At 44.2% G+C, this 72,089-nt stretch overlaps 1 protein-coding gene across 1 annotated transcript; it reads right to left on the bottom strand.

The window, feature by feature from the left end:
* Nucleotides 1–25,078: 25,078 nt before the first annotated feature.
* Tnfsf4 (TNF superfamily member 4) lies at nucleotides 25,079–55,174 on the bottom strand. The gene is made up of 4 exons (XM_047520885.1): nucleotides 55,053–55,174; nucleotides 43,136–43,297; nucleotides 29,490–29,532; nucleotides 25,079–28,056 (listed from the first exon to the last, which is right to left on the bottom strand). The coding sequence occupies exons 1-4, from the start codon at nucleotides 55,098–55,100 to the stop codon at nucleotides 27,701–27,703; spliced, it is 609 nt and encodes a 202-aa protein (XP_047376841.1). The 5' UTR covers nucleotides 55,101–55,174; the 3' UTR covers nucleotides 25,079–27,700.
* Nucleotides 55,175–72,089: the final 16,915 nt, after the last annotated feature.

Below are 72,089 nucleotides of genomic sequence, written 5' to 3'. Positions count from 1 at the left end.
TTCCCTGAGATAATTTAGAGGAGCAAAAGCCTTGTCAGTCTTCACTGCTGTTCACAACCTCTGTAGACACCAGAAACCAAACAGAACGTGCAGCTTTTGAAGCCAGCCGAAAGACTTCCGGAAGTCACTGGAGGTTCACCCTCAGGCAGGACCTCCCAATCAGAAACAGATACAAAGGAAACCACCTCCTCAGGAAGCCAAATTCCTGGCATAGTCTTTTCTCTCGATTTCAAAATTTCCCATATTTTCCTGTCAGTATCATACATCCATTTTCCATTGAACTAATGTGATTTACTTTCTCTTAATAATATCGTAGCACATTCTTTAAGAAGCTACTCTTCTGACAAGATCATTTCCAGCAGTGATTTGTCACCAGTTCTCCCTGGCACATGCTCCTACCTGCTGCATATAGGTGTGCTGGTTTTAGTTTGTTGAATTTTCTCAAAACATCTTATTTTAAAACATACACCTGTCCTTTATTTCCATATCGACATTTTAGTCAAGTGTCTTGTCTCCTCGTAGGAGAGGTGTTGATCCCGGGTGCTAACCTATAAGGGCTTAATAAGAACCACTGTAGTTGAAGGACAGGCGTTCGAATTCTGATTAGAATCTTGATTCAAAATATAGGCTCACTGCTCTGGTGGCAGGAACAGGACAAGGCCAGTGTATTGAGAGGACGACACTACTGGAGTTGGTTAGGGGAAGGGACGGGAATGGAGATGTGTGGGAAAGACCAGAGTAGGGTCAACTGGGGTGCTTGTCTGATATGACTGCCAAAGAGGCAGCCAGACATCAGCAGCAAAATCTAGAGGTGAATGCTGGATTCCCATAAAGGTTACGCGACCGTCTAGATTAGAGAAGTATCTGCTCAGGATGAGGAAACTGAATGAAGTCCAAGAGGCCAGATCATGGCCCCCAAAGAGCCATAAAAGTACTTCATGAAAGTTTCTGCTTTGAAACATCTACTGTGTTTAAACAGATTTTATTCGGTCAGTTCAATTAACTTTTTAAATCCATTTTCTACTCCTTGTCCAACAAATCCTGGGGAGAAGAAGAGAAGACAGGGAGACAGAGAAGTAGACAATTTCATCCCCTTCTCCATCAGAGTTTCCAGGGAAAACAGGCTGATCCAGGGGTGGGAGAAGTGCCCTTATGTCACTAAGTCACATTTTGAAATCTGTAATAGTAATTAACAGACTGCTCAATACTTAAAGTGACCATCACTCCGTAAGAGAAAAGTCTTGGAATCCACCATGTTCATCTGGGAGTAGGGAAGGATATCACCTCTGAACGAACAGTGAAGGAGGAGAACGTGACAAGGGCCTACCTGGCTTTTAATGTGAGTTATGCACAATCTCTATACGGCTTAGACTTCACGTGATCCCTCTTGAGAACTAGCGAGGGATGAAGAGCAGTGTAAAGCCAAGACCTACGAAGGTTACCCAGAGCCACAGAAGGTCAGCTAGGCCACAGAGAAGTCACCCTGGCTAGTTGAAGCAGACAGGAATCGTTACTGAATATTAGGTGGCTCAGAGGGCAAGAGAAATAAGCTTATGGCCGAGTTTGCCAAAACTACTCCTAGAATCTCACCACATGACTGCGGTTCTTCCACTGACCCCAGACCTGAACTCAGACTGTTTCCTCACATACTTCAAAGTTGTGTCTGGGTCTGATTAGTGACATCTACATTACATACCAGCAACATCTACCCAGGAAAGGCGAGTTTTAGTCTGTTACTAAACAAATACCTGAGATCATCAACTTGGAAAAGGTCTACTTTGGCGCACAGTCCTGGAGATTTCCACTGACAGTCAGCGGCCCCACTGTACATCATGGGGGGCGTGCAAGGAGCAGCAAAGCAGCTCACCCCAAGCCCAACAGCAGGTAGGAGTCCTAACAGAGGAACAGTCAAAATGCAGAGTCCATGTGGCTATCAAGCCACAGAGGGCAGAGTCCTGGATTCGAGCTGTGTAAGCTCTTAGCGTGGCGCTGGCTGGGCTTCTTCCCCTGTCCTCTGCACTGTGGGCTGTTTCTTGCTTCGTTCCCAAAGTCTGAGAAGGAGATCTGGAGTCAGTGGCTCTTCTTAACCACTGGAGTCGTACCCCTGTTCCGAGTCCAGACAGCCCGTAAGTCGCAGGCTGGCCACCATGTTTCCCTTTTTCTGCTACTCAGTCAGAACTCTTAAAGGTCACCTGCGGTTCACCACATCCAGGAAGATTTCTCAGGAAAAATTTTCAGTGCACAATGACTCCTCCTTCTCCTAATGCTGTCGCAGCCCCTACGAGCCATTCTTCGGCATCGTCCTACCGTTCACTGTGGCTACTTAACCGTTATGTGATTTGTGAAGGGCGCTGAAGTACTGGAACTAAAGTGCACCTGCGACGATTTCCCACAGACTCTCACGTGTGCACCTCCGTGCTCCACACCTGTGGAGTGTCCAGGTAAGGTGTGCTCGTGGCACACTTAGGAGTTAGCCTCTAAAACACTACCCAAAGCCACGTGACCCAAGTTTGCCACCTTCTCAGCGTGCACCCACCCCTACCTAGTGCTTTCTCAGGAGCTGCCCCCAGAACGCACAAGCTCAGTGCGTACCTGCCACCCCACATGGCAGCAGTGTCTGTCCCAGAAGCACCACCGAAAGCCAAGCTCTTTCACAACTCTCGCTTGAAAGATTCCGTAACACCGAAGTGGAAGTGCTGGGGACACATTAGGAGTAAGGTGTGCAGACACGGGGCAGTTGTAGCTCCGTAGCTCTGCAAGCACCTCGGGGGCTTCGGCAAACCTCACCTGAGCCTAGATTAGCATCAAATGCTGTCCTTCTCTGAGATTCGTCCTTTCCTCCACAAATAAGTTTCTTCTAACTACTGTTTTCTAACCAGAGAAAAGAGTTCTGCTCCTGGGCTGTGGGGCCTCTTTGTCATGGTGAGTTTCCCTTGAGTGTTTGCTCATCTCTGTATTCGGGGACTGATTTGGGCCTGTCTCTGGTTTCCCTCACCTGCCTCTGATCTTTGAGGGAGACGAGCAAGGCAGGCGCAGGACATCCGAGTGCCTCTGCTTCCACTGCCCCTCACACCACCCCTGCTGCCCCCTGCTCAGCACCCTGGTGAAGGCTCCAGGGTCCCCTTGGGATTCTCTAGGCTTCCAGGTCCCCCAACCACTCCTGTCTGCATTGTTATTTTCTCCTACTTGTGATTAGGTTTATAATTTTGGAGGGTTGATTATGCTGAAAACTGACTTTAGTATGCTTTTTATCCTTCCAATATATCTCAAAATTTCATATCCACTTTTGAAGTAACTTTCTCAGTGTTTGTTACAAATCAATTGTCTCTTGATCTTAAGTTTCCATAACAATTTATAATTTGCAAAACTCTTTTGATTATCCTATTTAACTCCCACACAACTTTGTCAGGATTTTTACAAATAAGGATAAAGAAATTCAGATAACTATAGTGACTTGTGCAAAGTCGCAGAGCTCTACATGACAGATGTGAGATCTGTGAGCTTCATTCCATACAGAGAAGGACGGGATGCTCAGCATTCCAGCCTAGGGTCCAAGCCCCCTCCAGACTCGCCCCTGAAACGATCCTCCCCCTAGAGGATCCACCTTCCAACTCAGTCCACAATCCTGTTGTTTGGAGCTGGTAGCTTACACCCATTTCCATGATTAGATTTTTCACTGATTTTTAAATATTACCAACACATCCATATTTAAGACTGAACTAACCAAGAAGTCTTTGTCTTATTAATGCCAGTTGAATTGAACATCTTCCTGAAGCACTGTGTCAACAAGATCTCTGAAGCAACAGCAGGCAAAACAAAAGAGATTGATCAACTGTGAGTCAGACAGGAAAGGCGATGGTGACAGTCTCTGCCACGCTGAGCCCTACCCTTCCCCCCCCAGCCCTGCCTCCCCTGCTCATCACCAGCTTTCCTGCTGGCTCAAGTTCCATCGGAGGGTTAGGTCTAAAGTATGCTAGTTAGTTCTTTTTTAAATTTTTTTATTTTTTACAGACTGCATTTTGATTCACTGTACACAAATGGGGTGCATCGTCTCGTTTCTGTGGTTGTGCACGAGTAGGTTTACACCATGCAATCACACATGCACATCAATCGGGTCATGACGTCTGATTTTGAAAAAAGTAAAGCATCTTCACATCTGGCATTTCTAGAGTCTCTACTTATTTGTTTCACACCAGCTTTTTAAAAAATTGGCAGACTTTGACGAAATTTGCTACAGCTCTAAAAGAAGCCAAGATACACCATGAATTTTACTTGTACTTTAATTTATTATGACATTGACTAGGGAGGTAGAAGTAACGACTATTGGGAAATTTTTTTTAATATGACTATCTTCTGAATTTTTAAACAAGCACAACACAAGTAAAGGTTAGTACATAAATCTCAGAAATGCAGCTTCTCTGATCCATAGTCTCAAAATTCCTTTTTAGAATTTGATCTGAATACCTTAAAAGAAGAAAATTTAGGAAGTATTTCATTATTTAGTGACAAAACATAAAGTAAGGAAAATAACTGATTCTTCAAACTCTTCAATTCTTCAAACTTATTTACTTTATTTGGTCAACCTGTGAGGGTGGGCATTTCATTCCTTGGCCAAATCACAAGAATTATTGCAAGAAAACCGTGTGAGGTGATGGATATGTTAATTATTATGATTGTGATAATCATTTCACAAGTATAGCTATATCAAAACATGTTGTACAACTTAAATGTACACAATTTTTGTCAGTTATAGAGTTTTTAAAAAGCTGGAAGGAGATGCCGATTAAAGAAATATTTCCTGAATTTTCTTCTTTTAAGGTATTATGAAATTCTAAAAAGGAATTTTGAGACTATGGACCAGAGAAGCTGTACTTCTGAGGTTTGTGTACCAACATTTACAAGATTGGTACAATTTCACAAGGTACACATATTAAAAAATTTTCCCAAATCATCTACTTCTACCTCCTTCAGCCTTGTCACAGTTTATCCTTATATAAATCAAGCCAATGGTCACCTAGAAAAATAAAATTGAATACATTTGTGTGCACACGTGGATATACACACACTATATGTATGTGTACATTCATGGAACGTGCACAGCACCCCTCCCCCATCCATGGGGAATACATTCCCCCAGTGGGTGCCTAAGACCTTAGACACCATCAGACCCTAAACACACAAGGTTTTTTCCTATGCACGCATACCTATGATACAGTTTAGTTTATAAATTCAGCACAGTGAGCAGTAACAACCAGAGCTAATAATAAAATAGAACAATTACGACAACACACTTCAATAAAAGTCATGTAAATGTGAACTCCGTCTCTCAGACTGTCTCATTGGACAGACAGACATGGATGATCTGACTCCATGCCTTGCCTATATGATGAGACAAAGGGAGGAGAATGGCAGCCATCATGACCCCTGTCAGGTGACCACCTGAGGGTTCCTTCAGCACAAGCACTTAGGTGGCCACGGTCAACCTGAGAAGCCAGGCAGCTTAAGCGAGTAGTGGAGGAGTGACGGATGGGCGCAGGCAGCATGGACAGAGGATGGTTCTTGGCCCAAGTGGGACCGAGGGGTCGGTGTGAGAGTTCATCATGTGACTGAGAATGGCGTATGATTTAAAACTTAAAAGTTGTTTACTTCTCTAATTCTCTATTTAATACTTTCAGACCACAGTTGACCATGGGTAATTGAAATGATGGAAACTGAAACAGTGGATGAAGGGAGACTCTTATATAATTGTGTGTGCGTGTTTGTGTTGTGTATTAGGTCAAAACATCTATTTTTTAAATGGTAACTGAGCTCTTACAATGAGAGGCTTGAAACTGGAGAGGCATTAGAATTTTGAAATTATTTTGAATTTTCATAAATTATATTTTAAGGTTTGAATATTATATTTTACAAAATATAACATCCTTATAAGTTGTACAACTTTTTCATATGTACCTAATTTTAAAATGCTGCCAATTTTTTTTACAAAAAGAAGTACTGAAAATCTCACGTAGGTTCTCTACTTTAACATTTTTTTGTTAGTTTACTTAAAGTCACAGAATTATCCAAGTAAATCAGAAGTACTACAATTCACTCTGAACCACAAGTATTTCCACCCAGGTTTCAGCCTGTGCTAGAACCAGACCCAGACAAGATCACTTTAGGCAAATTATTTCTTCAGAAGGTAAAAAGGATCACGAAGGTGTGAGCAACCACACAAGCTGGGGGCGAGTCAGGCACACGCAGAGCTGCTGGCATCGGCGCGGCGTCTGGCCCACGGCTGCACCTCTTCTAACCATTACTCAACCTCGGACAGCCAGTCGAACTCCTTGACATTGGTTGGATTTAAATTAGAGATGATGTGTTCCTGGAGAAGTGCTCATCTGTGAACGGATCTTCCTCTCAGCCGGGTGTGTGGGACGGATGAGGAGGAGGAAGGGTGAGAACTGCCCTTTGGCAAAGGTAAGTCATAGACAAAAGTGGAAACCTGCCACCCTCCCTCGCTTCTGCGGAACAGGAGGCCTGTGTGACATCAGGAGACTTGGAAGCTCTTTCACTGGAGCCATGCCCTGACCTCCTCTTATTGGAAAATAATCCAGTTATGGATAAATCCGTCACTTGCCCTCTGATGTGAATGTATCCATCCATTCACTTATTCCATTTTCTGGTCACCATATACATACAGATTAACTCTAAGGTGCCAGGATTCCTGCCGAACATTAGGGATAAAACTTTAGACATGACACGGTCCTTGCCCTCTTTGGACCTATGACCTAATGAAGGAAGCAGACCCGTGATTTAGTAATTACAGTCAACACCAGACAATATGGAAAGTGCAACATGTTTTAGGGGAGGGAATACATAGAAAAGAACTGTCCAGGCCTGGAGTGAAAAGGAAGCCTTCCCGGAATAAGTGGCATGTAGAAAGAGAGGACGTGTTTCAAGCAGAGAGAACACAGCAAGAAGTTTGGGGAACTGAAAATAATTCTGCTTAAGATGTGGGTCTTTGAGGGTCAAGGCAAAGTATGTAGAAGTTGTGGGCAAAGAGACAGGCAGAACCCAGGCCATAAAACCACAGGTGTAGTGTGGAAATCAGCACAACTGTGAGAAATCACCACAACGATGATTTAGGGAAGATAAAGTTTTTATCTGTGTCAAACAGTTTTAGGAGGAGGTAGTCAAAACCACCCCCATGATTATGATTTACAACTTAAAGAATTAGGATGAAAAATCATAGATCTAAGGCAAGGAACCCAAAGGTCTTGCCTTAAGTACATGGCTCATCCTAGTACACCAGACTAGTTAGGTCTCAAAAAACACCTTAACTTCTGACTTCCAAATAAAGCAAATGCAACAAATTTTACCAGACAAGTCAGTGGCAAAATTTTCATTTCTTTTCTGGATCACCACTACATGGAGATCTAGAGAACTTAGTATTTGTAAAAGCTCCTGCAAGTCATGTTAAATCTATCGGTAGAGATGTGGAGTCCCGGATCCCTGGAGTAGTTGCTAGATAAGACTATACTCCAGGCACCTAACACAGTGCCTGGTGTTGTAAAAGGCCCTCGAAACTTAGTCACTGTCATCAGAACCATCATGCTATAATTTTAGAGTAGATAAAGGCCCTGGGGAAATAATCGATTTGAAGCTTCTACTGCTGTTTCAATGCAAAACCTTATTTCAATTGTTTCTTCAACTAGAGTCCTGAGGAGCACTGCTTTTAGTGCTGCTGTATTGCTTGACTTAATGTATGATGGCATCAGATAACAGATCACAGCCTTGAGGTGATGCTTATTCATGACCTGTCATATTTTTACTAACGATGTGAGTATTGGTAGGTATCAATATTGTACAAATGGGAACCAGACCAAAAGCACATCTAAAGATGCAGCAGGTATAGAAAAAGAAAGGAGGGGTCTGTGGTCTGATTCCCTGATGCCCTGAAATTATAAACTGAATGACTCCATAGGTTACTGTCCAGGGGTGCTGTGTTTGTTCACTCCATTCAGGAAATAATTGAAGAACAGGACACAGGGAGAGCAAACTAGCAGCAGGTTTATTGCAAAATCGACAGAGATGGAGACCTCTCCAAAGAGAAGGGGCCCAGAGCTGGGAATCTGGTGGGGGAGTTTGGGCCTGCTCTTTTTAGGGTCTCTGGAAGTTCCTCCTTATCTCCTCCCCGTCCACACGCTCCTCACTGTTGCTGAGTGGTGCTCCTCTGTCCACGCGTCTGTTTTAGTTTTTCTACTGGATCCCCTGCTTAGGAGCACTAGTACGGAAGCGTCTGCCTGATTGGGTCCCCACTGTGTCCGCGAGCGCTTGCATCAAGCAGAAAGTCGCCCTCATCAGAGGACTCTCCCTGCTCTGTTGCTCTGGCCCTGCCCCTCTCCTCCCGGGCTGCCTCTGCCCTTCTACGTCTCCCTCTTTCGTAAGGCCAATCTCATGTTCTCACAAAGTATGAGTTAAGCAATAAAAAAAGAAAACCCACAGGATTTCAGTGACTTAAAATATTGAGAAAATTTCCTGCTTATGTAGACCAAACAGGTATTTCTGATTGGTGACAAGATGGGGAAAGGTCTGTTCCATGCCATCCATTAAGGAAACAGGCTGGTGAAGATGTCCAAGTTGCCCTGCATGTCAGATCCAGCCGGCAGACGAGAGGAGCTTATAGGAGTACGAAGGAGATGAGCCACGAATCACCAGTGGCTCATGGGTTAGAAGTCAGTGGCTCGACCACCCTCGACTGTAAGAAACGCCAGGGCTTCCAGAAAAAAGGAAAGTTAGTAGCTCCTAGCCTTTACTCTTGCAAACATTATTCCTCCCATTATGAAGCAGTTAATTCTGCCTTTTTTTTTTTTTTATTTAAACTTGTTCGTCTCTAGACATTTCTCTTTTTCTTTTTTTCAGCATTATTGAGGTATAATTGACAAAATTAAACATCTTCAAGATCTACAGCATGGGATTTTGACATACACTGTGAAATGATTACAAAAATCAAGTTAATCAACTTATCCATCACCTCATGGTTTACTTTCTGTGCTTGTGGTGAGAATGCTTTGCATCTACTCTCATAGTGAATTTCAAATATGTAGCATATTATTGCTGACTCCACTCATTATGTTGCACATTTGGTCTCCAGATCTGATTCATCTTATCACTGAAAGTTCATGTCTTTAACCAAAATCTTTTCATTTCCCCTACTATTCCCCATCCCTACCTCTGGTAACCCTTCTATTCTCTATTCCTATAGGTTGGATGTTTTAAAAGTCCATATGTAAGTGAGATCATAGAGTATTTACTTTCTATGTCTGGCTTATTTTGTTTAACATAATTTCTTCCAGGTGCAACCATATTGTCACACGTGAGATGATTTTCTCCTGTTTTTAAGGCTAAATAATATTCTATTATTCATATATACCAAATTTCTTTCTCCAGTCTGCCAAGAGACTCTGAGTTTGCTTCCATATTTTGGCAATTTTGAAAAGTGTTGCAAAAAAACACAGAGAATAAGGCTAAATTAGCTCCTTGAGAGGATGATTTTATTCACATGGATATACAGTTGACCCTTTTTATTCCTAGATTTCATATGTGTGTATTCAATGCAAATAGACTTTTTTCCTCACCATTATTCTTTATACAATAACAATACAAATGACAATGATTTACATAGCATTTGCTTTGTATTAGGTATTATTTTAAGTAATCTAGAGATAAAGGGATACAGGGCTACAAAGAGCCAACTATATTCATGTAAATAATACATAAACCCATATAAATAAAATAACTATCTCAAAGAGATATCTGTCTTCCATGTTTATTGCAGCATTTTTCACAATAACCAAAATGTGGAAGCAAGCTCAGTGTCTGTTGGCAGATGAATGGAGAACGTTCAAGAGACTGACTTCAGCTTCAAGGAGATAAAGGGAGAATTCAACTAATTTACCCTCAAAATAATTAATCGGACAGGATTAGGTCCAATTTAACTATTGCCACTTTGTTCATTGTTTCCTGGCTATTTTGTAGACCTTTGTTTCTTCCTCTCTTGTCTTCCTCAGTGATTTGATGATTTCCTGTACTGATATGCTTGGATTCCTTTCTTTCCATCTTTGTGTACCTCCTCTAGTTTTTTACTTTGTGGTTACTGTAAATCTTGCTTATAACATAGTTGTGATAGTTAATTTTAAGCTGATAACAGTTTAATTGCATAAAAACTACATTTTTACTCTACCACACACACATTTTTTATGTTGTAATTCATACCTTTTTTATTATGTATCCATTAACAAGTTATTATAGCTATAGTTATCTTTAATAGGCTTTTAAGTTTATACGAGATAAGTAATTTATACACAACTCCAGTAATACTAGATTCTGAATTTAACTATATATTACTTTTGCCAATTGTACTTTATACTTTCAGATGTTTTCATGTTGCTAATTTGTGTAGTTCTTTTGCAGCTCAAAGAACTCCCTATAGCATTTACAATAAGGCATATGTAACATTGATGAACTACCATAGCTTTTGTGTATATGGAAGCCATTCTCTCTCCTTCATTTCTGAAGAGTAGATTTCTATGTAAAGCATTCATGAGTGATGGGGTTTTTTTGTTTTGTTTTGTTTTGTTTTTTTGTTGTTGTTGTTGCTGTTGTTGTTATTGTTTTCACTTCAAAAATATTCCATTGTTTTCCTTGACTGCAAAATTTCTCCTGAAAACTACTTATAGCCTTTAGGGGGGATTCCCTGTATATGAGGCAACTCTTTCTGTTTTCAAGATCTTTTCTTTGTCTTTGGGTTTTGATAGTTCAATTATAATATGTCTTAGTTTAGTCTTCTTTGAACTGAACCTGATTGAAGATCTTTCAACTTCATGTACCTGGACATTTACATCTTTCCCCAGATTTTGGAAGTGTTCAGCCATTATTTCTTTAAATAAGTTTACTTTCTATCTACATTCACTTTCTATAATTTCTATAATGTGAAAGTTAGCTCTCTTGATGATGTCTCATAAATCCCATAGGCATTTTTCCTTCTTTTCTCCTTCAACTGTGTATTTTCAAGTGCTCTGTCTTCCATTATGCAGATTGTTGCTTCTACTTAATTAGTCTACTCTTGGTGCTTCCTATTATATTTCTCATTTTATTCATTGTAGTTTTCACCTCCAGAATTTCTGTTCAATTCTTTTATTCATTATTTCTATCTCTCTATCGAACTTCTAATTTTGTTCATTGCTTTCCTGCTTTTGCTAACTATGTTCTTTTGTAGTTCCCTGAGCTTCCTTGAAACGCCTATTTTGAATTCTTTGTCAGGTAATTTATAGATCTCCATTTCTTTGGATTGGTTACTAGAAATGTATGAAGTCACAGGTTCTGACATTTTCTTGATTCTTCGTGTTCCTTGTTGCTTTTCACCTATGTCTGTACATTTGATGGAGCAGTCTAGTCACCTCTTCCAGAACTCACAAACTAATATGTGTGGGGAAAAACCTTCACCTATGGATGGACGTGAGGTCCCTGGCTGGGTGGGATGTGGCTCTTTTGAGGGCACAATGATATAGTCCCTGTGCAGTTCTGTTGGCTGGATGGCATCACCAAAGGGTCCTCAACAGCCAACACAGTGGGTGTCTGTAATGGCATCAAACACTTCTGGGGTTCTCCCAATTTCTTTTACTCCAACAAGGGAAGTCATGACTAAGGCTCTTTGGACTGGGCCCCACTTGTGGGACTGCTAACCACGGTTGTGGAACTCTGGTTGATGTATGGCCGTCATGGAGCAGTCATGGAGCCAGAGTCTGGAGCACAGTCATTCTTGGACAGGCTGTGGGTCTGAGGCGTTAGTGGTACCAGCACCCAGCTTGCAGGTTTCTCCTCTGCCACATTCATAGCAATGCGTAAGGTCTAGGCAATTCTCAGAGTGGCCACAGAGTCTGTGTGCAAGCACATGCAGGGCTACCACTGATCTAGGGACCAGGGGACCGCTGACAGTTGTAGTTGCGATGATAAGAGTGTCCATAGAGCCAAGGTTGAAACATGGTCATGGACAATGACGGTAGCTTCAGGGTCTGGAGTGTGGGCTAGCTTGCGGTGGCTCTGGTGTCTCAGATGCAGTCACACTTGGTGTGGCTGCAGTGCCAGGCCTGGAGCTCATGAAGGACCGTGAAGAGGGAGGTGGGGGCAGCACCTCAGTGGCTGGGCAGCACAACAGGAGCTACTGCGGAATGGACGGCACACCACCTCCCTCTCCGGGGTTCACAGAGGTGTGGCCGTTGATCACCTCAGGGACAAAATCTCCAGTGTCCTCTGCCAGCAGGCCCCTGGGCAACAGTAGTGGCATTGCTGTGTGGTTGATACTGGTATCCCTCACCCTCGTTCTTTGCTCCTGGCCATTTCCACATCAGCATGCTGTTCTCCTCAACCGTCCTCATCGTGTAGTCATCCTCCATTTCTCCTCTACTGCATTGTTGCAGATTCTTCACTGGACCCTTACGCCCTCCCAAGACTTTTTCTTTGTGGATAGGTGTCTAATTGTTGTATTTTGGGGAGGGGTGGAGGATGAAAGTTATATCTCCTACCCTTCCATCTGGATAACACCACTCCCCTAGAATTTTTAATAATAAAACAAAAGCTACAGGTCTACCTCTTCATACAGGTAAAAACACTCTGTACTATTTGGTAATAGTGCAATATATACCATCTATTTTATTCATTTTTCTTCAAAACCCATAAATTTTTAACTTTCTGTGTTTGTTTTTCATAGATGTCTTTGGCATCGGTGAAAAAATCCTACAAGAGAAGAGACCGTGGTTTCTACAATTAGTAAATAAAAATCATTAAACACCTTGCAAGTGTTATGAACCGGAACTGTACTTGATGTTTCATTTAATCATCACAATAATCCTATGAGGTAAGTTTTATTATTACCATTTACATGATGGCAAGAGCATGGGAGCAATTAAAAACTATAATTAAGTAATTGTAGAAAACCTACAATTAAATAGTTAACCAAAGAAAAAAGTTTATAAGAGGTAATAAAGTACCATTTTGAACACAAGCTTCCATCGATTCCAAGTCTTGGGTACTTTACACCAACAATATTCTTCTGACTGCCTTTCTACCTAACTCGGATTCCCCAGAACATCTAGCAGTATCAGGCACCTAGTAAAAGAAACGGAACAAATGTTTGTTCAAATAAATTTAGTTGAACACCACAGACTGCATTAGTCCCCTTTCCTCACTATAGCACATACCTTAGATAGAAAGGTATAAAGAGAAGAGGCTCATCTTGGCTCGGAGTTTTGAAGGCTTCCTTGGGTTCATGATTGGCTGTACTGCCCGGGGCCTGTGGCAAGGCAGCACGGGACAGCAGAAGCACACCACACTACAGGGCAAAGGCACCCACCCCACGATTGGGAAGAACAGAGGAGAGGAAGAGGGGGCTGAGGTCCCCAGTGACTGAAGACCTCCCGCTGACGTCACCTCCAGATTCCACCACCTCCCAACCAGGGGAATGAGCGTTTAATCCCTGGACCTTTGGGGACATTTCAGATCCAGACTGTGCCATATGCCCTTAAGTTTAATAAGTCCCTAGTCCGAATCCTCCTTACTTAAGGTCCACTATAGTATCCCTTCCTTTATTCCTTTTCTTCCCCAGGTCTGCTTAATTTCTGCTTCTCCTCCATTTGCTTCCCCCCTTCCCTTCCTAAAGATCCCGAGGGCCTTCTCAGGCCTCCAGAAAAAGAATACTTTATTTAGTAAGTTTTAGTGCACATTGGGCTGCCACTTCGCCACTTGAGAACTTCTGGCAAAAGTTTTAAAAGAGCACAACTTATTGTAATTTGAGAGAGGGTTCTGTCTTAATTATATTTATGGGAACAACAATTAGTTCACCCCAGAACTTCTTATGAAACATGGCTCTGAACCCCACTATCTCCACGTCTTGACTTAGTTAGGAATACTGTCTTTTCTCCACCCCCTCAGCCTTCTCTTCCAGAAAGACTCCTGGTGAGTGGTATGTGACTTTACTTCCCCACACTGACAGGGAAGTTCGCCAGGTCAGCAGGAATTCATGCTTTTCCTGGTCCAAGACCAGCTGGCTGGAACCTCCTCTCACAACTGTCCTACTGTAAGCACATGACTTGCGTGCTGACTCAGAATGAATATGCCAGGTCCCTTGCGTTCTCCATAAACTGTTTTATTCTGTGTACAAGGAATTTGCAGCAGGTAACTAGTAATGATGTAATTTCTTTCTTTGTGAGTAGATATTATGGTTTAGGAGGTTTCCCTTATCTTATAAATTCAATACCCCAAGTAAGGAAATTCATAAGTGAAATTATTTTGGACTTTCAAAAAGTACTATGTGTTTGACTACTAATAAAATGAGAGCTAACTATGAATAAAATGAGAATTGTGTATTACTCATCTAGAAGTATGATCATGACTTAAGGGGATAAAAATAATACTATTTCTGTTCATAAAAAATATGAAAATAATTCAGTGGAGTATTATTAAAGTGCATCTGCACAATGCAAGTGTGTTGAGTGTGATGGACAACAGCAGCAAGTCCCTGGCCGTGAGATAAACGAAGATCAAGAACAACAGCTAAATTTCATTTCCCTCGGAAAATACAGTATCCCTGAGTGCTTGGCGCAACGCCTGGCATGCAGGAGTAGAACAAACTTACGTCAACTGCCTAGTGTCTGATAGATGTGAAATGGTAAATGAGATTTTCATGAATTGAAAAGTTTAAGGAATAGTTACAGATTATAGAATGTTATGTAAGTGTAGCCTATAGATTGTTATGTCATAAAAAGCTACTAACATGATAATTAAGGTGGTCACTTATTAATAAATAGTTCATTCCAAAAAAGTTGTGTACTGAACTGAAAGGAACTTTAGATAATATTTCTTGCCAACATTTCTATAATTTTTGTTGATTACTGTTAAATTTTATTATTATTACTCTAACTTCAGTAACCCAAGAAGGAAAAGATTGTCTGAATCAGGAGGAAAATGAAAGGTATGGTCTATCCATCAATAAAAATACTGTTTATGAAATAAAAGAACTTTCTCAGTCTTGGCAGTACTCTAGGAAAACCTACGGGCTAAGAGTCGGCCGGCGTTCAGGCTTCTAACATCTCTCTGTCTCCTTCTGCAGACAGGTACAGGAGATGAACAAAGTCCATCAGTTCCATTAACCAAAACATCGATGCAGACCCAGGTTTAACCATATCCCATGGGACGGTGGCTCCAGATTTTTCCAGGGCTGTGGCATCAGTGATAGAATACCCAGCCTCTTCTTCCTCAGGCAACTACCTGACTGCTCCTAATCAAATGCTACCTGAGCTGTCACCAGACCTGTCAGTCAGAACTCAAGGGCCTTACATCCCATACCTCACGATCAGAATGGAGCATCTGACAGGGGGACACTGAGGGGATCTGGGGACACTAAGCATTAATAGGCTTCCTACGCCGGCTCTCCGTAGTAGCATTTACACTTTGTTCCATGGAGCCAATGAGTGACTTTAATAGCTACCCTAACTCGTTCCTTGGGATGCTCTTGAGGAAGGCTCAGTCACCCGCAGGCTGTGTGGGAGGCTACTGTAAGAAGAGGTTCCAAAGCGCTGCCCAGAGCTTAATTTTAGGAACACACATATTAAGTAATAAGTAATGCTTGTATGGAGTTGTTGAAATCCTCAGGGATTGTTTTTAATACTCATAACTGACTGTTTGACAAATTGCTACTGAAAACCCCTGGTATGGTCTTTATTAAACATTCACTCTGAATTTAATAAGAAGCTTTATGTATATCTTTTGCCAAAATATTGTATTTCTTATTCTCTTCTAGTAAAAATAATTCAAACCTTTCATTCAATTGACATAAAATAAGTTATTTATTTGAATTGGATCAAAATGAAAAATGACAGTAGCAAGAATTTATACTTTTTCCCCAAATCATAATAAATTATCTCTATTAAAATTTTCAGTGTCCTCCTTTGCAAGATATAGTCCCACTTTCTTAGTTAGATTTTTAATGCCTCCAATATTTTATGCTCAAATTACCCACTAATTCTACCTCTGACTGTGACTAAACACAAATATCCATCTAAGAAAACAGTCTGTTCAAATAAAGAACTGAGTGAATAAATGCACTACCCACAGTGGAGGTCCTTTTTCTCCAGAATACACTGTGAAAATTTCTACCTCTGGACATTTGCACACACCGTTCTTCCCCTGTTATGGTCTCTGTCCTTCTTCTCCAGTGTAGATCCTGCAGGGCTCTTCCTTTAACTTTAGTGATCTCTCCATCCTTAAATCCCCAAAAATGTTTTGTACATTTAACATTTTTTTCTGCCTTGTAGAATGGATGGCTTTTGTTAATTATTATCTACTGAGACCATTTCCAGGCAATATACTAGGTATTCTACAGGAATGATCTCTTGTGTTCACAATAACCCCAAAGATATATATTAATATTTCTACATAACAGATAAGGAACATAAGATTTGAATGGTTCTTTGTTTTTCTTTTGCTAATGTCTCTAGGCTAATGAACAGCTGCATCAGGATTTAAAACTAGTCTCCCAGCACCAGGTTCTTTCCACCATGGTACCCTGTCTCATTTTTATTTTTTCCTATAGATGTACATAGTGGCAGGATTTGTTACATATTCATAAATGCACATAATATCATTCCCCAGTATTTTCCCTTTACCCTACTTTCTCTCTCCCAATGCTCCCTTTCTCTACTGATTTTGATTTTCGTGACAGCCCTCCCTCCACACACACACACCCCTTTCTTTTCCACATGAGAGAAAAACACATGACCCTTGACCTTCTGTGTTTGGCTTATTTCTTTCAACACGGTGGTTCCATTCATTTTCCAGCAAATGACATAATTTCATTTTTCTTTATGGCTGAATAAAACTCTATCATCACTATAGTAAGCTGGCTTTAATTCTTTAAGATAAATACCAAGGAGTGATATAACTGGGTCATGCTGATTCCATTTCTAGTCTTTTAAGGAACCTCCATATTGATTTCCATAGTAATTGTACTAATTTACAATCCCACCAACAGGGTTAAAGTGCTTTTTCTCAACATCCTCTCCAGCATTTATTATTGTTTGTTGCTTTCTTTTGTATTCTCTCTCTCTCTCTCTCTCTCTCTCTCTCTCTCTCTCTCTCTCTCTCTCGTACTGGGAATTTAACCCAGGTGTGCTTTACCACTGAGCTACATCCCCAGCCTTTTTAAAATTTTGACACAGGGTCTCACTAAGTGGCTGAGGCTAACCTCAAACTTGGGATCCTCCTGTCTCAGCCTGCCAAGTCACTGGGATTACAGGCACTTGCCACTGTGCCTGGCTCTTGTTTGTATTCTTGATGGCTACTCTTATGACTGGTGTCTGATGAAATCTCAGTGTAGTTTTGATTGACATTTCCCTAATTGCTGATGATGTTGAACATGTTTTCATATATTTGTTGGTCATTTGTATTTCTTCTTTTGAAAAGCATCTGTTTTATTCATTTGCCCATTTATTAATTGGTTTTTTGAGGGGGGTTTTTGGTGGTAAGTTTTTCGAGTTTTTTATATAGTGTGGATATTAATCCTCTGTCAGAAGAGTAGCTAGCAAAGATTTTCTCCCATTCTGTAGGTTCTCTCTTCACATTCTTAACCATTTCTTTTGCTGTGCAGCTTTTTAACTTAGTGCCATCCCATTTGTTACCTCTGGGCATTATTTCCTGAGCTTTAGGGGTTCATTGAGAAAATCATTGCATACACCTATATGTTGGAGTGTTGACACTCCACTTTCTTCTAGGAGTTCCATAGTTTCTGGTCTAATTCCTAGATCTTGGATCCATTTTGAGTTTATTTTTTGAAGAGTGAAAGAGAAGGGTCTAGTCTCATTCTTCTACATAGGGATAATCATTTTTCCCAGAATCATTTGTTTAAAAGGACTTATTTGGTCCAGTGTAAATTTTTAGCACCTTTGTCAAAGATCAGATGATTGTATTTGAGTTGGTTTTTCTCTGTATTTTTTATTATGTATTTTTGGTCTATGTATCTATTTTGCTTTCATTACCATGAAGTTTTTGTTACTATAGCTCTGTAGTATTTAAAGTCTGGTTTTGTGATGACTCCAGCGTTGCTTTTTTGGCTTAAAATTGCTTTGACTATTTTGGGCCTTTTATTCTTCTAAATGAATTTTAGGACTTTTTTTCATTCTGTGAAGAATGTCACTGCTTTTGGTATCTTGATGGGGATCACATTGAATCTGTATATTACTTTTACTAGCATGGTCATTTTAACAATATGATTCTGTGCATCCATGAACATGGAAGGTCTTTCCATATTCTTGTGTCTTCTTCAACTATTTTCTTCAATATTCTTTAGTTTTCATTATAGAGGTCTTTCATCTCCTTGGTCATGTTTATTCCTAGGTTTGTTGGGTTTTTGTTTTGTTTTGTTTTACTTTGAGACTATTGTGAAAGGGATTGTTTTCCTGTTTTCTTTATCAGTAGATTCATTATTGGTATATAGGAAAGCTATTGATTTTTGTACGTTGACTTTGCTGATTTTGTGTATTACACCTAGCAGTTTTTTGGTGAGATATTTTGCATCTTCTAAACATAAGATCATATCATCTGCAAACAGTGATAATTTGACTTCTTTCCTATTCCTATCCCTGTTATTTCCTTCTCCTTTCTAATTGTTCTAGCTAGACTTTCTAGTACTCTGTTAAATAGGAGTGGTCAGAGTAGACATCCTTGTCTTGTTCCAGATTTTAAAGAAAATGCTATGAGTTTTTTCCCACTATGATTTTGGCTTTATGATTTTATATATAATGTTTATCATGTTGAGGTATATTTCTTCTATCCCTAGTTTCTTTGGTGTTGCTATCATGAATGGGTGCTGAATTTTGGCTTTCTCTGAATCTATCAAGATTACTAAGTGATTTTGTCCTTAATTCTATTTATGCGATGAATTACATTTATTCATTTGCATCTGTTAAACAATCTTTGCATCCCGGGGATAAACCAACTTTGTCATGATGTACAAGCTTCTTGATAAGCTATTGAATATTTAATATGATTTGCTAATATTTTATTAAGTATTTTTGCATCTAAGTTCATCAGGGATATTGGTCTGTAGTTTTCTTTTCTTGACATGTCCTTATCTGGTTTTGGTATGAGAGGGATATTAACATCATAGAATGAATTTGGAAGTGTCCCATCCCTTTCTGTTCTGTGGAATCATTTACAAAGCATTGGCATTAGTTCTTTAAAGGTCTAATAGATTTAAGTTGAGAATCCATCTGGTCTTGGACTTTTCTTTTTTGGAAAACTTTTACCTCATTGCTAGTTATTGGTCTGTTTAGGTGTTCTGTTTCCTCTTAATTCAATTTTTGCAGATTCTATGTGTCTAGAAATGTATTCGTGTCTTCTAGGCATTCCTATTTATTGGAGTGTAAGTTTTCAACACAGTTCCTAATGATCCTCTGGAATTCTGTGATGTCTGTGGTGATTCCTCCTTTTTCATCTCTAATTCTATTAATATGAGTTCCCCCCACTTTTTAATTTTTTTTTATTTTTTATTTTTGGCTAGTTTGGCTAAAAGCTTATCAATCTGTTTTTCTTTTCAAAGAACAAAATTTTTGTTCAATTGATCCTTTGTATTTTTTTCTCAATTCCATTGATTTTGGCTCTGACCTTAATTATTTCCTTCCTTCTATTGATTTTGGAATTGTTTTATTCTTCTTCAATAATCTTGAAATCCATCATTAGGTGTTTATTTGGGATCTTTCTGATTTTCTTATGTAGGCACTCATAGCTATAATGTTCCTCTTAGAAATACCTTCGTACTGTCCCAGAGGTTTTGGTATATTGCATCACTATTCTTGTTTGATTTTAAGAATTACTTCTATTCCCCATTCATCATTAAAAAGTTGTATTGTTGAACTTCCATGTTTTCATTTATTTTCTGTGGGGTTTTGGGTGTTGGTTTCTAATTTCATTCCATTACAATCTGATAAAATGCAAGGAATTGTATAAATGCTATTGTATTTGCTATGAATTGCTTTTTGTGGCCTAAAATGTGGTATGTTTTGGAGAAAGTTACATGAACCACTGAGGAAAAAAAGTGTATTCAGCTGTTTTTGGATTAAATATTCTATAGATGTCTGTCAAGCTCATTCTATTCATAATATTTTTCAGGTCCAAAGAGTCTTTACTGAATTCATATCTGGATGCCCTATCTATTGGTGATAAAAGTGTGTTGGAATCACCCAGTATTATTGCATGACGGTATATCTGAACCTTTAATTCAAGTAGTATCTGTTTTATGTAATTAGGTGCACTAACATTTGAGTCATTAATATTTACTAAATTATATCTTATTGCTGGATTTTTCCCTTTACCAGTATGAAGTGACCTTCTTTGTCTCTTCTGATTTATTTTGTCTTGAAATCTGGTCAGGTATGAGAGTCCCTATTCCTGCTTGTTTTCAGGTTCCATGTATATGGTATATAAATTTCCACCCTTTCACTCTCCATCTGTGTCTCTCTTTGTCTGTAAGGTAAGTCTCTTGAAAACAACATATAGTTGGGTCTTATTTTTAAATCCTATGTCTTTTTAAAGTCTGTGTGTTTTGATTTAAAGAGTTGAGGTCATTTACATTTGATGTTGTTATAGGGAGATGTTTATTAATTCCTGTCATTTTGATTTATTTCTAATATTTAATTTGGTGCTGTTTCTCATTCACTTAGCTACTCAAATGAGAGTAGTGAGGAATTCTTTTAGATTCTGCTTATCTTGGAAGGTTTTATTTCTTCTTAGATTTTGAAGGATAGCTTTTCTGGATATAGAAATATTGATTGACAGTTATTCTCTTTCAGGATTTAGAACACATCCTTCCAAGCTCTCCTGGATTTTAGAGTGTCCTAAGAAATTGGAATTTATTTTCACTGGCCTCTAAAATTTTTTCCCTTGAGGCATTTAAAATTATATTCTTAATCTCTGTATTAGGCATTTTGATTATATTGTGTTGCAGAGAAGTTCTTTTTTGTTCTTGTCTCCTGAATCTGAATGTCCACCTCATTAGCAAGGTTTAGGATTTTTTCTGTTATTATTTTTCCTGAAAAGATAATCCTTTCTATTAGCCTGCATCTCACAATCCTCTTCAATTCTACTGATTTTTAAATTTGGTTTTTTAACATTGTTCTAGTTCTTGTATATTCTGGTCATAGTTACTTATTTTCTTTTATTTAATAGTCTCTGAATGTTCAAGGCCAGCCACTGTGTCTTCCAATCCTGAGTTTCTGTCTTCAGCAAGGTCTACTCTACTAAAAAAACTTTCAACTGAACATTTCATTTGATTTATTGTGTTTTTCATTTCCAAGATTTCTGTCTAGGTCTTTTCAATATCTCCATCTCCTTACTGAATTTCTTACTCATATACTATACTGACTTTCTTAATTCATTCATTTTTCTGTGTTCTCTTGGAATTCATTGATCGTTTTTACTATCATTCTTTTGAATTCTTTATCTGGTATTTCATCCATGTCAATATCTTTGGGGTCTGTTGCTGGTGAATTATGAACTTTAGGAGTCATTGCATTATCTTGTTTTTTCACATTTCTTATATTCCTGTGTTGGGTTTTATATATATGTTGAGATGGATTTCTCTTCTACTCCTATGTGTGGACATTTTTTATGGAACAGCCTTCTCTTGCCAAAGTGTCCTAGAGTTATATAGGTTAGGATCCTCTCATAGGTGTGATATTTATAGCCTTTGCACTAATTCTGTTTTGCTGTAGGAATGAATGTCTGTGAGTGGGAACTGAGTGTCAAACTCTAGCCACTCCTACTTGTGACCTGGTTATTAATTTGGGTTTTGGTGTCTTCTATTCTTTGTATTGAAGTATAGGTGAAGTTTGAGTGTTGTTAATTTGTGTGTGTAGCAAATCGTGCTTTCTTTTAGCTGTGTTTAGTTCAGCAGCAGAGTCTCTACCCTGTAGAGAACCTGTAGTGTCCCTGTAGTTCCCAGCGTCTTACAGAAAAGAAGAAAACAGTAACAACAACCAATGTAAACAACATACAGCACTGAAATAAATCCCTATGCCTATTATGACATCAACAACACTGATTCTCACAAAAACGGGAATGGTGGGATCAGTGATTGCCAAAACCAATGAACAACCATGAACTAGATCAGGCATTAAGGTAAACAGCAGGTGTCAACTATGTAATCCAGAGCAGTAATAATTGCAGCAACATGAAACATGGTGGCAGGAGTTATATAAACCAAATAATTCTAAAAGATGGTAAAAATACCGTACATGAAGAGAAAGGAAATGTGATAGGAAGGTAGAAGGGAGTTCAGAATGTTCAAAATGTAAACAGAGAATATAGAAGAGATGTAGCAAGTGATGGTTTTAAAGAGGAGAAAAAATAGGAAAAGCAAAGTAATAGAAGAGAGAACAAGAGAGTTTGGATATTAGTGGGGAAGAAAGGCGAGAAATAGAAACAAATAAAAGCAAAACAAAAACAAAGTAAACAAACCAAAAACCCTGAAAAGAAAGATTCTTAACGAAAAATGAAAGTCATCTCCACTGAGGTGTTCAAAACAGTCCACAAGAGTAGACAGTCACTTCCTATGCCCCGCTGCCCTTTCTATTTCTTCTTGGGCTATGTACTGAGAGGAAGGGAATGGAAAGAGAAAAAGAAAGAGAAAGGAATTCAACAAGGACTTGGGGTTGTTAACCCCTTCCTTTTTTTGTTTTGGTCATTGAGCTGCAAATTGCAGTGACCTAAAACAGAGGCTGGTTGAAATAGCTCTCAGCTTCCTTTCTCACCAGTATAAGGAGAGATGAAATTGAAAGTACTATTGATTGGAATTTTGCCTGGATAGATCAAAATGATGCACTCCCAGGGTGGGGCTGCTGCAGAGTTCTACAAGGGAAGTTCCAGTGGTTGTGGCTTGGGTCTAATTAAGCCTTAGGGATTTGATGGGTGATATCTGCTCTGGAAAAATCAGATCAACACACTCCTAGGGCCCAGAAAATGAGACTCCTAAGAATTCTACTTATGGGACAGAGGAGCCAATCCTCCACACACTTTGCTGCCCAGGAACACAGTCTTTCCAAACTAAGTGCCTGAGTGTTTTCACACCTGTCTGTTCAAATTCCTGACCTTCTTCAGCTGATCACATGAGCTGCCAGACTCAAAGGGAAAGCAGTTTGAACTCCCCTTCATTTTTCTGACTTGAGTCCTCTTGGGTACAATCTCTGTGCCTGTTACACTCACATTCTGCTAGCTACACCCTAGGTCACATGTTGGGCACTTGCCAGGACAGTATGGCAATATGTTCTATGACCTCCCATATCCTACAGCAGCCGCTGCAGCATGGCCTCCTCAAGATGGCGCCCACCTCAGCTCTCTGCCAGCCAGTTGAGAAGTGCAGAGTACTAGTTTGCTGTGCAGCCTATGGATCAACTAAGTTCAGGCTACTTTTCTGATCTACAGATTTTTCCATGCCAAATCTTTCCATTTCGTTTCTCTCTCTGTATTATCCCTCCCCTCTGTGGTGAACCAGCTGAGTTCTAATATAATATACTCTTTCTTGTTGTTTGTTCAATGCACCCAAATTCCTGAGCGTCAAATTATTGAATTTTAGTGAAATCCCTCTTTCACCCACCTTGCTGAGGAGTATTCGTACTACTTAATCCTGAGCCACAGAATTGCAGCCTTCCTCTATTCCACCATCTTGAATCTCCACCCTGTCTCATTATGTTTGTTCATTTCATTTATCTATTGAGCTAATGTGTATCCTCTTCAGCAGACAGAACTAACTGAGGCAAGTAGGCCAGGTGGGAGTTCCTTACAGGAGGATGAGGGAGAGTAAATGAAGAGTGTCAGGGAAACCATAACCCATAGGCCACAGGCCTGTGGGTAAAGGCTGGATGGAGGAATGTAGGCAGATACTGGGGCTTCTGGATTCAGGAGTGATTGCAATGCCTTTAACCAAAATCATGACTCAGGAGCAGAGGCTGGGCAAGCAGACAGCATGCTTACTGTCCACATGCTGAGTACAGGTACCTATTACATTCATATGGAGCTGCCCAGAGACAGGGTAGCAGTGGTTAAGATCCTGGTCTCTGGTGCCAATGGTCTTTGGTCTTGAATTTGAATCCCAGTATTTAGGTCACAACTCAGATGCCTCGAGCCAGGCAACAAGTGAGTGGAGTGAGTAGATATTAGCACATTTGCAAATTGTGTGTATGGTGGGGACCCTGGAAATTGAAAATGCAGAATATCCCTGAAGATGAAGCTTAAGATGCATGGTTACCATTGTGCCAAAATTGGGGTCTGTTTTGTTTGGGGTTTTGTTCTCCAAAGAAGCCAGAAATTTCTCAATGTTTAAATTCAGCTTAACAAACAAATAAAACACTTACATGACCAGACTGTGGCTTATTGGTTGCTAGATCAATGTAGTCCGTCACAAGTCAGTAGAGAAGAAGACTGAGAGTGGGGTTCTGAAGAACTCCAGCACAGAAGGGGTGAACAGAGAAGAAGGAAGGGCAGTGAAGACCAGGAAAGGCAGAGAACAGAAAGGAAGAAGACCTGAAGAAGTGAGGTCGAAGAAGTCACGGAAGAGGAGACCTGGAGAGAGGAGTCATCAACACTACTCAGGGCAGCACAGGGGTCAGCGTGGCCAGACTGTGCCACACAAGCCCATTAGAGTCGTGACCTCTTCCTGAGACAGCAGATGTGACTGCTGTTAGGGAGAGGGGACAAAATGCCCAAAGAAATCCCAAGTTTATAAATGGGGTGGGAGGTCCCAAGGGGAGGAGGAACAGTATAGAACTCTCCGATCACTCTCGTGGACTCTGACTCTGGGGACTTCCAGAGATCATCTTTTCAAAAACAAAAATGAACTTCAGCTCAACCATCCATGGACTTACTTCTGATGGCTTAAAATTAGAAGCAGGTAGGAAACCAGAACACTCATCCCATCTTCCCCTCACCAGGAGGCTAGTTAACCAGGACATGGAGAGAGAAGGGAAAATAATAACTCCAACACTCTAACCAGTACTGAATTCTGAGATCTTTTATTTGTTTGCATGTAAATATCAATACTTTTATTATCTATATTATTAATATCAATATTTATATCCTTTGAGAACCAGGAATGCACAAATACAAAAATATGGCTTAATATGGGACCTGCCCAGTATACTTAAGAACAAAGTATGGTCTTACATAGGATTAGAATCTCGTAAGTATTCTCTAGATAGAAAGTCACTAGGCAACAACTGGTAACTGCTCTTGAAGGAATGACCTAGAAGGCAAAAGGAAGATGTTTAGTTTGTCCAGAGCGAGCCAGAGTGGGGGCAAAAATATATTCCATACAGTAAAAGAGAAAGCTACCCCTCTTGACTTAGAGTAACTAGTACAGCCAGCACATTTAACATATGCCTTCTCAGCTAACAAGAGCATAAGATTCTAAACTGTTAGACATTTACCTTTCCTGTCATTTAGCAAGAGGAAAGCAGGATGCAGAAATGAGGAATTATTTATCCAAGGTCACTTAGCTAGTTAGTAACTAAGTCAAATTTAGAAGTCCTACCTCCTGACTTCTCAGTTCTCTTTCCACAGATCTCTTCAACATAGTGAGTACAGGGTTACTTATCTCTTTGACCTGGAGGGACTGGCACACAGAACAGATTTCAATGGGTGCTAGGTGGGGGGTGAAGCTGTGCACAGCAGTAGTATCCCTCCTCCTTATCCCTGAAGGAGACCAGCACAGAAAGGCCAGCATGTGCGCCAGGGGTCCCCACAGGGAGAGGTCCTGGCATCCAAGACAACCAGCCACAGGACAACAGTGCTCAGGCCTGTGCACTGCATGTTTATGAGAAGTATGGCCAGAATTTCCAAACTTAAAAAAGTAAATGTGCATTTTCTTAAATATTACTGTAGCCATAAACATTACTTTTTAAAATATCACTTGATTTTGCATAACATAGTTAATGACAAAAAGTACACTATACACAAAAGACACATACATAAATCTTCTGAGTAGGCAAAGACAGCACAGAATGTCTTGCTCAGCTTTATTCATGTAGCAATTGGCCCAGTTCCCGGGCTACAGTGGGCCCTCTGTAAGTGTTTAGCTCTGACTGACTCCATGTGTACCCTGGCAACCACTCAGAACCTGATTGTTCTTACCTTATGCACAGTTGTGTAGAATTTTTATTTAGCTTCTTTCCATACTAGCTTGAAATAGAGGGGAATATAGTTGGAGACAGACACTTAAGAGAAAATAGAAAAGTATCAGACAGGAAGAAGCCCAAATGGAACTGAGACCACTTAGTGTAGGGACAACAGCCTTCTGTCTTCCTGGAGGTCCTAGAAGTAACCACTGTACTTCACACAGTACAGTTCCTGCAATGACACAGAATCATCCAGAAAGACATCAGGGTACATTGTATCCCCTATTTAAAACAGCAGAGAAACATTCACCACAATTTTAAAAATTTCCAAAATTTACATCAACAAAAATTTTGGCACAGAAGACTTGCAAATAATCTGGATATTTGACATAAAAATCACAATGCCATATGCTGTTTCATTATTCCAAGTTCAATGGGGATATGAAGATTTGGTATTGGCTGATGATAGGTCCTTCTGGTTTCAATGTGAGATCATATGTGGCATTTGGTAATTCTGGACAGAGATCATTGTTTTTCATAAGGTATAATTGCTTCTTAGTGCCATTTGACATAAAACTGTATTTGACTGTAGCATTGCTTCATTTTTTTTGGAAACCTAGCAATGTGGTTTCTGGGTACACAGAGTAGTGCTGAGGAGGGATCTCAGCATGTGCTGCTTTGCTTGTCTGTGGCCGTCCAAATCCTTACTGACTTTTACCCTGAGGTCCAGTTCATTGCTCTCCTATGAGATGAAGATAATTCTCACATTATCACATACTCCCTGTAGAGAAAAATCTCTCTTGGTTTTTCTTAATCCTTGATTGAATTTTTCACAGCATCATATTCTCAGGATGGATCTTTGAAGGGAGATTTCTATTACATATGTTTGGAAGCTGGAAAAGTCAAGAGGTAATGAAAAAAGTCCCAGAGCACATGGTATTTCTTAGACAGTTGACTTCAAGTCCTGATTTTCACAAGACAATTTCCTTCTTGAACTCCTCCAAGAAAAAGAGGAATGTTGGTAATATGCAAATGACCATCAATTTGGATAGTTCATTTGGACTCCCGGGGATTAGTGGAAACCACTTTTTGCAGACTCATAACCCTGCTCTTGGCTCCTCTTCATTTTGACAATGCCACACGCATGTCAGATTTCCAGCAAATGGTAGCCAAGTGCCTTTTTCAATGACTAAAGTTGATTAAAACAATTGCCTGACCAATGTGTCTTTAAGAGACATTTGGTTTTTCACTCTCACGAAGGTTAATAGTGGGCTAAAGGCAGTCGTGGGGGATGAGTTGGGTGATTTGAAGATGTAGGATAAATACAGTTAATAAGGTATGCAAGATGCATTTTAAATATCCCTGAGTGAGGGGATGGGGCAAGATCTCATCCCAAGTGGCTGAGCATAAAGGACTCTGCTCACAAGGAAGAATCCGTGTCCTGTCCACCCACAGCTTGGTGTTCACACTGGTGCCTGGTTTGGGGGATGGCCATCGACTCCTCAGTGGGCACAGAATCCACCAGGATTTTGATGAACGAGAATCAGTTCCCCACCATTCACTGGCAAGCAGGAGGTATCGTGAGCACTCATATTCAGATACACTTTGTCTTTGAAAGCCAAAGAGACCACCGTGATGAAGTTGACCACCTTGTTGGTGCTCTGGATGGAGATTGGATTGTAACCCTTCCGGAAGTAGAGGCTGACGTTGACCTCCTGGGAGAAGTAGCCCTTCAGGGAGATGAGATAAAACCCATCACAGTTGATGATGATTGAGTCGTTTTCCACCTTCATGGTCTCAGCCTTGTCTGGAGATGCAATGCGGAAAAATTTCTTCTCGCATCCTGAAAAGGGTAGGGCTAGAATAAAAAATAAAGATCTCTGAGCACTACGTTAGGCAACGACCTGCCAATACAACTAAAATCAAGTGAAGAGGGAGTGAGAGGGAGAGTGGAAGCAAGCACTGTGTTTCTACCCAGGGGTTGGAATCTCCCTTTCCTGAGGGATGGGAGAGGGGCAGAGCTAATCCCAGTTGCCAAGAGAGTCTCCGATCCGGCTGGGATTCCTGAGTTGAGGGATTATATAAATTGTCACTGCTGACCTACTGCAGAAAAGGTAGCTTCGAGGTTTCCCAGATTTTTCAAAACTGTGTGGACTTGGCAGCTTCAGTCCCTCCTAGCTTGCTCAGTGGACAGAGTAGAGCACAGAGGGCAGCGGTGCCCCTGCCTGGGTCCTCCACACCACTCACTGCTTCACTCAAACAATTGCGTTTACGTTTCCAGCCTGTCCCCGCTGACTGTGGGCGGCCTTCACCAGCCATCAGTGAGTTTCTGCAGCTAAGCGCAGGATGCCAGTGCCATCCAGGTGGGCTCGTCAGATGCAGGTTGGACTCTGACTTGCTTCTCCCTTCCACCTCCTATGGCTAATTTTTCCTGGAAGGGGACTTGGGAAGAGTTGCTGTCGTAGAAGAAAGAAAAGGAGGAGGAGGGGAAGGAAGAGGAGGAGGGGAAGGAAGAGGAGCAGGAGAAGCTTCGGTTGCTTGCGTATGGGGCAATTCTAAGTGCAAACCAAAAAGCCTAAATTTCTTTAATTTCCTTATTAGCCCCAATAACATGATGAATGGCCAAGCAACCGCATCATGGACACCTATTCTGGACCACGTCCCTTGGTGATGGGAAAAAACATGTCTCCACTGCCGGCCACAGTTGGGTAGTTCTTGCCTATCAGGCTCAAGGGGCATACTTTGAATTAAAAATAACACCACTTATGGACAGCAAAGGTACTTCCCTTCAGTCTCAGAGAACTTAACAAACAAATGAATATTCATATAGAAACAACTGGGGTTTGGCTGTAATCATGAACCCAAACGATGTTCTCATGGTAGTCAAAATATCACTTTTTCTTCATTTCAGGGCCTTCCCCAACTCTCATTAAGGCAAAATTGTGTCCCAGAATAGAACGAGCAGATGATGTGTCCTAAAGTCAGACAGACTTGAGAGAGGTACAGCCTTTGCCTCCTTAGTGAACATGAGGATGGTTCCTACTCAAGGGTCCCTGGAGGATAAAGTGAGGCACGTGAAGGACAGAGACAAGTATGGATTTGGTAACCAGCCACCCCCCCCTGCTTCTTATGCACATTCTTTGTCCCTAATGAAAATAACATTCAGGTTCCAACAATCCTGAGATGTCATAGTTTGCCAAGGAAAAGGACAGATCTTGTTGAGGAAATTAAGAGGCTAAAGGGAAGATCCTTTAAAAAATATGAATCAATCAAACTTTTGACAATACTTACCAGTAAACTGTATTCTAATACTTTGAATTGAAGGATACTGCACCTAAGGGCAGAAAAAGGATATATTTTTAGGGGACAAAACAAATGGAATTGTCAAATCAGAGCCAATGAAACAGAAACCCAAAGACGCAGCTTCTTCTGTGAGCGTCAGTTGGCCTTCCCGCTGCCCTCTTGCCTTTCTGTGGCATCTCGGGGTTACTCTGCTCTTCCATGCAGGCATTTGAGGTCTGTTCTCATTTCTGCCAAGCTCCTCTTGGGTGCACTGTTTAAGCTTGCTGGGCCCCAATTTCCCCTTTTAGATAATGGTACACTTACTAGTTCTCTTGTTAAGAAACCCATTCATAGAGAGTCCCTCATGGAGTAGTCTGTGACCAACCAATCCATCTTGACCACAGAACCCACTGGGAGCAAGTTCTGGAAGCTTCTTGTATGCTTGCTCTTCCACCATAACACAAGAATCAGCACATCGTGTTTTTGGGACGCAGGCAATAACATCTATTCTAATCCTTTAGAGTTCAATAGAACTGAAGATAGCTTTCATTTTTTAAACACTGGATCTTCCTTTTCTTCAACCGAGTGAAAAAACTAACCTGAATCATATCCACACTCAGTAGCAAGAAAAGAAGTGAAACCGTGAAGAGAGGAAGCTTGGTAGATGAAATAAGTGTCCGTAGTAATCTGGTGGTTAACAAACCAAAAGCTCCATGCAGAGCAAACTCAAAGCTCTGTGAAGTGAACATATCCAAGGACAGGCTCAAACATGAAGCATGCCGCCACGTGCGACGGGAGAGTCATAACACTCCTACGGGCATCAAATGTATCTGGAAAAGTGCGCCAGACACCTGTGGCCAGCGTTCCCTCTGTTGAAGGAACTGGAAGCCTGAGGCCAGGGGCAGCGGGGACCCTTGCTCTTCCTGGTCTACTTTTTCCTTCCTGAATTTTGTACCATATGGATGTGTTCCCTACTGAGAAAGGAAGAGGAAGGCCCAGGACAGCAGCTCTTCCCACGGGTTCTTTCTGGCAGGATGTCCTGACCAAAGGTGTGGGAGACATTTGTTTTCATGCCCTGGGCAGTGGAATCCCTGCTTCCCACTCTCCTGGCAAACTACGGCCCAGTCGAGAGGATTCCGCCGGGCACTCCCCACACAGCTGAGGAACTTCCCTAAGTGCAATCACATGCCTGACCCCGCTGAAACCAGCAGGCAGCACGGCAAGAAGGGAGAGCTGTCTTGAGCCCCCAGTGACTGGGCCTCAGGACGTATGAGTTCAGTATGTGGAGCTGCGGAGCGAGGCTGACGTGGTGCAGGTGGGAGTCTGTGCTCCCTCCCGTCGTGTGCTCTTTGTGGCTGCAGCCTTGGGGTCCATTGTGTTGCAATGCTCTGGAAGATGACTGCTCCCCGGGTAAATAAATGCTCCTGCTGCTCCCTGGCTAGTGTGCGCCAGCTGAATTGCCACCTGCTCGGGTCAGAAGTGACCTGTGGAGTGGCACAGGGAACATGAGGCTCAGCACGGCATGCAGCACCTGGGTGCAGGGCAGGTGCTGGGTCACTCTGGGCTGGTTTTGTACTGCTTGGAGGTGTCAGTTTGTCATCTTTAAAGATCACTAGAAGATTGTGGGCCCGTCTTTCAGCACTGAACTTACACGATGTCAATTTTAAAAGTCGCAATTCTAAGTCAATTTTAATTTCAAAAAAGAACCATGAAACTTCCTCATTCACAAATTTGCTTCGAGCTCTCTGATCTCAAAGCCCTTGTGATTTTTTTTTTTATTTAATTGACATTGCAAAAGTCTCCCAAAGGTTCCTGAAAATCAAAGACATTTCCCAGTTTTTTGAAGTGCCCTAATGTTACAGGGGTGCCAGTGACCAAGAGGACATCCTCTGGGTCTGAGATGCTGAAGAGGGAGCAAGGAAAGCACGTGTGACTTCCCCCCTTGGGCTGATCTACCAGAGCTCCAGACTCACATCCTGTTCCCTCTCTGGAGAGAAGGCGCCAAGGGGTAGCCATTTGCATATTCTCAGAAGTCTCTAACGAGCATCAAAAACAACAGTTCAGACAAGTTGTGAAGTAGAAAAAGGAGGCCCCTCCTCTTGCTCCCTGCACATCCTCCTCCTCTCTCTGTGACCTGCACACACTGAGGGTCCCACTACCCATAGTCACCACACGCTGCCCAAGTCAGGGCCCCCGCAGCCTGGCTCCGATCTCCTCATCAGCTTTCTGTGTCTTATGATCAAGCCACTTATTCACTCTGATCTCCTTGCCCTTGGACAGAGAGCCCGGTAGAATAGGACAGAGTGTAGGCAGCGGAGTCAAATTCACAACTGTGACTTCTCCAGCTTTGTGAATTTGGAAAAGATATAAACCATTTATTAGCATTAGCTTTCACATGGGAAAATAAGTCATAACGCCATTACTGGAATGTTCTGGGATCGCTGTGAGGTTTAATAGAATGACTTAAACCCAGCAGCTTGGCTGGCTCACGATAAACATTAAAACACACTCGCTTTCCGTGATCTCTCTTCCAAGACAATCCTTTCACCTATTTCTGTAACACCTGCAGGCCTACATGAAATCCTTGATTTTGGGTATCCATTTTCCTATACCAGGTATTTAAGATCACCTTATTCATACAGATGTTTATAGAAGCTTTGTTCATAATTGTCAAAACTTGGGTATAACCAAGATGTCCTTCAATAAGTGAATAGGTAAATTGGTATGGTCAAACAAAGGAATGATATTTTCAGTCCTAGAAAGAAATGAGCTTTCAGGTCATGAAAGACATGGAGGACTCTTGAATTTGTATCACTGTGTGAAAGAAGCCAATATGAGAAGGCTGTATACTGGATGATCCCAGGATATGCCATTCTGGAAAACAAAACCATGGCAACTAAAAGATCAGCAGTTGCCCAGGGTTAGAAGCTAGGGAGGGATGAATGGGTAGAGCAAAGGGGATTTTCAGGGCAGTGAAACCATTCTGTATACTGAAGGGCACAAATGTCACGTGCATTTGTCTAAACTTACAAAATACAGAAAGCACAACCCCAAGAGTGAACCCTAATGTTAATGAAAAAAATCACTCTATTGACTTAAAGTATCACCACCAGATATAAGTTTCATCTCTTCTTAGCATATTTAGCTCTGTGACTTGGAGAAAACTATATTTACCTTACTGATTTTTAGTTTCTTCATCTGTAAAATGGAAACAGTAAAGATCCATTACCTCAGAAGGTTGTCGGGAAGATTAAATGAGATTAAAACAGGTGAATGCCCAGCACCTGGCATGGAATATTGTGAGGAGTTGAGAAACATCACCTGTTATTTCAGAATACCCAGAAGTTTTCCTCAAGCGATCCCAGAGTTTTCTGTATAGTGGAAGTTAGCAAAATCATGACTTGGACTCTGAGTAGGTACTACTGTCCAGGCAAGGGACAGCAGGCCCATGGAAAGTACAAAAAGACTGAAAGCAGGTGAGAGAAGAGTCACAATGAGATACTTCCTTGCCTTCCAGCGCTGTGTGCTGGGCTGTCCAGGAAGCTAGATGGAAGAGTCTGGCATCTGATATTTATCTAGCAGCCTCTACTGCATTCACAAGAAAGTGATAATTGCTTCAAGAACTCGTCTCTGAGAGTGTGAGCCTCTGAGTCTGACTCACTAGGATGTGGCATGGGGCTGTCCATCTTATTTGTCATTTGTCTGGTAGAAGGGTGCCATCAAATATGAAACCAGGAAGTGGCTCCGCTTCACCCTGTGGGCCTTGCTGTTCGTCCCTTGCTACCAAGCCACCATGTCAAGACCCTGGGGGAGAGGGGCTGAGACGTGAGTCAGCAGAGGATGATGGGAACACAGTGGCCCCTCGGGACACAGTGGCCCCTCTGCCCACCTGCCACCTCCACTGGGAGGGACCAGCTCTGCTCCCTCCTTGGGCTTTGTGCTCAATCAGAGGAGATCCGAGCGATCATAAAAGCACAACCCACGAACTTGCAGATGTGTCCTAAGGACGCTCAAAAGAGGAAAGTGGAACTCTCCACTCTCGCCAAGATGAGAGGGTGGACTTCCATCCTGGTGGACTTAGTGTGCATTCCATGAAAACAGCCTGGAACAAAGGGATGGGCCCCCCTTCTGAGGGAGGAAGTTCAGAACCCCACCCAGAGAAAGGAATGGAAGATGGTCAAAAACGTTCTCTGGTCAAGGAGTCCTCCTTGTTCAAGTAAAACCATCCCCAAACTTACATTCTTAGAGACAAAGACGCATGGCTTTGAAAACCTTGCTGAACAAAGTGTGTATTGGACCAGGTGTAATGGACCAGGGAAGCCATTGTAATTGCCTTCCAGAGCCTTCTCTGTCTTCACACCTACCCTGACCATCACCGCCGGTGCCGTCTCCCTGCAGCTTCTCCTTTAACCTCCACCATTGCCCCCGCCCCACACACAGCCTGGGTGACACTGATAACCTGCTCCCACCATTTCCCTCTTTCTGCCAAGTCTTCTTAGTAATGGCTGCATGCTTCTCCCCTCAGAGAGACATTCCTCCTCTCAGAGACATGAACCATGGTTTCACTGTCCCTGATACTGAGCAACTGATAGTTCCTAAGAGTGAGCTCAGATATTCAAATAAACAACAAAGTCAACCACAAATATCCTTGTGACACAAACATACCCGCAAAGTTATGTGGTGGACCCAATGCACCAACTCTTTATGTCCTCCAAGGGAAGATTTTCTTAAACCTGAGATTCCCATGCCACATTAACTGGGGGATTCCCTGAAGTTCACTGACAGAGAGACAGACCAAAACATTTCTGAGCCTCCCTTCCTCACCTTATCGATCAAGGCTCACACCCACCTAGTGTCTAAGCAAATGAAGGGCAGGTTTCCCACAGGCCCACTGCATTACCAACCTCCTACCGCATTGCAAACACGATGGCACCCCGTAAATCAATGTTTGCGGAACACAGTGGAATTTAGCCAGTGGCCGCATGATCACGTAATATCTGACGAGGTTTTTGAAATCATCCTATTTATCTTCAAGTAGAAGGGGAGTAGCAGAGTTATCACAGTCAATATCTTTCTATTTGAAACCACTCACTCCCTGTCCCATTTGCATGGTGAAAAGGAGACATGATCTCCTTAAGGAGTCAAGCCGTGAGGGCACCCAAGGCGCGGGGCTGACAGGAGGGGCTCCAGGGTTGTGGGTGACCTAGAACAAGTCCTTTCCCTTGCGGCCTTCCAACATCCCCAATGTTCGCTCTCAATTAAATAAAGTATCTAAGGACATTTCCAACTCAGAAATTAGACAAATCCCATATTCAAAAGATAAGTCTCAAGGGCGTGGGTGGAAGACGCCCTTCTGAACAGAGCTCTTCGTGACAAGAACCGCAGGCCCCTCCTCCCCAGGTGACTCCTGGACAGCTGCAGAACAGTCGAGGTCATGCCTGGCGTGTGCAGGGAAGCGCGGCCCCGATGTGCTCTGGGATAGATCAAGACCTTGGCTAGCAGATTTATCACAGTCCAGCCGTGGGATGAGAGGGTGGTGGTGACAAGGACGGCCTGACATCTCAAGCTAAAGTTTTCCTGTTAGTTAACGGAAGAGAAGCCAAATGCAAGGCCAGAGGAAGTGTGCTCACAGAACCGCAGTCGAGAAACCAGGCGTTGAAGCCGGATGGAGCTTTGTATGAAGCTTGTCACCGAAGACTGGTACCCTCCCGCCTTCCTGCTTATCCCACTCTTCCCGCTGCTTGTTTAACCCCATTCTTTTCCCACAAGGGTACAAACTCTGGCAGGACGAGAGGACCTTGTCTAGCTTGCTACCCTCTCGTCCTCAGGGCCCACTGGTAACTGGTGACCCCTAACTTTGCTGAAGAAGTACATGAATGAATGCCTTTCAGAGGGCCAGTGGCCCGGAGCTCATGCTGAGCTAGAGCTCGGAACGTGACCTTACTTGAACATGGAATCTTTATGGGTATAATTAGTCAAAGTCATGGTTTAGGAATTAGGTATACCCCAAAAGCTCTTGGGTGAGACAAGGCAAGAAGTTTTGGAGGGGAAATGACTGGGTTTTGAGAGCCTAACCTGATCTGTGCATTAGTCCCCTGATGGGGATTAACTGAGTGGGCAGGTGGGGAAATGGCTAGGGCAGGTTGGGAGCATGGCTTTGGGGTGTATATTTGGTCCCTGGTGAGTGGAACTCATTACCACATCCCGAGCTGCTTTCCTTCACCACCCTCTTCTGCGGTGATGTTCTGCCTCACCTCAGGCCAAGAGCAATCGAGTTTGCCACCTACCGACTGAGGCCTTTAAAACCATAAGTCCCAAAATAAACTCTTCCTCTGCTAACTGTTCTTGTCATGTCTTTTGGTCACAGCAGTGAAAAAGCTGATTAAAACATGAGATCAATGGGAGTAGGGTGGATCCTAAGTCCAACCTGACTAGTATCCCTAAGAGAGGAGGAGAGGCCTCACAGAAGTCCTCACAGGGGCGAAATCTGTGGAAGATGGAGGTAGAACCTGGGGTGATGCAGCTCCAAGCCAAAGAACAGCATCTAGAAAGAAGCAGCCCAGATTCTTCCCCAGGGCCCTCTGAGGGAGTTCGGCCCTGCCAACACCTTGATTTTGAATTTCTAGCCTCCCGTGCTGTGAGAGCTATTGTTTTAAGTCATACAGACGGTGATAATTCTTAGAGAAGCCATTGGAAATTACTGCATGGTTGAGTAAGGTGTTTGAATACAGCGTAATAATCATACTATCCCATTGAAGTAAGTCTTTAATCAGAGTCGGGGAGAACTAGAAAAGCTTAGGAGACTGTGTAGTGCAATCTCCTTACTGTTCAAAAAAAAAAAAATAAAGAAAAAGATGAATGTAAAGGTAGGCCTCTTCCCGCTCTGTGAATATATTACAAGTCACACTTCAATCATTTTATAAAAATGCATTACAAAGTATATATAATTGTTAAAGTTTCATTAATCATGTTACTGATATTTGTGTAAGTAGATTTAAATCCCTATTTTAAAAGTCCTTCTTCCCTCTGTGATATTGCATAAATCCTCTAATTTTTCTTCAAAAGCAACTGATGTCAGAAAAAATGGATTTTTATTTATTTTAAGAAAATGAATTTTTAAAACAGTCATCCTTAAAGCTCAGAGTGTGGAGTCATGACAAAGGATAACAGAAAAAGACGAGAGTTTAGACCTGGCCTTGATTTCTAACCCTGACCAGTCTGTGCAAACCTAGTCAAGTCTCTATGCCTCGAACATTCCCCGCATAAAACAGCACACAAATATCTGTCCTGTCTTCCTCCGGGGTCAAAATAAGGACGTGCGGACAGAAGTGGGAAAAGCTCTGCCAACTTGAGGAACCGTCACGGCGAGGAGAGGCTGTTGTAATGCTGCCCACCCGTCCCCGCCCACCGGTCCCCATTAGGCCAGAACAAGGGCCGTTAATGCCAATAGGGGCCTTGGAAGCTAAAATCATTAAGCACTCAACACACATAATTCAAAGTACATTTTATATTACTAAACAGAAAAAGACACTTTTACAATTTATCTTACAACTCAACAAGGAGTTTTAAATTTATTTAGTGACTGTTTCGATGTCTCTTTACAATTTTTTGTAACATAATTGTCATTTCCATCCTGATCTTTATCTGCGTCATTGGCTTTCAAGGCTCTGATTCTGGCTGCCTGAGCATACGTCACTTAAGCTCCCTGTAGTATAATCTGCACCTACATGTCACAGTACTTAAGGACTGAAGAAGGTTTCCTATCCTCAAGTTATTAAGTAAACATGGGAAGAATGAAAGATGGAGTCTGGCTTCCCGTCAGCCAGCCTGTTTTCTTAAACTATGCTTGTATGTCATCAAAGCTAGATAAATCTATACAAATCAACACCAACACACCTACGGTGCACTGCAGGGTGAAAGTTCTACTGAAAAAAAAAGAAATTTTAGTTATGCCAGCCATGTCCCCAGCATTTCTAGTACTGTGAGCCAGGTCACAGGTCTCTGGTGAATACAGTTTCCTGCTGTATTTGGCAGCCAAGTCCTTGGAGGATGGCAGGAAATAATAAAATGAAGGGAAACAGAATCTGCCAGGTCCACGTGCTCCAAGTGTGTAATTTTAGATCTCCGGTCCCCTTTCAACCAGTCACTGAACCTCAGGACACTTCACAACCTCGTAAATTCGCTCTTCCTCCTCCTTTTGTTCTCTAATACAACCATAAGCTCTTAATTAGAAATCTTTATTCACAAATAATATAACTATTCCAAAGTGGATTTTTTAAAATATCCCAAACATTGCAGTAGAGAAATCCAGTCCATGAGGCTGTCTCAACGGCGACAAGCTCTCTGAGATGTGATGCCCACACACCACCAGGCAGACGTTCCAGGCCAGGACCCGTGCGTGGAGCACCCCCACGGGGGCAGTGACACGCCGTGGCATTCACAAAGCTGGCGGAACCACCTTCCGGGTCTGGACGTCGTCACACGGGCTGGTGTTCAGGGACTTTACCCAGGGACTCACGCTAAGAGCCCGGAATGAACCAGAGCCTTCTGGTTCCTGGTCCTGGGTACCCAGTTACACCTCAGTGACTCTCCCTAAAATCCGAGAAGATGTTTTGTATTTTTCCACGAGTGCTTTAGTCCCTTCGTGTGAAAAGACGCGGCCAGGCCATCGAAAGCCTGGGGACTACGGAGCAGGAGCCTGTGTGCTGGGAAGGCAGCCTCGGCCAGCTCTGCCCTGCGCCAACTCTGGGACCTGGGGAAACAGCCTTTCCCCTCCCCAGCTCAGGTTCTTGTCCTCCTTGTTTTCTGTCTCTCATGAAATAGTAGTAACAACACCGTGACCGCAGGACACCAGGGGGAGTGACCATTCCCCATAAATGAAGAATCCCTGGCTGCAGGGCTGCAGGTCGGCTGGGAGGGAAGGCAGGAGGGCAGCTGCTGCCAACAGAACTGGAAGGACAGGGGCCGGGCCCCCGGGCAGGGCGGGTCTGCAGGGCACCCGCAGCCAGGGACCCAGGCCGAAGCAGAGAAGAGGAAGATGACATCCCGAGCTCAAAACCAAGAGGCCTGCTGCCCACTTCCCGGTTCTCCTCTGTGCTGCGTGTGTCTGTGCGTGTGTCCCCGTGTGACACTCTCCGGCATAATTCCTATCCAAGTGATTCCACCCTGTTTTGAGTACTTGGGTCAGAACATACCCGTAGCTAAATTTTAGAAAATATCGTCACCGTGCAGACAGTGAGCACCGTTAGTCCCCTGGCGTTGTTCACCCTCCTCCACACAGATGAGCCCTTACTTCCTAAGAAACCGTCTTGGCCTCCACTCCAGGAGAGGGCTTAACAGGCGGATGGTTCATTGCACTGGGGTGCCCCCTAGTGCCCGAAGACTTCACACTCACCTTCTGTATTTGCCAATAAGTGGACCACACGAAAGAAGCAAGATTCCGAGAGGCAAGGATTTTAGTAATTGTCCCTATATTTTCTTCAGCATAGAAGAGAATGAAGTGTGTTCACTTAGCGTGACTCACAAGATTCAGGATGGGTGGGCCATTCTGAGCAACTTGCTGTTCCTGCCTGGAAAGCCTGCTGCCTCCCGCCTGCCCACCCCCGGACTTCCACCGCTCCTTCTAACATCAGCTGAAGCGTCCTCTTCCCCCCGTGTTCCTGGCTGGGTCCCTCCTCCCTCCTCTGTTCTTTCCACTGTCCTTTGGGCACGTCTTCACATGCCTAACACCTTTGGCCCCACCCTGAATCTTGACCGTTGAGCCAAAGAGTTCAAAAACCTTCTCTAATGAGTTTGTGTCTCCAAAGCCTCAAACAGTACCTGGTGCAAGCGAACACTTGGTGGAAGGAGTCTGAAAAAGGATGCCTTAAATAATAATAGGAGAAACCCTAGTAGAGGAGTGAGGAGTTCGGGTTAATTGACTAGTTTGGTGATGGCGAGCAATTCACCTACCCTCTCTGGGTTTCTGTTTTCTTATCCGTAAACAGACTACATCTAAGACCTGCTCAAGTATCTAATGATTCTGTGCCTTTTCATTAATACCTCCCTCAGGAATCTCAAAATACTTTATGGTGAATCAGCTTGCCACTTCAGTTTCTTTTTAATTCTCAAAGAGCTGCTTATGAAGAGCAAATTCAATTTACATTCAAAGTTATTTCATTTGCATGTCTGTCCTAAAAATAGAATTTCTTTAAAAAAAAAAAAGTTAGATTACATGCAGCTATTTAAACTGAACTAATCTGAGACAAGGTTTTTAAGGGAAATTCTTCTTTCTCTTCTTAAATGATACACAGAAAGGTGGAAGTTATAGCCTGAAACTTCATTCAGAAACTGTGAATTTTAATTCTGACTCTGACTGACAGAGAACTGTCTGACTTACTTTTCAAGAACCTCTAGCAGAAACAAAGGTAAGAGTGTCAACCTTTGACAGAGGGCTGAGAAATTGTAACTGAATGCCTGCACCTGCCATGGGCTATGATAAAAGTGTCAGATCTTGGAAGAGTCAGGCTATATCAGACCTGGAAGGCAAGGGCGAAGTTCACCAAAGCTTCTCACAGGCCAGCTTTTCGTCTGCCACCGATACCCAGCCTGAAGCTCCAGGAAGACGGGAAACCTGGCCTTTAAGTGACAGCCCCAGTAGGTTCTCCAATGCATGATCATTTTGGTGACAGAAGCGTTCAATTTTATAACTTGTGGGTCTTCTTCTAGGGCCTTCACTTCTTTCCTCTTTCTAAACAAGGTGTTTTGCTAACTCAGAGTAGGCTATTTAGATAAGTACAAGGAATATAAATCAAGTGTAGAAAAGTGTATTCATGCTAATTTTGTTTTCCCCAGTCCCTTTCTAAGAGCCAGGAAATCTCTAAACTCAGACACAAAAATCTGCTAACTCAAGCTTTGTATTTTTCAAATTCTCACACCCATTCTAAGGATACCATCAGCATACTCAGGATATTGAGCTGACGGAGGTCCTACTGGTCTTGGAGCCCAACTTCCTCTGTTACAGGTGAGATCAAGGCCCAAAAGGGAAGTGAGCTGTGTGAGGAGTGGGTACGGCAAGAGGGAGCTTTGTTGCTGGTGTCTCAAAAACATCTTCTGCTTTTCATGTGTGTCAATAAAAGTTAGCCAGTGGGTGAGAAGCGGGTGGCTGAATAACTCCATCGAAGGGAAAGTGACCGCCAAGTGGAGCTGGAAGCTCTGCCTGCATCTCTACAGAGCCCCCACGCAGGCGAGGATTTTCTGAGGCTAAAAGTTGAACCTGAGAAGTAAGGGGGAAAGCACGGTCGTGTTCCACAGACCTTTCTCCTTCGATGGAAGGATGGGTGAACGATGAGCATTCCCGCAGGGCTTTGCCTCCAGTGCACGTGGCGCATGGCTGGAGCAGCCTGTCTCAAGAAGGAGAGGGGTGTCTGCATCCCACCACCACCCACGCCCCAGCCAGAGTGCCAGGCGTTCTTGTGGAGTTTAAAAGATACAGTCTGTGACACTTTTCCAAGGGCTACTCTACAACCTTCTCTCTCTCTCTCTCTCTCTCTCTCTCTCTCTCTCTCTCTCTCTCACACACACACACACACACACACACACACGCAGCCACTGCTGCTGCCACCAACACTATTCCAGCGAGTCCCAGGTAACACCCACGCCACCCGTCCTGGCTGTCCTTCCCATGCTCGTGTAGAGAGCAAATGTGAAAGCCACTGTGCCGCCCCAGCTCCTTCAACAGTACTAAATGAAATAGATCACATTAGCTAAGACAGTCTAGCTGGAAAGCTGGAAAGAATCAAAGTCCATGTTAAGTGAACGATTTCAAATATCTGAGCAAAGCAAGAAAAAGTCTATATCCAGAATACATGGGCTCCTGTTTCTTGAACAAACGACACAAATACACCACCTATGTTCTTGCTTCCGTTTCTACACCAGAACCACAGAAAGCTGATTCTCTCTCAGGAACTGCTCACCACAAGTCCTGGGGCCCTGGAAGTCAGCTCTGGGCCCCGCGTCCCAGTCCCGCTGCAGAGCCGCTAAGTGACTTGTAGAATGGGCCTCTCTTTTTCCGGGGTTCCCAGGGCACTGAAAGCGCCAGGCGGCCCCAGACCCAGCAGGCCGGAGAGTGTGCTTCTCCTCCTATGTCTCCTGCCCGAGCCCTGATGCAATCGGCCAGCGTGCCTGGGCCACAGACCACAGGTCCCGGCGTCTTTGTCGTGTCACAGAGCAGGGAGCACAGTTCTGCGGTCGTTTGAAGAGCACTCCGGCTCCCAGACCCGGCAAGGCACGTAGCTGTGCTATTTTTGGTTACTCTGTTTGCTTTCTTCCCAGAAGAGCCTAATTCCGGTGTGTCTCGGGTACCCTGCCATGGACACACTCTGCCCCACACTCTCCCCAAGTCACCTACTTTAATTTCACCCAAAGGGCTGTGCACGGACAAGTGACCGTGTGGGGCGGCAAGGGGAGAGCAGGTGTGTGGCGCTAACCGGTCTGCTGGCTGTGTGTCACCCCAGCCACAATTCTCGAACTCAAAGTCACGAGCCCTTTCCGTGGTTCGGCAGTCACAAGCTCCTGCTCCCCCTGACCACCCTGCACCAAAAACCCCCATTTCCTGTAGGCAGAGACAAGCCCCGGCATTTACCAGGACTGCTCATCCTGGTTTGCTCGGGCCAGCTGGTCTGATGTGGCCATCAAAAGTAAGGCTCCTCAAGGTTCTGTAGAACTACAATACACACATCAAATAAAGCAGGAAAGGTTCCCATTGCCTCACCTTCACCCAGGAAGACGTTTATAACCCAAAGCAAACGTCCAGGGAAATCAGAATTATCAGACCAGCCCCAACAAAGGAAGCTGGGGAGACAGGCTTCACGCCTGTGATGAAGGGCACTCTTAAAGACTAATAGTATTTGTATATCTGAATAAATAAATAAGTAAGAAAAACGACGTGATCTAAGGGGAGTGTGGAATGACAGGGAAGAGCTGGGAAATGGGGGATGTATGAGGTGGGGCGTGCCAGACCACCCCACCCCACGATGTGTTGGACCAAGTGGGAAAGACGAAGCCATGTCTCTGTACAACGTAAAGGAGTTGTGATGGCAGAGACAGACTGGGAGAAAGAACACGGGATCCAGTCAGGGGGAAACGTGCGCACACAGGCAAACACACATGCGTGCATGCTCTGCTGCCCTTAAAATGCAAGGTCAGCTCTTTAGAAGAGCTCAGTGTCGACGCCTTCAGCATTGTTACAAAAGCAAAGCTCCTTGAGTGCCTGTGGAATTTTTGAATGTCATAGAAAAGCAGAACTGGCCTCTGTCTTCTTTCCTTTTTGTACAAATTCCCTCATCAGACACATTTTTACAGAATGGGTAGACCAGGTGTGGATATCAGTGACTCGAAGCTTCAGAGTGGCAGCTTGTGCAGGAATACCAGGACTCTTGCAAAAAGAAAAATCTAGAAGTAGTGCCTCTGCTCTACCTCCGATATGCCCTGCACTGCCGCTGCTAAAAGGAAGGAAGGAAAGGAGAGACATAGGATGCTTGACCACACTCTACAACCATTTGATAGTGAGGGGACATGGCAATTTTGGCATCCAATTATTTCCAGGTAACGTTTGCAGCTACTGCAGCTGCCACCAGCAGAGCCGAAGGGAGAAGGTGCCCAGTGGCGCATCTTACCTGAGGAGCAGAGCGGTACAGGCAGAAGAAGGTGAGGCACAGGAACAGCCCCAGCCCCTGAGCCACAGAAGCCACCAGTAATAGCTTGTTCCTCTGGCATCTTGACCGTGGTGTGTTTCCCACATTCTCATCCAGGGGTTGAGCCCCTTCCATCTCCACAATCTGGAAGCAGGGAAGATGCAGATGTGGCAAAGAGGAACCGGGGGAAGACAGAGCCTTCCCCACAGAGAAGGAGAGGAGCCCAAATAAAGTTCTCAATCAGAAGATAGACCAGGTCCCAGGGCCAGAGAGAAGAGGCGATTGAAAGAGCAGAGCGGACTCACTCAGCTTTAGCTTTGCAACTTTTGCAAGCAGGCGGGGGAACTCTTTGTGACTAATCTGAATTTCCCCTTTACTTTCTTTCTTTTTTTTTCCCTCAGGGCTAACAGGGAGTTGTTTTTGTGGCATTCCAGTTATGATTTGAGTGACTGTGAAATGACAGTCATAGGAGTGTGCTATTTTCTTAATTTCTCATTGCACCAGTTACCACTTTGTGGGTCACTTGATAAAGATCATCATCCGTTGATACGGGAGCTCACAGATCCCTTCCTCAAGGTATCTTCAACCACAGGAGACACTTAAGGAAAATGTTGGGCTGAGAGCCTTCTCTCTGTGATGTCACTCAACACTGAGCCAATTTTAGGGACTCAGAACAAAAGCACATTTTTGAAATGAAAAAGACAAAAAAGAAAATAGGAAAGTGGATCATGTGGAAATAAGGAGTAAGAGCCTCCAGTTCAATTAAACTAGTATTTATTGAGCTTCCACGTGGTGCAGACACTGTGTTGGATGGCCCTGCTGTTTTTTTTTTTGTTGTTGTTGTTGTTTTGTTTTGTTTTTTTTTTTTTTTTTTTCTTACTAAAACCTTTCAGGCAAATTCAGGAGACACATAGTTAATTTTTTGCATACCGGAAAAGAAGCAGAAGTATATCCTGGATTTTCTCCCTTCCCTCCACTTATATCCCCCTATGTATAATTTTTGCCCAAGGGGACAAAAGTGTAGATTCAGGTTATTCCTTTCTTTGGGCTGTGGCTGGACTCAGAACTTGGAAAGTAAAAATATCCTAGCAATAGACTCACTTAGCCTTTATCACTGAAATAAACAGTGAAATGAAATAAGTGACGAAATCCGAACGTCAAGTTCATATTGGTAAATATTTGTTGATTATTTAAAATGGGTCCAGTGCTGTACTGGAAAACTCAGGGGTGTTGGGCAGGGCCTGTTTACGACAGACTTCTGTCTTCCTTCTGTGGGAAAATATGTCCCTCTGAGCTCCCTACTGAACATTCAGCAGATATTTAAAGGAAGAAGGGAGAGAGGAATATTTTGGATATTGGCAATATGTTATTATATGTAACTTTGCTTCACCAAAAATGGATATGAGGCAAATTCAAAAGAGAAACAGTTTGTAAGAAATGCAAAGTAATTTATTGCAGTATGAATCAATTAAAATAACTAAATACCTTCACTACAATAATTATGCCTTGCAATTGGAGAACATATCAGTCTTCAGAAGTTCAAGGTTTTATCTGAAAGATAAGGTAACTAAGTCACGGTATCAAGACTCCAAGACAGAACTAGAAACTAACTTCCATCTAAGCTGCTTTGTAACAGTTATTCCCATGAACAAAGTATGTGCAAAATACAGGCGACAAAGACCAGAGTCAAAAGGAAAACCAGTGTGCAAAGCCCACTTCTTGTGTCGTAGCTAACACTTACATACAAGCATTAGAATCAGTAACCATTTACTCATTTATTTTCAAAAAAACGATTAAAAGACGCAATAGCAAAATAGCCTGAAATACCAATAGAAACTAGAGAGCAAAAGAAGTAGTAAAAGCTACTGAGCTGAAAATCAGAGAGCATGTTTTCCACTGACTGCCAAAATGATGAGCAAACATTTACAGGACCCAGTCTGGGCCGCACACAGGGTCCCTCACTGTCAGCATCGCAGTTTCTAGAAGAAAAACTGACAAATGCTGTTAGTCTTTGCAAACAGTAAAGACTGTGCAGCAAAATGAATTTCCTCATCCCAAGAAAGCAGTCAACTGAAGCAACTGGACCTGGTCTCTCCCTCGCCTCGGCCTCCTCCTGCCGGTTCCTCCCGGTGTAGGCTTTGCTAAGTTTCTGATACTCTACATTTAACTGTATCTTTCTTTTCCTCTCTCGCTCTCTTTTTTAATCCCATTCTCTCCACTTTTTTACATTCTTGTGAGAAAGGAAAAAGAAAACGCAAACGCTTCAAAAACTAGAAACAGGGCTGGAAATTCCAGGACTACGTGAGTGTTCCAGAATGCACCAGGGAGCTGTCCTAGCATTTGAACACACTCATGAAACCACCACCAGAGACTTTATTGACGGGTTTTCAGCCTGGGGCAGATGGGCAGAGTCTTCCTCCTTGAAAATGGTATTTTCTTTATTTTTTTTTTTAAAGCAAAGTTGAAATGTTTTTAAAGGGGTAAAGTATGTTACTGAATCTCTGGGTAAATATTTTAAAGCATCTCAAAAAGATCAAATACATACACCAGAACAAACTAGCCCTGGGATGAAGCCTCAAGAGGACAAATAAGCCAAAGTGATCATTTGTTCATTGACTGTCTAAGGAAATAGTGATTTCAAGCCTATAGAAAAGTATGGACAATTTAAAAAAAGAAAAAGAAAAGAAAAAACTTTGACAACTGACAAAATACCACACGTTCAAAAGACAGCAAAAACTTTTGGGGTTGCTTTGGGGGATTTTGTTTTGCTTTTTTTGTTTTGTTTTGCTGCCTTTGGTATTTGGGGGGTTTTTGTTGGTTGGTAAAATCTGCACCAAGTCGTCATTTGTCCATTAAACAAGATTGAGCCTGGTGCCCACATCCCAATGTTGGAAAAAAAGGCGTGAAGACAACACTTCTCCATCCTTGAGGTCACAGACAGGAAGGCAGGATCCACAGCCCGGAAGTGCAGAGCACAGGTGGGAGGGAGGGGCACAGGCGCAGGTGCCAGTCTAGACTGGAATTAAGGCCAGGCAGCTCCCTTGAGGTGAGTCAGGTAAATCTTGGGAAAACCAGGCCCAGTCTGGTCCCACAGGGGCTGGGAGGGCAGCGGGCAGGAGTAGGGATGCAGTCTGGGCAGGCCTTGCCGTGTGCCGAGCTGCCGGGAACTGCCGCTGGGGAGGAGGGTGGCTGCCCTGAGGAGCCGTTCGGAAGGGACTTTGTTATCAGTGAAGCACTTTGGACTTCCTCTGAAGGAGCTGAGGAAGCGCGGAAGGTTTGAAGTAGCATGTGGTAGGCTTGCATTTTCGGGGGACAGTCCTCTAAGTGCAACGGAAATGCCAGGGTTGGATGGAGGCAGCCAGTGGGAGATTGCCAGGGCTCACTGTGCCAGCTGAGGGAATGACCAGACCTCAAATCCCACCATGAGCCCCGCCAGCCCCTCGTCCTGCAGGAGAGGCTTCCCCCTGCAAGAAGCCGCACCTTCTCTTCCCGCAAAGGTGTGCTCTGCCTCCCAAGCGCTGAAGCAAAGGGTGGCATCCTTGTCGATGATGACTGCTTTTCTAATTCACAGGCCCGGGGGGCACTTTGCTCCAATTCACACAAAATCCAAGTATGAGCTGGGGCTGTCCTTGGGCTTGCAGTAAGTGAGAATCGATGAGGTCTAAGCAGCAGGGAGGATGATGAGCGACCACACGTACAGTGGCTTTCCACTCAGCCAACATTCCTCTGGTCTTCGGGCCACCTCTGAGCACATCCAGGGAGTTAGAGCTTAGCTTTCCCCTGGACAGGACGGGCTGATGTGGGAAGTTACAGAAACAAACACTTCAAATGTCAAAAGCCTCATTTGCCCTCTGCCTCCTCAATCTGCTCTTGATCTTCATGTCACTGTCCTGGTTAATGGTTTTGCCACTCAGGGGCCTCAGAACCCCAGAACCAACTCTGGCTCTTCTTTGTCCCTGGTCAGTCACTTTGCAGAGCCAGCCTGGGGAAGCCCTCCGCACTCCTTCTCTTTGCCGTTCCTCTCATCTGAGTTCTTATTCCTCCTCACTTGAGCTCCTAAAGGAAGCCAGTTAGGAAGCCTTTCTTCCCACTGTGGTTCTCACTGGTCTCCAATCCATTCTGCTCTGGCAGGCTTCTTACCCTCAGCGAGGTCATGCTCCTATCAAGGGCTTCCACCACATAAGGGACAACATGGAAACTCTATTCCTTCTATTCCAGGTTATTTTGCTATTAATGAGCCTCAGATACCCTTACCCTCTATTTCTGCCCGTCAAAGCCCTACAATCCACACACTTCTTCGTGAAGGGCTGCTTGTGAGCTAGTGAGCTTGCACAAGAACACTGTCAGGGGACTCTGCCCTTGGGTGCAGGGTTGATGGCATCCATGGATCCCAAAGTCTAGTTCAGCTTCAGATGCACCTGAAGGATCTGGAAAGATTCACATTCCTAATCCCTCCTCTCTACACAATCTAATTCCTTAGATTTGAAGTGGGGTCTTGGAAGCTGTATTACTAAAAGATTCCATAAGAACCAAATCTGTGGTCCCAAATGACCACTGAAGGTCTCCCTCATTGTTACACTTCTATGGTGGGAAGCCTTCCCAGGGTCCCCCCAAGAACTCAGCTTTTTTCACCCTTGTGTTGAAAACATTTGTTAAGCTAAGTTATGTCTTTTGTACCTGTTTGAATCTCCGTCAGTCTCCCACAGGATACTGTAGGCTCCCCAGGCGAGGAGGGCTACACTGTATCCTCACAGGGACAGAAGCAGCTTTCTCTATTTGCCAGAGCAGGTTGAAGGGCACAATCCACAGGGGAGGAAAGAATGAGAGACTGAACGATACCGAAAGTGGCACTATTAAACCCAGAGCTTTCTGAGTTGCTGGACTTTGATCTTAGATTTGAAAGATTAGTGAATCTGAAATGTGTACTCTTCATTGAAACCAGACATACACAATTAGTTCGAATGCAAATGTGAACGCTATAACAACATTCCACTTGGGTTTCAGAATCATTAGCCCCTTACTTGTCAACTCCTTTTCTTCCAGTGCTGATTTTCCCTTTCATTCTTCATGCCGCTTGGTACTTTTTTTTAATAGCGTGCATTGACCACAAGCAGTTATTTTAGGGCATGATGATAGATTCTAAAACCCAGTGGGACAAAACAGCCACAGATATTTTTCTCTGTGCCCATGAAGTACCCTACCATCAGGGAAAGCAAGCATTATGGTCAGGATATGAGGATATGGGGTGCTACTAGTTTCTGGTGGGTAGAGGCTGGGGGTGCTAAACGTCCCACTCCTGTGCTCATGCAGAGGGTGAAATGATTAGATTCCAAGGGCTGCAACCTAATCGGTGGGTTAATCCACCTGACAGATTCATTAATTTTAATTACGGGGTGGTAACAGTAGGCAGGTGGGGGTGGCTGGAGGAGGTGCATCGCTGGGGGAGGGGTGCAGCCTTGGAAAACTATATATGTCGCCCCTGCTCTTCCAGCTCTCTCTCTGCTTCCTGGCTGCCGTACACTGAGCAGCTCTTCACCGCCTGCCCTTCCACCGTGAGGTTCTGCCTCACCTCAGGCCCACGGCAATGGAGCCAGCTGACCTTGAACTGACCCTCTGAGACTGGGAGCCAAAACAAACTTTCCCTCCTCTAAGTTGCTCTCATCAGGACTTTTGATCACAGTGACAAAAAGCTGACTGACAGAGCAAGTATTTACAAAGGCCCTCGTGAATTTTAAATTGTGTACTTAAAATATGTATGCAAGGCCAAGAACGCATAAAAATATGCCAGTACATTTTTTCAACTCAAAATAGAATATGGACTATTTTCTTTTGTAAAAAATCAATTTCATCATAATGAAATATAATTACATCCAACAAACTGCATGTATCCAAAGTGCACAATAGACGAGTTTTAACATTTGTATAGCTCGTGAGACACTAATACAGTGAACCTTTATGCATCTTCAAAAGGTGACTACGTGAAATATTAGTGATCGTAACAGCAGACCTACACTGAGTACACAAGACATGCATCTTCCCTTGTTTCCAAACTATATTAAATTGAGTACAAGTTGGACTTAGTACACACTGGTGGTTGTCATCCAAGGTTTAGATTTGTCCCCCAGGGGTCATCTGACAATATCTAGGGACATTTTTGGCTGTCTGGACTGAGGGTGGGGTGCTGCTAGTTTCTGGTGGGTAGAGACTGGGGGTGCTAAACGGCCCAGACAGGAAACCCCGCCCCCACACACGAAGGACGACCAGCCTCAAACGGCATTAGTGCTGAGGTTGAGAACCCTGCGGTGATGTACCCACATCCAGAAACGAGGTGAACCAATGTCCACTCCCTGCTGATTGGCCTGTCTGAAACTTCTCTCTAGTGTCCCACAGCCACTCAGAGGCTTTCCTCATTTTGCAGTTGAGAGAATTTGAGACTTAGAGAGATGAACTAATGCAGCCAAGGTCACAGGACCAGTACACGGCAGAGCCGAGATCCGAATCCAGGTCCCTTCACTCTGTAGCCTGTTTTAAACTGTGTGACATTACTGGTCTTTTAAAATGAAAATAAAAGCTCTGTGTCTGACCTGGGCACCCAGCAAGCAATCAATACATCTAAGAAGGTCTTAGCAGTCCAAATACACACAGTCACTAATCCAGTAAGACATAACAATGTTTTCCTATCTTCTAGATCCTTTTTCCCACTCAAATTTTCAGTGAGTGAAAATGTTTATCTCGTGCAGTGTCTTTCACTCAGTTCTCCAGGGACTGCTGCAAGTTTGTTAAAACCACTTCAATAACACTGGGAACTAGAGTCATGAGCAACTTAATCACGACAGTGCTCGGATTCACACCAAGAGCCTCTGGGTTTGTCTGGCCATCTCCACATAGTGCTACAGAGTGGACATTTGAGCCCCCAAAGTTTATGTTGAAACCCTAACCTTTAATGGAGTCTTTTGAAGTAATTAGGTCATGAGGGTAAGGCTTGTGGGATTTGGTGCCTTTATAAGAAGAGACACCCCAAGAACTCATTATATCTATCTATCTATCTATCTTATCTATCTATCTGTCTATCTATCTATCTATCTATCTTATCTATCTATCTATCTCTGCCAAGTGAGGACACAGTAAGAAAAGGGATGTCTGTGTGCCAGGAAGGCAGCCTCACAGAATCCCATCACCCTAGGTCCCTGACCTCAGTCACAGTTTTGAGACTGTGAGAAAATAAATTGCATCCCGTCTGACACTGTGCAAGCAGGCCAAGACGTCTGGAAATCGTAAAGTTGTACCACAAGAGCACCGTTTCTTGATCTCTCTCTGTTCCTACATTCAGATAGATCCGCTCTGTGATAAGAAGAGTTTTACCTTGTTATCTTCAACGCCCTCGTAAGGAACCATTTTCTTATATGCCCTTCCTCCGTGACAGTTAGAATGAAATAACCTATATAACACACTCAGCAACAAGCCTAGACAGGATGGCTACGAAGCAAACGTCATTGTGTTTATATATATATAACTTTTTTAAAGCCTGTAAAGATGTTTCCATGTGAATTCCTGCACCAACCACCTCTTGAGGATGTCTTCAGGTCCACCTAGCAACATCCGGTCTGCCCAACAGCCACAGGGAGAGCGTGGCTTCCCTCATTTTGCAGTTGAGAGAATTTGATGTGTAAAGGTGTAAACTTTTACCCAAATCACTGAATACTTCAGTTTCCTTAATTTCAAAATGGGACGATGGGACTCACCTCGTGGGGTGCTGCAGGGCGAGGTCTTGCTCGTGAAAGGCACACGGTACTTCTGAGGACAGCAGCACCAGCTCACCCGAGCTTGTTAGAAATGAAAAACCCCAACCTCACTCCAGGCCTACCAAATCCGAATCTGTATTTTAAAAAGATTTGCATCTACATGAAATTTAAAAAGCACTGAGCTAAAGCATTGACAGAAGGGTCAAGTGGTTGGTGAAGACTGAGGGCAGGTCCCTGACACACTAGAAACTTCCTTCCGTACCTGGGGTATGGCTGAACCCCTCCCCTGCCCCAGGCTTCGGCAGGGACGGGGCTCCTGGTGCACAGACCCACCTGCATCTATGCACCCAGCTCACTCCTTCGTCCCCTTTTCCCCAGGCCAGGGGATCTCTGGGTGATTTGAGTGGCACCAAAGCCTTCCACTTACTCATATGTTTCCTGCTTCCCTCTGGGCCTGAGATTTTGAAACTCAAAGGTCGGGAGAATCCTTTTATCTGTTTAGTGTTCACCCTTTCCTTCTCCCAAATTAATGAGCATAGGCAAGTTGGGAGTGACGGGAAATAGCCAGAGGGGAACATATTACCAATTCCGAAATATTGTCCTATCACTGAAAGAGCCACAGAAATTTGTTCCTGAGGACCAGAGACTGAGTGGGATGAAGAGAAAAAGAGCAATGGGTCTTGACTCTCTCTCTCTCTCTCTCTCTCTCTCTCTCTCTCTCTCTCTCTCTCTCTCCTACTTCCTATCTTCCCACTCAGTATCACTATGTGGGTTCTCGCATTCCCACCACCCTAAACTGTGCTTCAAAGTCTTTGGGGGCATGTCTTTTCTGCAAAAATCACACACACACACACACACACACACACACACACACACACACATTGGCAGACACCCTGCCTCTATATGCAACTCTGAAACAGATCTACACTCCCTGCCTCATTAGTGACCCAGAAGCTCAAAGGGTGCCCTGCTGGGAATAGCCAAGACTCCAGGTCCCCATCCCTTTTCCCAGAGATCAAGCCTATTCTCCTCCACTTCACTTCCTGCTGCTCTGGGCTCAGTCCGGAGAAAGTAGATCAGTCTGACCTGTGCGGGAGTGATGTCGCAGGGAGGACTTCTCGGTGGAGAGGCTCCAGCCTGGCCATCTCCACATCCTCCGCACACGCCCAGCACCGACCCCAGGCTGAGCTCAGAGGGTGCGCAGAATTAGAGCAGACGTGGGCTCTGCCTCTCCCGCCCTTCCCTCCTCCCTTCCAGCTCCTTGGCTCCCGGCCTTCCTCCAGTCCCACCTTGCTTTCATTCTTGGCACTTGGTAAAGTCTGAAGATCTACATGGAAATTGAAGTTTTGCTAATTCTCACTGGACAAGTTACTTAACCTTCCAGCCTTCATTTAGTCGTCTACTAGAGGAGTAAGGTAGATAGAAACATGCTTGTAAATACAAATATTAACATACGAGGGGTTGAGAGTTTGATACAAGTCAGCAGTGATTGTGAGTCGTCATTATTATTGCTTGAAATAGAACATTGAAAGAGCATTTACCCCACAGACACTGCAAAACTCTGCAAAAAAGAGAATTTTTTTTTTCATAGAGCTGTTTCACCAGCACATGAGTAGGTTAGTCCCACACATTGAGATGTTAATAGTTTGGGCCCATTAAGGTAAAAAATATTAAAATTCATTTCACTTGTTTCTTTTTGCTGTTTCTTCATATGACTATGAATTTTTTGAATTGCATTGTGATATTTGTACTGGCGAGAGCTGGCTGGGTGGCCGCTGGCCCGCCGGGTGGGATGCTCCCTCACTCCCAGGGTGGTCCTCAGGGACCCGGCACATACGTGGGCTCAGGCTGATGCTGTACTGCTGCCGGTCCTCCCCAGGCCACCACTCCTCCTGAGTCTCCAGGCCCCTGGCCTGCTGCGGTCACTTTGACATTCCTGACTGGCTACTTCCCTCTTCCTGTGTGCTGTGGGGTGGGTCCCCTCCTCAACTACTAGAAATGCTACTCGCAGCTCCCAAGCGCCCAACACCCCATTTCAAAAGCTGCGTGGACTTTCCCACCATCTCCAGGTGCCAGTGGAAGGGCCGACTCAGGCCCACAGTGTGGGACAGGGAGCCCAGCTCCTTTCACTCAGAATCCCCTCTTGGTTTGCATTCTCTCGACGCTGGCTAGGACCCAGTCTTCTATCTCTGTCCCAGACATGAGGGACAAAATCCCAACATACAAAATAGTGACCCCTAGGATGTCTCCCAGCTGCCCGTACCTCCAGCCTTGCACCATGTTAAAGCTCATCCATTACACAGGAAATGGGGTTCTGTCATTACAAGGTACAAAAAGAAAATGATTTTTTTTTTTATTTCCAACAATATTTTACGCTTTTACTTCCTGCTTAGAAAAAGAAAAGGTAAAAGCATTTTCTTTATTTGTATAGGGGATAGATTAATACTAAAAATTCACATCAGCAATAAGAAGCTTGCCACAGACCTAACAGAACACAGAGGACAGGCCACAGACTAAAGAGGAAAGTACCAAGTAACCACAAAGTGGACGCTGTCTCCCTCCCCTAGTCCCCACTCACTTCCTGGTGGGAGGACCAGCTAGGCAGAGGATGGGAGCCAATGCCAAGTATAGTGGATTCAAATCCTCTTCACTTCCCAAAGGTGATAGGGTTTTCACTGATGTAAAGAGAATTCTCCAGAGCCCAGTAAGAAGCATTTGCTTTTAGACCATCTCACAACACCTGGATTTCCCCAAGGAAATGAGTGTCTATTTACCTTTAAAGGTCATATGGCCAAACTTTTCTAAACAAAGGGATTTGGTTCAAACAGACTCTGCTAGAGAAATCTCCAATGACTTTTACATATCTCTTGGGGATTAAAAAGTTAAAATAACAAATGAATTTCCTTCTAGTACACTCCCCACCCAGATAAAATTCTTTTGCCCAGACCCCAGAACTTAGAATATTTCTTCAAAAACTTGATAAGCCTGTTTTAGATATAAGATAGGTGCTACCCATAAGCTTTGAATTTTGCTTGCTTTGTTCTTTTATTTATTCATTCTTAAAAGCAATTTTATTTAGTTCCTACTAAAGAGTAGATATGGTTTCTGGTCTCTTAGAGTTTACATTACTGTAGGAGAAAACAGACAATAAACTTGTGCACAAATAATCTTAGTGCTAAATGTTTGAACTAAATGTTTGTGTCCCTCCAAAATTCTCGTTTGTTGAATCCCTAATCCCCAATGTGATGGAACTTTGAGATGGGACCTTTGGAAGGTGATTAGATCACCAGGGTGGACCCACAGGTGAGATTAGTGTCACATAGAGAATTAAGAAAGAGAATCTCTCAGCTATGGAAGAATACAGCAAGAAGGTGTCCATCCGTAAACCAGGAAGAGGGCCCTCACCAGACAACAAATCTGCTGACGACTTGTTCTTGTGCTTCCCAGTCTCCAGAACTGTGGCCCATAAATGTTAGTTGTTTAAGCCACTGTCTACATAATTCTGCTATAGCAGTCCAAGCCAAGATTTTTTAGGTAGTGATTTTCTCTCTCTCTCTCTCACACACACACACACACACACACACACACACACACCTACAGGGTAACTCTGGACAGGGACAGGAAGCATCATCCTTTGGTGATTTTGTCACCCAAGGCCTTGCTGAGGTGGTGATAGCCGAGCAAAGCGTCAATGGGTCAGTCATGGAAAGTGCTGGAAGAACTACATTCTAGGTTGCAGTACCAGTGAGCCGAAGAGCCCTAAGGTAAAAATAAGTTTGGCATCTTGAAGAAAAGAAAGTGACTCTGGCACAACTGGATGGGTAAGGGGCAAGCGAGTGGACAGGCACAGCATCGGCAGGTAGCCAGGGCTCACGGAGTGGAGCCTGGTATGGTGGGCTTTCAGGAAAGTTATTGGAAGTTTTCAAATAGGGAGAGATTTTACAAAGAGAAGTTATACCAGATTTGCCTTTGAAAAGCCAGCAGACTCTGTGTGGCAAAGAGACTTCCGTGGGACAGGAGTAAGGCAGGGAGGCGACCTGGGAGTCTACTTCAGCCGTCCAGGGAGAGTGCTATGCCCTGACTGTGGTGTGGCGGCAGAGACTGAGACGAATCCTCAGATTCAAGAAGTACAGTGGAGGTAGAGCAATGAGACTTACTGGATCAGACACAGTAAGCGGAGGACTCCAAGGACAGCTTCTGGTCATCCCGCCGAGGTGGTGCCATTCACCAAGCACCTGGGAGCAGACAGAAAAGTAGTTTGCAAATCAAGAGCTCTGTGTTGCCTCACTCCTTGTTTAAACACCAAAATTATTTTCCAGGCACAGAGAGTGTGTGTAACTTAGCTGAGATCACCTGGGTAACCCATTCTACGTGTGTTTTCCTTTACGCAACAGATCAGAGGCTAGGACTGCTGAATTCTAATCCCAGGGCCACCATCGATTAGCTGCATGACCCTTTGGCAAGGCACTTAATCTCTCTAGGCCCTGATTTCTCGCCTCTTGTTCAGAGTTTACGTAAGGGTTAAGTAGATAGGTGGGCAATGTGTATGACATAGTTTTTATGAACTTTCAATAAAGGTGATCAGGTCATCTCCAAAGCCAGGACTGTAAGAGTTGTAGGTCTCAGACTTACTTCAGTTGAAAGAACCCACCAGGAGGCATATTTTCTCTGTGCCCCTGGACTTCTTCCTCACTGTTATGACTGCCACCAAGTGAGAACCCGCAGGTCTGTGGTGGTACTCTCCACAGGTGGGTGGACAGAGGCTACTGACTGAAACCTGAAAGGAGCCAAGGAAAGGAAATACAGGCAAGATCTGAAAACTCCACCAGGGGGGTCTGAAAGGGCCAAAACAGAAAAGCCCCAACCTTAATCAGGAAGAGTGAGTCCCATCAGTAAAATTAATAAATAAGTAAATAAATAACCATGCACGCCACAACCAGGCAGCAGAAACCTTGACACCGAACAGCCAAAGGTGAGGACTGCTCAGGAGGATTTCCCCCAGGCTGACCTCAGAGGAAGGACCAGTCCAAAGCAGTGAGGCTGAGAGGTTTCAGCTGAGCGCCTGGACAGCTTCCTCCGAGCCCACGTGGGTCAGCGGTCTTCCCTACCACGCCATGGTCCAGCCCTCGTAAGAATGCTGTGGTAACCTCTGACTCTGCAAGAATGGACAACAGTGAAAAATCAATGCCAAGCAAGGTTGCAGGGAGGATGAGCCTCCTCACCAGTCATCAGAGTGATTTTTAAAGGTAAAATGAGAATATAATTATCAAAATTAGTATGGAAAGCTAGTAGGAAGCCACATAAAGGCAAGACCACAGAAAGACACCTAGAAGTGCAAATCGAATTACCATGCTTCCTTTTAGAAAGGGAGCCCACTGTACCCAAATTCAGTGCCATCCCTAGCACGCTTTCTCCTGGTTCCACCCCCAGATCCCCCTGGGTTAAGACCCCAGTCTCTGCTCTCTGGGGAGACAGACTCTGTGGGTTTGGCTTGAAGCCGGTCTTAAGTTTCTGAACCATAACTGAAGAATTACTGAAGTAAGGAGTAAAGTACTTAATTTGTTTCCTCATTAATGAATGTGGAAGAGTACAATAGCGCTCTCTCTCTCTCTCTCTCTCTCTCTCTCTCTCTCTCTCTGCACATGCAGAGGAGAAGCTATGTGAGGTCACAGCAGGAAGGCACCCACAAGGCAGGCAGAGAGGCCCCACCAGAAACTGGCCATGCTAGCACCTTGCTCTGGGGCCCCATCCACAGCGCTGTGGGATAATGAAGTTCTGTTGGGTAAGTTGAGAGACAGTGAGTCTAATGACTACCTAGTACCTAATCTCACTGTTGCTAGTAGATGACAAGGAGATAATGCATGTAAAGTACCTGGCGTGCGGCTCTTGAAAAGTATTACAGCCGTTATATTATTATCTAGAGTTTCATTCTGGCTGGACCAGGGTTTCTTTCTTAGTGAGAATGAACCTAAAAAAAAAAAATTTTTTTTTAAACCCTCCTCTTAGAACTCTGAACTCTGGTCCCCCCTCAACCATCCCAATCCATTTCTGCTGCTTACTGCCAATCTAGAAAAGGATATTTCCTGAATATTGATCATTCAACTTAAAAAGAAAAACTAAAGAAAATGATGAAGAAAGTCATTGCATAAAGCAAGAATAGAGAGGAAAATTAGACAAAAGTGGATTTCAGAGATTCACTGGAAAAAATGATTAATAAAGAGGCTAAAACAGACCAACGACCAACCCTAATTCTGTTGGAATTCCTCGGAAGTTTAGGATCACTTCTAACATGTCTAACAAGTTTGACTTCCCTTGTGCGTAATTATGTCCCCCCTTCTTCCTTTTCCTAGATGTATCCTCAAAACTTGGACAATCAGAAAAACAGTACATTGGCTGAAAGCAAGGAGGAGAGGAGAGGGCATGGGAGGGGATGGGAGGGGAGGGAAAGGGAGGGGAGGGAGGAAAGCTCTAGACAAGGAGAAGCCCCCGGGGGACAGGTGTGGCCAAGGCAGAGAGCAGGCCATGAATCCTGGGGCCCCCAGCCAGGCCAGAAGACCCACAGAAGGAGCTGCGTGCAGGGTGCCCGTCAGCTGGGCAAGGACTCTGCAAGGATCTGCCCCAGCCCAAGCCCCCAGGGGACCCAGGACCACTCAATGCTGCCAGATGGCCAGGCGTCCCGAGGGAGAGAGCATAAAAACGCCGGATCGACAGGGGCACCGTCCAGCGCCCTGCGCAGCGTCCTTGCCTTCTGGGCGCACAGACACAAGACGGGAAGACGAGACCCAGGCTGGGCCAGCAACAAGGCCAAGGGTGGGTGAGCGGAAGGCATCGAGGTGCCGGACTACCATGCCGCCGCCCGCGGAGGGGCAGGGATGCTGGCTCGCGTTAACCCCTGCGGAGTGGGCGTCAGAGGGAAGTGGCGCGGGGACGCGGCACCGCCGGGGCGAGAGCACTGTCCTCGTTGGCCCGCGGCCGTCGCCCTGGTCCCGGCCATCCGCCAGGGTCGGCCATGAGGACAGGGCTGCGCTGAGTGAAGACGCCGTAGAAATCGGGAACCTGCAAGGCAATCAGGAAACAGGGTCCTATCGCTAAGTGACTTCAAGTGACTTCGGAGGCCGCGCGCTGGGGCGCACGGGGTGTCTAACTGCAGAGCTGGGGTCTCCGCCCCAGGCCGCGGTGGGAAGTGACGCGGGCTGCCACGGGGAGCAGCAGGAGCCGGAGAGCCTGGCCAGGGCTCCCACCCAGCCCTCGGGCCAGCCGGGCTGCCCTTGTCCCTGGCCACACCTGCGCTACTCCCGCCCCTCGAGAACCGACTTCCTCCAGGGCTGCAGTGCTCCATCAGCAGGTGCCCTTCCCGTGGGCACCCTGGGCAGCTTCCTGAAGGGCGACGGGCAGTGAAGGCCGGGTGCTGAGAGGCCGGAGGCCACTGCCAGCTGTGTTGGAAGGCCACAGTGACCCTCCACCCGCCTGCGCACGGAGAAAGGAGCTCACAGGAGAAACAGACGCCACCCGCTCTCACACACACCTAGCTCCTTCTCCACGTCTCCTCTGACTTCTAAATACACCAACTCTCAATTTTCATAGGTTATGGTGGAATGGAAACTTCATCGAAAATAGAAAATCATAAAGTATCCCCAAATTTCCATAAACTGTTTCCAGGTGGCAAAGGAAACTGCTTGTCAAGGGAGAAAATGTTTGCGAACTCTACATCTGACAAGCAGTGAATATCCAGAGCATAGAAGGAACTCAAACAGCTCAGTAGCAAGAAAACAAACAAAACAACCCAGCTTTAAAATGGGCAAAGGACCTGAATGGACATTTCCTCCAAAGAAGACAGAAATGGCCAACAGGTGTATATTTAAAAGATGTGAACTCAAAGAGTCAAAGTATCATAAAATTGGTTTTTGATATTTCATGAAGACATTCTTAAGACTATTTTTTTTTTTACTGTGAATGTGTGGTGCTTGAAGAATACAGTGCAGATGACAGTGTGGCCCCACCTTGACTCAGGCCAAAGTGACAGCAACCTCTGTATCGTAGTCATTGCGTAGTGCTATAACTAGATACCAAAAACTAGGTAATCTATAAACAATAGAAACTTAGGTCTTAGGTGATAAGAGTTGAGAATCCTAAGTGCCAACAGGTTTGGTGTCTGCTTCTAAGATGGCGCCTACGGCAGCATCCTGTGGTGCGGGTGGGCATAAACACTGTGTTCTCACACGGTGAAGGCGATGGGAGGGCAAAAGGGGGACCTCAAAGGGATCACAAGTTCCTATATTACGCATCAGAGTCGATCAGTCAGGCACTGAGGAGGCTCATTTTCTGGGTAGTTACGGGAGGAGGCTGAGTTTTATAGTTTACAACGAGGGTGAATTGATCATTGGAATCTGAGGCAGAATGTTTGGGTTTGGGCAGTCAGGAAAAAGTCATAGACAGCTCGAAGCTCATCGCCCCTGGGAAGAGCTCAGAACTCGGCGTTCAGTGCTCATCTTCTTCCTCTGGGGCCCGTTGTTACCTAGAGCTTCACTCTTTGCTTTTCTCCTTCCAGGACTCATCAGCAATGAAAAAAGGTCAAAGTCCAGGGCCCAGCGGTGCAGAATCGGCCTCTTCCCTTCAGGACCCATTGTGCTTGGAAAGGGATGAAGGTTTGCTTTGGTGGAGAGGCTGGTGATGAACCCCGGAAGGGGTGAAAGTTTGTTTTCTTCCCTCGGGGCCCACTGTGCCTGGAAAGGATTGACTGGGAGAGGATTAACGACTGCCCTCCTCCTCCTCCTCTTCCTCCAGGTCAGACAGTTTTGGGGGTTGTCATTCCCCTGTCCTGGAGGATTGGCATTTTCCATATCCTTCCCAGTGGCCTGCGGCTTGCCTTGGCTGCCTGCTTCTGCTTCCTGTATTTCTCTGGGACCAGCAGAAGAGCTTCCTTGTCCTGGCAAAGACAGAGGTGCAGGAGGGCAAAGGCTACTGAAACTCCTGAGAGGGTAACGCATGAACAGCAGAAAGCCATCCCCACAGTTCTGGGGACTGGGACGCTCCTATCAAGGCGCCGCCCGACGCCATGTCCAGTAAAGGCCAAGCCCCTCTTCCAGGAGGGTTCCTCGAACCCTGCTTCCTCCCGAGGGGATGAGCGCTGTCCTCCCAAGGCAGAAGGAGGGGACGGCCAGCTGGTTCATTCCAGCCTCTTACAACCACCCAGGAGGCCTCCTTCATGATTTACTCACCTCCTAAAAGCCCCACCTCTTCATGCTCAGTGACCACCTACGAATGTGCTGGGTCCACTTTCAGGCCAAGCAAGCCCCTAGGTCCCCAAGCTTACAACTGGCATCTGATCACCCCATTCTCTTGGCCAAAACAAAGTCAAAGAGTGAGGGAATATGTCGCGCCTTTTCAGGGAGGAGAACTTCACAGTCACATGGCAAAGAATGGGGGCTGCAGGGTCAGCACAGGACTGTGAACGCCATGTGTAAACAGCCCCTGAACTTATAGTAGTTCATTTAAAATTGTTCAACTTTATGATGGCATGAATGCTGTGCATATTCAGTAGAAACTCTTCTTCAAATCTTGGATTCTGGCCTTTTCTTGGATTACTGATATGTGGTGCAATATTCTGGAGATGCTGAGCAGTTTGAGTGAGCTCAGCTCCCATTCAACCACAAACCCAAGGGCAAACAGCCAACGCTCTGCCAAGCTGTGGTGTTCAGCAGGTTATGCCTGTTGACTGAATTTTTGACTTTATATTTTCTCTTTATGATTGGCTTATCAGGATATAACCCTGTCCAAAGTTTAGGGGCATCTGTGTGACAAACTATATCTAAGATCACTTCCATTTCTAATCAAAACCATAGTATATTTTAAATTAAAAAGATTACTATATGGCTTTCTAAGACATTAACGGCCTTATTTATTTATATGATTTTTTCAAATTCACTTGGGCCAACAAAAAGAAAGAAAGAAGGACAGGGAGAGGCGGTGGGGGAGACATGGGACTGGAAGGCAGAGTGGCTGGGTGGAGGAGGGACTGGAAGGTGGATGGAGAGATAGGAAAAGGGGAGACGCTGAGAGAGAAGGGAAGAGCAGGGACAGGGGGAAAGGAGGGAAAGGAGGGAAGAAGGAGTGGCTTCGCTTTTCCTTTGAGAATACTTGAACCAGCAAAGTTAGTAGAAGCCGTTTGACAAAAATTTAGCTCATTCTTAGGAACTAGTTTTTTAAAAATGTCTATTATGATTCCACCTAGAATGAGATGGATGGGAACTGTAGCTTAATAAACACATTATTTTTAATTTTTCTATAAAACTGACAGCAAAAAACATTCTAATTTTAAACCTTATAAAACCTTTATTATAGAAAGAATCAAATTTCTTAGATTACCTGTGTCTAAGAATTGAAAGTGAGACTTTAAATCACATTTTTAAATGGCTGGACTTGTTTTCTACCACACTTTCAAGTCACGGTTATCGCTGCACCTCACCTTTCACACGTACTGATTGGTGGAGACTTTCAGACTATCAGTCTCTGATTTGATGCTGCATTTGATGAGTGTCCCACAGACTTTCCAGTATTTTGTTCTGTTATTTTCATTTGCATATTTTCCCCTTATTATGCCTTCTTTTTAAAATTGTTTTCTACAACATAAGTTTGGGCCTAGAAACAAAAAATGTTTGAAGAAATCATATAATTTAGTGAGGAAGAAAAAAATGTCTTCAAGCATCTTTGTCTTTGATGAAGTGCTAATATGACCAAAGTCGAGGTGTTTATAACTGGAGTGTTAGAAAGCGACTTCACCTCCAGAACACAGCCAGGAACCTGAAACCAGAACGAGTCATGTTTTCCACCCGATGAGACTCTAGATTCTGAAACTGGTTAGAACCAACTTGTGTTTGGAGGCAAGTGCTGTGTGGGAGGTCGGAGCGCAAGTGGGGACACACACATCTGGGGTCCAGCCGGGCTCTGTGGCCGGTTACCTGGAAAGTGACATCTCCCGGTGTCGGTAACCGGAGGCCATGTGAACGCCAGGGACCCCTGAGCTTCTCCCATCCACCCTGCCTTACCAAATGTCTCTGACTTGATACTAAGATTGACAAGGACCCTAATGCGTCTCCAGCATGTGTTTCTATTATTTTGCATGTTTTTTTTATTTTTTATGTTTCCTTTTTAAACTTTTTCCTACAATATAATTTTAGTCCTAAAAACAATTTTTCATCGAGTCTTTTTTTTCCTATTGCCACATAAAAGTATTGAGATTTTATTTGATGTATTCATTAGATGAACAGTGTAAGGAAATCCTTTCTCAGCAGGAAAAGAAAAACAAGAAGTTCAGGCGCTGGGCTAGGTTGTACAGATAGTGTGTCATCTAATCTTCACTGAAACACTTCGAGGGAAATTTAATCATCTTTTTTAATAAAAAATAAACTACCTTGGTAAAACTGACTAAGTTGCCCAAAGTTGCCATTTCATTCATTTACTCACCAGTTTACTAAATATTTATTAAGTACCTGGCCTATGCCGGGTATCATGCTAATGGGGAACACACAGTAAGAGAATTTTCAAAAGCTAACCAGATGCTGTAACAGGTGGTTACTATGAAGAACACTAAGAGGGATAGAAGCAATAGGAAGGGAAGATTCTGGAAAAGACTTGGACAGGAGAAACAGCAAGCATGACAATCCTGAGCAGAAACAGCCAGCATGCCGCGGAGCGAGGATTTGAAATCAGGTCTGTGGCGTGCAAGCTTGGGTCATACCAAACCAGGTGCCGTCATCTGAGTAGGTGGCGGGAGAAAGCAGCCATTAACTCTGACGACCTCCGTTTTCTCATCTGAAATGCAGGGGTGGGTGCTGGAGGAGGAGAGGGCTACGAGGTGACCTCCGCGATCCCTGGAGGCGTAGGACAGAATGACAGGCTCTGGTGTCCATCAGATTCAAACTTAGCTCTGCCACTTTGTGTGTAGGACACTGATGGTCACCAAGAACACTTTCAGTCTCCCCGAGCCTGTCACCTCATCTCTGAGGTAGGGACAGTGGTCACGACTGAGCTGGACTATTGCTTAATGACACGAGGTCTCCTATCCATTCCTGGCACCCAAGAATGTAACTTCCCCTTCCTCCTCCCTTCAGTGGTGCCTGCCTTCATCCCAGAACGGAAGAGAAACGGGCTCGGCCGAGGATCTCCTGTTGACAACACTAAGAGCAAGTTTTGAACTTCAGAGGGAAGCAGATAGGCGGTGATGGGAGGGCCGTTAAGAGGAACCCTATGGATTTTGGTTTTGTTCTCAGTCTTTCAGGGAACAAGACCAGATCAGTTCAGGGGCCTAGGAAACTTGGTCTACCCTCCTCTCTACCAGAATCTAGACACCCTCAGTGTCACCCTGTCACCCTCATCTGACTTTTACAAAAAGCTTTCAACTTTTTCCATCACATGTTCTTCTTCTCAGAAGCCCTGCAGGGCGGGCAGAGCAGATGCCATTATCCCTGTCTAAGAGAGGACATGTCCTGCACGCTAACGAAGATCATCCAGCCTGCTTGCAGCAGAACTGACGCAGGGCGCATGTCTCTCCCATTCTAAGCTCCTTCTGCTAGGCCAGGAGGCCTTCGGGGTCTGAGGCCCTGTCCTCACTAGGAGAGGAGCCCACAGAGGCTGCGAGAGAATCGACTCAGTGTTTGGAAACCACCCTCCTGCAGTCAGACTGCTGTAACCTAGCCCCACGAGCCACTCCTCCACCCTCCTCTTCCCCTCCCTCCCTCTCCTCCTCCCCTCCTTCTTCGCCCCTTTGGAATCAGGCACACAGAACGAAGTTCTTCCTAACCCCCATGTTGGAGCACACTGCCACTATCGGTCAAGGTTGGACCCCTGGTTTGTTGCACCTTCCTTTATTAATTTTTTATCTTCACCTCCACCCACAGCCTCTTTCCCATTAGTAGGCAAATATTCTCTTTCCACTTCACCTTTCATACTTTTCCCTAGAGATATGTGCATTTTAAATATGACGTTTCATGTTTGAATTTTCACTTAAATAAAAGGGATTATCTCCAAGTGTCGCCTTGTCTCCTTAGTTTTTATTCCATATCATGTAAGATCCAGCCATGTTGTTAAATATATATCTAGATTATATTTTTTGACTAAGTGGATAATCCAATCGTCTCATTGCATTTTGTCCATTGCCTTGGCGATCAATGATCATGTACTTTGCTTCCCATTCCTCGTGACCATAAATACCACTGAGCTGGGGTGTCGCTCAGCGCTAGAGCACTTGCCCGGCATGCACAAGGCCCTGAGTCCAACCTCAGCACCACACAAAAAACAAAAACAAAAATACACTTGGCTGAACGCCCTCCTAAACACCTCTGTGAGGACTTCCCAGGAACCACAGTGTGAGTCACAGAGCACAGGCAGGCTGCCGTCACTCATTAGGTGGGACTGTACCCCAGGTGACCACGGCCGTCCAGACCGTCCCCACAGGGCACAGAGTCCCCGTTTCCACACATCTCACCAGTATTACATGATATTCTGATTTTCTCATGTCTGCCAAATAATGAGTAAGGCACATGGTTACGTTGATCTGCATTGCCTTGACTACGGGTGCGATTTAGCATTTCTTCAAACATTTATTAGCCATCATTGAATTTCTGCCAATTGCCTAGTCATACCCTTTGTCTGTGTCCTGCTATTAAATTTCCTGTCTTTTCCTAGTGGATTCATATGAATTCCTTTTATATTCTAGACATCAATCTCTTCTTATTTCTTTAAAAGTCAAGACAAGACACCATTGCAAAGTGAGATGGAATGGGGCTTCGTCTCGCCAAGTTCCTCTCCCTCCCCACACATTCCGTGTCTATTAACTTAGTGTCAGAAGATCACACTATACCCAGGAAGCTAATGGATTTCCTGTAAAACCCATGTCCTTATGTTGTGTCCCCTGCCACATTTCAGCAGTGTTCCTGGAACCCTCTACTAAAATCCTCGGAGCCCCTGATCTAACCACGCGTTCCTCTTTTCCTTTTGCCTGGGGAAGGCTGTGCCCACCACTGGCAGGGAGGACTAGGAGAGGAGTGTCTCTCTTTCCAAAGGACATGCTAGATACTTGGCAACAAGACACTTGGCACGTGGGAGCTGGTGAGCCGGGCAGCCTGCAGACGCCAGGACAGGACAAGGAAGCAGAGTCTCCAGAAGGGACGTGCCCTGCAGCACCCCGGTTTTAGCTCAGCGAGCAGACTTACGTCCAAGTTCCCTCCAGAAGGACTTTAATAAATGTGTACCGTCGGAAGCCACTGGGTGTGTGGCAATTTGTTTCCACAGCCATAGAAAACAAAGACACAGCCCTAATTTGGGCAGTTCTGAAGATAAATGGGGGACTAGCCTGCCCAGAGCAAAACGTGGAAAAGCCTGTCCCAGCGTCCTCCTGACGATGTCCTTCCGTCCCCGCAGGGTCCCCGCTCACCACCCCTGCCTCTGCCGCCTCACCCCCGGCTCACAGCAGGGGCCCTGTCTCTTCTCTCTCCTGGCTCCCGGGCTGGGGCTCCAGGACCTGCCGCCACCCCAGTCACTGCGCCGTCTCACCCTGGTGGCTCTGCTCTTGGTTTTGCGCCCTCTGCTCCACAGTCATTCTGACCATGTCACTGTGTCCCAGAGTAGCTCAGCCAAGGGAGTCTCCACGTGCCATTTCCACAGGACACCAGTGTGCCAGCGTGATTGGGGGCAGGGTGGCTGGAGAGCACGATTTTCTTAGCAGACCTGGGCAAGTGGCTCTCTCTCCCGGATCTCCTAGATGTCTTCATGTTGGAGGGCGAAGACGAGACATTTGAATCAGAGCTCAGGCAGGCCACGAAAACAATGCATTTGGCAGAACAAACTTTCTGTCAAGTCAGCACCAAACCAAACCCATCCACTCCAAAAAAAATGGATTATTTATTATGACTTAGGGCCCGGTCTCACATCGGGTGCAACAGGGTCTAAAGGAGGGAGAGTGCTGGCTAGACTGCGGCCGTTCACAGGTACAGCGGATTCTGTGAAGCACCAGCTTCGAGCCAGAAACGACCATGGGCACTTAAGGTCTGGAGTTAGTAAAATGATTGGGGAGCTAGAGCTTTCCAGAGGGTCAAGGTGACCCCGCTGCCCAAAGGATGTTTGGACATGTGGACACAACAACACCTCGGTTCTTTGTACTGTGTAACAGCACATTCTGAATACCTTTGCATAGGTATTCCTCCCTCCCTCTCTCTCTCTCTCTCTGTGTATGTGTATGTGTGTGTGTGTGTGTGTATGTGTGTGTGTGTGTGTGTGTGGAGAGAGAGAGAGAGAAAGAGAGAGAGAGAGGGCAGTAACACACACTTGCAGAACGTGTTTCTTCGAGGTTCTGTAATCAGACCTGTCCTTGCCTGTTGCTTGAGATGGGCATCAACATACAACAGGTATGATTTCAGTTTTAAATGACCAGCATGGGCTCTATTACATTCATTGTGTTCAAACTAAGTTTTGATCTGAAATATTTTGATCCACTTATGGACACACATATTGAAGTAAAAGATCCAAAAATCTTTTTTCTCTCAGGTCATTTAAGATAAAGTATGTGGAAAAATAAGAGACTCCTCAGCAACCCCCGTGCCTCCTGCCTTCCCCGCACATACAGCCACCATCGACCACGGCCGGTGCTGCTCTCTCGGGGTCTCCTATTCTCCGAGCTTCCTCTCTCTCTCTTGTCAAGCATTCCCAAGTCTGGAACAAGAGCTTGGCATCCTGGGATGGCTCTGCCTTGCCCGCTGGGGCCAGATCTCCATTTCTATACCCTTCCCCATCTCTCCTGTGCCTTCTGACCTCTTCCCAGGGAAACTAATGCCCTAAATGTTATCTCCCCTCATTTCTCACCAAGCCTGGTCTCAGAAAAAGATGAATAAACTCCCCCAGAATTGACATTGGCAATAGGGCCAAATGCATCCTCCCTTGCAGAGATGAGTGTTCTTTTAATCAACTTGAACCTTCTGCGTGGGTGTCTCTGGAAGTAGGGAACTCCCTTTCACGGAGCATCTTGGCATCTGGTGCTGGATAACCCTTCATATGAAAACAAAAGGAAGAAGTGAAAGTCTAGGGTGGTAAGTTAGACCCTGCGTGAGGCATCTTCCAAACCTGTGCCCCAGTGGTCCATACGATGCAGAATATAGGTATGTTCTGGAGAAATGGGGAATACAGCTGGGATGGGCTTCACTGAGATGTTGTTAAAGACTAATAGGAAAGGTTGCAAATTCTAGGAGGAACTGGGCCTACCCAGATTCTCAGCTGGGAGCACTAGACAGAGGGACAGAAAACTGAACCCCAGACATCTGACAACAGCGACCACAGAATTTTTTTTTTTTTTCCATTTCAGTTTTATCTGGAGCTAACCCAAGGTTTCAGACACGCCAGCCCAGCTCGTTTGATTGTTTTTCCTCATAAAAGTGAGCATGGGATGTAGAGGTGACGTGTCGTGCCACCTGTGTGTTCTGGGAGTACTACTAGACAATATGCGACGCTGCTTGGGTTGTTCACCAGGGTACCTAATAAGCAGCTATTTATTCTCCCCCTTCCCTGTGGTGCATTCAAAGCGCCTGGTTATGGCCTCTACCACCTCAGCTTACAGGTTATCAGACAAGACAGTAGATGGGTATTACATTAGAGAAATTCAATAGCCTAGTTAATTCAGGAAAGTTCCCTGGAGACAGGAATATTTAGGCCAAGGAGGGGGTATTGAGGAAAGGGTGTGCCCATAAACAGAAGAGCGTCTGAAAAGGATCAGACAGGAAAGAGCAGGAGGCCCTTATAAGAAGCAAAACCCAGGGCTGGGGAGATAGCTCAGCTGGTAGAGTGCTTGTGTTGCAAGCACAAGGCCCTGGGTTCAATCCCCAGCACCGCAAAAAAAAACAAAAAAAAAAAAAGAAGCAAAACCCAGGTCATAGTGCGGGGAGTGGGAGAGGTCAGAGATGGGACAGGAGAGGCAGCGTGGGCCAGTTGTGGAGTGTCCCGTCGCCGTGTTACAAGACAGGAGCTTGGGCCGAGGGCGGTGGAAAGCTGTTAGAAGGTTACAGCAAGAACGTGACATGACAACCCAGTGTTAGAAGGATCACTTTAACATCATGAATACCAGACGAGAGAGTAGCAAAGGAGGAGGAAACCAGGCAGAAAGGAGGAGACAGCCATTGGGTGAAGAGTGGATGATCGTCCAAGAAGCAGAGTTAACAAAATGATTCATTAGACGGTTGAAGGAGAGGGAGGAAAATAGAGTCAAGGACCAGCGTCTGGCTTGGACGGCCGCGGGCAGGACAGGGACCTCCTTCAGGGTTGAGAACGCTGAGGGTGCTCATGTTTGCAGGGGCAGGAGAACAGCAGGCTCGGTTTGGGGCATATTAATTAATAACTGAGATGCACTTTAAAGCAACAAGGGCACTGGAGCTTGTGGAATGCTGCCAAGCTGATCTAGATGTCAAGAAAAAGGTCTTTGCTAATCTCGGAGGACGTCTCTCACTTGACCCAAGATAAGGTTGAGGGAAATAGCCAAAGCTAAAATTGTCCATCGAACATTTCGGAAATACCCTAGCAAGGGAGGCGTACTCTGGTGTCTTTGATGGACTGCACGCTGTTCCTTGCGATGTCACTCTTGTGGTGTGCCACATCCCGCACACCATCGGTGGGAGGACACAAGGAAGGGGCAAAGTTCAGCGGGGCTTTGAAGTCAGTGGGAGGATGCAGGCAGGGCAGTAACTGCCAGGATGCAGCAGCCTGAGTCCACCCACTCGTCTTAGGGTGCACCGCCTCCCCAAAGCAGAAGCTGGACACGGAAGCTTCCGGCCCTGAGCAACGGCACCAGTTCTGACTGCCAGCGCGCAGCGTTCGAGCCTTCTAAAGCCTCAGTGAAATGGAGACAAGACTTTGAGAGGACTAAGACGCATGCTTAGCACTGGCCTTGGTGCCTGCCCGTGGTGCCCGCTCAGCACACAGTGGGTGTGGGTGCCAGCAAAGGTTGTGCCGATAGCTTGTGATCCAAGAGCTGAGACCCTCGAGTCGTCACATGCTCCTGTATCTTTCAAGAAACTTGAGTACCAAGCACACTGCATCACGTTTGAACACTGAAAATGTGATCATTTATCCATTTATGGCCACTCCCAGTTCATCGGTGCAGCTCATAAGCTATGCAACAGGCTGTATGTTTGGCATCCAGGGCAAAATTGAGATTTTATTTCGGTTTGCACAGCTGCTTTTTTATTTCTTTGCTCGGTGACAACTTCTAAAGGATTTAACTATGTTTGTTTATTTTGGCACATTAGTAAAATGAGATGAATTTTCAGTTTAATTTATAATTGAGCACATCATCTTGAAACAAACTTGTAGCATTAGACAGAATATGCCCATTTAAGAATCCCAACACCCAGTATATCCACAAGACATTAATTTAAACAAAACTATAAATAAATTGCAGAAAGATGAATGGAATAGAGGGAGGGGCGGGGAGGGAGTAGGGAAGGAAGTGCTGGGGACTGAATCAGAGCATATTATATTCCATGTTTTTGTGATTATGCCAAAGTGTATCCTAATGTTATCTATAGCTAGGAAAGAACCAGCGAAAACAAAATAACAATGCTACTATAGTTAATGTGGAATGGAGATTAAGAGACAGAAGTTCGTATTTTATATACACACAACTCCAAGGTACTGAGTCTTATCCACTTGAGTACCCAGTTTCTAAACACTGATCTCAATACACATTCTGTCCAAAAAACAGGAGGGAAAGAAGTAGAGTGAAATCTGCATAATGCTTGGGGTTCCATGGAGGCCTAAAATTAAATCTATGCATAAAGTACACACAAATGTAAAGGCACATGCACACATAAAATATCACAGCAATCAATATAATTACATCAGCGAATCTTTGTAGCATAATTGTTTCAAAATCACACTTAGTCAACATAGGATGGGAATAAATAGAGTAATGGGAGAAATTCCAATGTATTAGGCGTAAAGTTGGTGAGTCCAAAAAGTCTATGATACCATTTAGATATTACAATTCTGTAGAGGGTATTTTGAGGAATTACAGACTTTAATGGGTATTGTTCTGGTTGTCCAATTGGAAGTATACATGAAGTTTTGTAAATATTGCTAAAAATAGAGAGAGAAGTTATATGTTAGTAAACCAATGTTCAATTTCTGGCAGGGTCTCATTATCATAAGGGTCCTGTCGTACAAATGTCAATCTCTTGAGAGGCATATCAGTAAGTCCAGGGGTAGTAAAATGGATACACATAAGCTTCCATAAATATGTAACATAAGGCCACATTAGGTTTCTGGTAGCACATTCAAATAATGACGGGCTATTTTTTAATGCAGTGTTTTCATTTGTTTCCCAAGGTAATCGAAAATTGTTACGTGATTGTAACTTTCATAATATTGGTCTTAGATCATAAAACTTATCCATTCTTGGCCATTGTTCTCCCATGCATCTATCAGTATATTCAAACCAAATCAAGGCACCTGAAGAGGCTTTCTTAGCCACATAAATACTAGTAAGTATACCTAAATAAAAAGGGATAGTAAAGTTAATTTTATGTGTTCCCAACATGATACTATCATCATCAGATATCATGTTGGCAGAATGTTTCCATATATGGTTAATAATGATATGTGTTGGTAACGGTGCTTGGATTGATAATGGTGAGTATCCTTGATCACATAGTGGGCAATCAGTCTCCCAGGGTGAAGTGATGGAAATCAGTTTCCTAATCAGGGGGAAATTGTGTGAGTAGTATTTCTGGGCTGCTATCACAAAAAATTAACTAACATGGAATTCATAGCAGAGAGCACAATGGTTGTGATGTCTTAACTGGTTCCTGTTGATGGTCCTAATAATACGATGCGATGGAACTCAGCACACGAAAGATGATCTCCTTTTCCTGCTTCCTGAATTCATTGCTTGTAAATCGCCTGCAACAAAAGAGTATGATTTTGACGGTTAACAGTGCAATGATCAAGAAGGCAAGGACGTATATTGCTTCCTTGACCCAGTGCCAAGGTTCCATCGTGTGATACAAGCCGTGTCTCCTGTAGAGGTTCTCCTAAAGAAGTTGAGGAAAGAGCAGTCCCTAAGAATGTGCCATTGTATGTGGTCTCTGGTGAGTATATTCTGTTGAACGATCATTTTCACATTGTTGGCTGTGTGTTGAAGTGTTTTTATCTCATGCACTATGTCCTTGTGTATCTGTTGTAAGGATTTTTCATTTTGTTGGAATATCTAATTCAGTTTATCGATGGATTTTCGTACTGTATTGTATGTTTCTGATTCGGTGGTAGGCGTTTTGAAATAATGGTTAATTCCAAACATGTGGTTAGATATGTATGTTAATTGAGTTACTACTCCTTTCTGGAGACTATGATAGAATACTTTCATAGCATTCTGCGTGATGTGGCAGCCTTCTGATAATGAGTAGTTGAACATGCCTGCTTTTGTGATGTTCTGCCATACTGTGATGGCATATGGTTTGTAGTGGCAAGTAAGTATTCTGTAATTCCCAAGGTAGTCTATTTTCGAGGGTCCTGTATACATAGAAATTCTGGAATATAATGGTGTGGAATTCAAGATATTAAAGGCGATGTAGGTATTCTTTCCTATAGGATATAAATCCGAAGTAGGTATAAACCAACTTTTCTTGTTTAACTCTGCCCAAATGAAGGTATCATAAGGGATAATCCATTGTCCTTCAATGTATTGTGGAGTGTTGTGAGTAAAGCACCCTACTATGGCTGTTGAAGTAGATATGTCCCATAGGTGTATTTCCCAGTGTCCATTTTCACAGAAGGATTCCTTAGAAGGGTCTAAAATGGATACAGAGTATGGCGTTTCGAGTCCTTTTCCTGTCAGAAATAGGTTGGTAATTTCCTGGTTTGCTTGTTGGAAGAGTGCCTGTATATGTTGGCATTCTTGAGTTGTTTGTAAGTTTTTAACAGCTTTATTGAGTGCGTTCAAAGCATCTCTTGTTATGTCATGATAGGCCATTAATTCTTTCCTGAGTATCTCTTGTTCCAGATGTAATTTTTGTATTAAGGCAGAAGCTGAATATAGTCCCTTGGAGACAGAGGCTAATGCTCTAGTTTGTTGTTCCGACAGTGTCTTCAATGTAGTAATCTGTACTCGAATATCCGCAACCATGGCACCTGCCATTGCAGCTCCAATGGCTGCTCCAGCA

Source organism: Sciurus carolinensis, chromosome 12, assembly GCF_902686445.1.
Source record: "Sciurus carolinensis chromosome 12, mSciCar1.2, whole genome shotgun sequence".
Taxonomy (NCBI): Eukaryota; Metazoa; Chordata; class Mammalia; order Rodentia; family Sciuridae; genus Sciurus; species Sciurus carolinensis.
The sequence above is the reverse complement of the archived record's forward strand: the minus strand, read 5'-3'. Positions and strand labels throughout refer to the sequence as shown.

Excerpts from the sequence above, each read along its gene's own strand:
- Tnfsf4 (XM_047520885.1), bottom strand. The coding sequence starts at position 55,100 with ATGACCAGAAGCTGTCCTTGGAGTCCTCCGCTTACTGTGTCTGATCCA. Across the intron at positions 43,298-55,052 it reads CGCTTACTGTGTCTGATCCA|ATTGTGGAGATGGAAGGGGC; the intron begins GTAAGTCTCATT and ends CCCTGCTTCCAG. Across the intron at positions 28,057-29,489 it reads TATTAGAATACAGTTTACTG|CCCTACCCTTTTCAGGATGC; the intron begins GTAAGTATTGTC and ends TTTTTATTCTAG.